The following is a 60,948-nucleotide window of genomic DNA, read 5'->3' on the forward strand; positions in this document are numbered from 1 at the left end:
TCATTCGGTGCTAAGTTAATCCCACGGAATAGTTTAATACTTCAAAATATTCATAGCATATAACTTGAGAATTCAAACATCATATTCGGTAGAATAGCTCATTAAAATATTTGATAATTCAAATATGCAAGAATTGTCCTTATTGCATAAAGAATCCATCATTCATATCATTTCATCATTCTTTCATTTCATAAGACTCTCTTTTTGATCATAGATATTGCTTTCATAAACATTTATTTGGAGTCAAAGCTTTCAAGTCAAACTTTATTAAAAATATAGTAAAACTAGGTGGGTTCAAATCACTTCAACTTGCAAATATGTATGTAAATAAATATACATAAATACTTTGAAATTCATTAATTAAAAATCATGCTTTAAACAACCCACCATGAATTTCAAGAACCTTTAAATAGATAATTAGAGGGTTTACTTGTAAATCATCAATTCATACATATGAAATTATGTTGCATCAAAATAGAGCAATAATCATTAGTTTAACCATGATTCATACTATTAAGTAAAAATAAGAATTAACATAAAAAAAATATTACTTGAAATCAAGATATTAAATTGAAAGAGTTTTTGGACTATATGGGTGGAAGAACCCATGGATAAATACACACATAACTTAGAGTAGAGCTTAAAGAAAATAAATATAATTTATCATATAATCAAAATAATTTAGGCATGAGAGTGGAAGGAATACTCTCATTGAAGCCTTACATACCTGGAAACCGAAGCTTTAGTTGGTACCGAAAGACATAATGAACAATCTTGAGTCCTAGCTTCTCTCCTTGCTGGAATGTTTTGTGTACTATCCGGAGTATATGAATCACCGGAATAGTATTTCTTCACTACTAAGAACTAAAACTATATTTGAGAATGTGTAAAGAAGTGTATAGAGAGAAGATTTGCTTGAGAAAGCTTGATGAATAAAATGAGGAAATAAGGTGGGTATTTATAGGTGGGAAAGAGAGACCTAACAATAAATAAAATAATTATAAAAAAAATCTGAAAATTTAGTGGAATATATTGATGTCATGGATGATGTTAAATGGAGGACAATTTAAGTCATTAGTGATGTCAAATGTATCTAGATTTTTCTATGGTAGGTGAAATGAGTTATTTTTGACAGAATACTCTTTTTGGGAGCTGCGTTTAAATAAGATAAATTCCTTATTAGGATTTGGTGTCTTCATAAGAATTGTAGATATGGAAGTCTAGTTTCATATCGTTCAAGAATCAACCAATTTGGATAAACCTACAGTGAGATATGATGTTTCTTCTATAAACACTCCTTTCCGTCACAGCATCCTACCTTACAAATATTAATTTATTTGACCTACTTAACTCCGAATCTTAAAATATGGTCTCATAAAAGTTGTAGGTAATGATCTTGTGGTTACTCAAAAATTTGAATCACTCAATTTGGATATTCCTATGAAAAGTTATGCCCAAAATACAGAGGCTGTATCATGTTTAGGCGAAAATTGAAACATCGTATACAACGTTTTTAGGGGATGTTACGTAAGCCCATTATTCTGAATTCTGGGAATTTGGCCTGAAAACCCTGCACAACGTTTAGTGGCGCATCGCGCCAGGGACCAAACTACTGAGGCATGTTTCTGGCGCGATAGTGGCGCGTCGCGCCCTTACAGCGCCAAGGCCATTTCCCCAGCAGTTGTAATCCAGGCCTAAAATGAATTTCCTGTCGTGCTAGTTCATCTTAGGATCGTCATATCTTTTGACTCCGAACTCCAAAATTCACGTTCTTGGTGGCGTTGGAAAGAAGACTCGATTTCCTTTAATTTTATAGGTCGTGGGACACCCAGACTGACGTCCTTCCAAAGGTAGGGTCATTAAAAGTCGACCCTTATATGAACTCGTCCTAAACTTAGCCACGACGGATCCTTTGGACTTAGCTCGGTCCTAGGGGTCCTCAATGACCCCACATCACCTCCAACGCTCTTAAATTCCTCAAGGACTCATCTTAACTCAAGCACATACTTTGACATAAATACGATGGGCCCCACACGTATACAAAGAAGGCCCGAATCTCAGGAAAATTTTGAGGAGTGTTACAAGTTCAACCTCCCCACACTCCAGTCTATGAAGCCTCTATCAAAGTCTAATAGGTGCCGATGACAAGTCCATGGCTACCAACAATCAAAATAAAGGAAATGACAACAAGACTATACAACAAGGCTCAACATCCTCCGGAAACTAAGAGGGCTCACCAACTAGCTGGGAGTGTATGTGGATCTTCAACGGAGCGCCGGTTGATGATCTCTAGTACCTGTCTCTGCATCATGAAATGAAGCAGGCCAAATGGCGTCAGTACGTGGAATGTACGAGTATGTAAAATGGCTGAATGCAACAAACATCAAGGATGAATCAAATCAACTCGGAATCTCAACTCAAGAGAAATTACAACTCAATCAAGTATCCTAAGTCTAAACAAGAATATGATTTAGACGGGACCAATCACATACAATTCAACTCAATCTGACTCAGAGTACTATCAAGACCTATTTGGGAGTTTCTCTTACCCGACAACCATCACTTATGATCCAGTGAAAGTACAACAAACCGACATTGTTGCCGCGTTCGTTCATACTTTTCCAGGGTATGAACGAATCAAACACTCGTGGATCCAATCCAACCAGGTCCTATAATGTCAGGATAAAACTCTCGGGGAAGCATCCGACTTTAACGGTTCCATCCCCCCTACGTTTGGCAATGCAGTTATTGGGTTCGAGTATGGACTATACTCTTGCCCAATTCGGTGCTCGATACTCCTCCTAAGACTCAATGCTCATAAAACTCCATCCAATCAACTCAATCAAATCATATCGACAAGTATCATTACAACCTTGTCAACTCATAAACTCTATCACAATCAAATCTCTTCCAATCATACTATCCGATCAATCTCAATCATCTCTTCAAAAGAAATTTAAATGCACATTTATAGCAACATATAGACATAACCAATCATTTCCTCCATCCATGTGATAAATCTTTGAGACTCATCACAACTTCAAGACTTTAAATCGACACTTTAAAAATAGGCAACATTTTTAAGAAAATAACATCCTTTATCATAATCTACATAGTCAAGAAGATCAATAAAACATATTTAACAACTCTTTTTCATCAACTCATACTCACATAAGGGCTCATTTTAGGAACTTCTTAGCTCAACAACATCAACACATATAGAATCAAATAAATTGGGGACAAAACTTGTTCAAACATATACCATACCAAGAAACTCTATTTTTCATGAACATCTAACCTCAAAGCAAGAGTAGGGCATATGTGAGGACTCAACCCATGTTTTGGATAGTCTTACATACCTTAGTAAAGACTTGATGTTGGGTCTTCAATGGAGAACTCAAATCTTGAAGCTCTTGGAACTCTTCTTGTTGGAAATGGAGAAGAAGAAGAAGAGAGAGGGAGAGAAGCTCCTAGGGCTTTTTTAAGAGAGAGAGTGAGGCTGCAAAATGTGTTCCCAAAAAAACAAAGGGAATACATATATATAATTTGGGTAAGTTCCCAAATTGCCCCTCCTCAAAAGTTTTGAAAATAGGCTAAAATGTTCCTAGGGCGATAGTAGCGCGTCGCGCCATTGCAGCGCCAGGCTGATTACGCCTAAAACCTGCACATCCTGTAGTGGTGCACCTTGCCAGAGACCAAACTACTGAGGCATGTTTCTGGCGCGATAGTGGCGTGTCGCGCCCTTACAGCGCCAAGGCTATATTTTCTGGGTTCTAGATATTTGGCTTGAAAAACCCTGCACATCTTGTAGTGGCGCGCCGCGCCAGAGACTAAACTACTGAGGCATATTTCTGGCGCGATAGTGGTGCGTCGCGCCTTTACAGCGCCAAGCCCCTTTTTTCCAGAATATCAACCTAAGCCTGAAATCCCTGTCGTGCTAGTTCGTCTTAGGATCGTCATATCTTTTGACTCCAAACTTCAAAATTTACGTTCTTGGTGGCGTTGGAAAGAAGACTCAATGACCTTTAATTTAATAGGTCTTGGTCCACCCAGATTGTCGTCCTTCAAAAGATAGGGTCGTTAGAGGTCGGCCCCTTAGGCGGACTCCTCCTTGAACTTAGCCATGATGAATTCTTTGGATTTAATTTGGTCCTAGGGGTCCTCTATGACCCCACATCACCTCCAACACTCCTCAATTACTCGGGGACTCATCTTAACTCAAGCACATACTTCAAATTAATCGAGTTAGACCCTACACGAATACAAGAAGGGTCCGAATCTTAGGAAACTTTTTGAGGGGTGTTACAGTAGTCCTTTATCGAGAGCTGACTTTATATATCGTAGAATACGAATAACTTTATCCTAATGACTATCACAATGAGAAATCATTGACTTACAATACTTATAGGAAGAGAGATGCTAGGTCTAGTCACTGTGAGATTCAACTTTCCAACCAGTTGTCTATACCTTTCAGGATTACTGAGTGTCTCCCTTGTCTTGGAAAGAGTTTAACATTTGGATCCATAGGATTGTCAATAGGTCTACATCCCGTCATTTCTGTCTCCTCAAGAATGTCTAAGTCATACTTGCATTAAGAAATAACAATACCTTATCTAAAATGAGCAACCTCAACACCTAGAAAATACTTTAGTCTGTCGAGGTCTTTAGTATGAAAATGTTGAAAAAGATATTGTTTTAAATTAGTGAAACCATCTTGATCATTGCCAGTGATAAGGATATCATCAACGTAAACAACTAAATAAATACACAGATTTGGTGCAGAATGTCGATAAAAGACATAGTGATCATCTCCACTACGAATTATGTCAAACTACTGAATTACTGTGCTGAACTTCCCAAACCAGGCTCGAGGAGACTATTTTAGACCATAGAGTGACCTACGCAATCGACATACAAGGGTACTAGACTCCCTTTGATCAACAAAACCAGGTGGTTGCTCCATATAGACTTCTACCTCAAGATCACCATGCAAAAAACATTATTAATGTCCAACTAGTGAAGAGGTCAATGACGGATGACAGCCATAGATAGAAAAAGACGGATAAATGCTATTTTAGCCATGGGAGCAAAAGTGTCACTATAATATAGCCCAAATATCTAAGTATACCTTTTGGAAACAAGGCGAGCTTTCAGTCAATCCAGCTGACCATCTAGACCAATTTTGACTACATAAACCCAACGACAACCAACAGTTGATTTTCCTGCAGGAAGGGAAACAAGCTCCCAAGTACCACTCGTATGTAAAGAAGACATCTCATCAATCATAGCCTGCCTCCATCCAGAATAAGACAGTGCTTTACCTGTAGTCTTAGGAATGGAAATAAAGGACAAAAATGATATAAAGGCATAATGTGGTGAGGATAGACGATGATAACGCAAGAAAGTATAATGTGGGTTAGCATTTCGAGTGGATCGTATACCTTTTTGAAGTATAATTGGTTGGCCATGAGGAGGCAAGTTCGCAGTAAAAGCAGGGCCCAACACATGAAATGAATCATTTGGGACTACAAATGGATGCGGACGACGATGATAAGTCAGAAGTGGTAGCACTATAACTGGAGATGTAGGAGAGACCATAGATTCCTCAAAAGTTGGTACAAGTAAGATTTGAGGTATGGGTAAGACCTCAGATACATCAGGATGATCAGAAGATGTATAGTAAGGTTGAGATTCAAAGAATGTGACATAGGCGGATATAAGGTATCGATGAAGTTCAGGTGAATAACAACGATACCCTTTTTGAACTTGAGAGTAACCAAGAAAGACACATTTGAGGGAACGGGGGGCTAATTTATCTTTCCCTGGGGCTAAGTTATGAACAAAGCATGTGCTCCCAAAGACACGAGAAGGGATAGAGTAAAGACATGACTGAGGAAACAGTATGGAATGTGGAACCTATTTCTGATTAGAGGATGAGGGCATTCTATTAATTAAATAACAAGACGCAAGGACTGCATCTCCCCAAAAATGCAACGGAACATGACATTCAATAAGAAGAGTGCGAGCCGACTCAATGAGATGCCTATTCTTCCTTTCTGCTACACCATTTTGTTCAGGGGTGTACGGACAAGATGTTTGGTGAATAATTCCATGGTGAGTCATAAACGCCAAAAAATGGGAGGATAAGTATTCTAAGGCATTATTAGTGCAAAAAGTACGAATAGAAACACCAAATTGATTTTGTATTTCAAGAAGAAACTTTTAAATATAGAAAATAACTCAGAACGATCTTTCATTAAGAAATCCCAAGTGCATCTTGAATAATCTTCAATGAAACCAACAAAATAATGAAATCCTAAGGGTGAACTAACTCTACTAGGACCCCAAATATCATAATGAACTAATGAAAAAATAGACTCTGAATGACCCTCAATACTACGTGAAAATGTAGCACGAGTGTGTTTCCCAAGTTGACACGACTCACAATCTAAACTAGACAAACTAGGCACCATCTTTTGCAGCTTAGATAGACTCGGATGTCCCAAACATTTTTGAATTAGGTCTGGAAGATCTGTAACGGAGCATGCTATGAAGGAATTTAAAGAGGTAAGATAGTAAAGGCCTTGTGATTCATGTCTGGTGCCAATCGTTTGTCCCGTACTGCGGTCCTGCATGAGAAAAAATCATTACAAAAGAATATGACACAATGTAAGACACCTGTCAAATGACTAACGGATGCCAGATTAAAAGGAGAGTCAGGGACATAAAGAATAGAGTCTAGAGTGACAGAAGATAAGGGTTTGTCTTTGCCAACCCATTTTGGTTTTAATTGGATCCCATTAGTTAAAGTAATAGCTGGAAGAGATTGTGAATAAACAATATCAGACAAAAGTGATTTATTACCAGAGATATGATCAACAATGCCTGAATCCATGACTCATGATCCAAGATTACTAGATTGTGAAACAAAAGCAAAAGAATTACCCACAACAGAAACATCAGTTTATGCAACCAAAGCTACTTGTGGTGACGTTTGCTTACTTGCTCGATACTGGAGGAACTCATCATATTTTGTATGAGCAGTATGAGCATTATCGGATAAGTGATTAGGCTGAGCCACATATGCTACTTGTGGAGATGTCTGCTTACTTGCACGATTTCGAAGGAACTCATTATATTCCTTTAAAGCAATAGGATCATAACTGGGTGGTAGACCATACAAAATATAACATATATCACGAGTGTGCCCAAGTTTATGACAGTAACTACACTTGGATCGAGGTTTTCCAAAAAACCCTCCTACTCGCCAATTCTCCATGGATTGATATGTTCATTTTTCTATGGATTGAGATGCAAGAACAGAGGAGTAAATGGTGGGTGATGAGGCTACTTTGTGACCGGGAGGCACGGCAAGACGAAGTAGACGAGAGAATAATTCATCAATTTTAGAAACTACAGGACTAGCTAAAATATGATCACGCACTGAATCATAGTCAGTAGGAAGTCTAGCAAGTGTAAGAACTAGAAACAACGTTTGTCTGTGCTCTTGTTGTTTTTCCACATTTGTAGTAACTGGCATCAACGTTTCAAATTCCTCCACGACTGCTTGTACTTGTCCCAAGTAAGTAGACATATCGGAATCTTGTTTCTTTAAGTTGGTCATTCGAGATATAACACTATAGAATCGAGATATGTCATTGGTCTATAAAGCACGAGCCTTTTCCAAAACTGAATAACATGTCTGGGACGAAACAAAGGCATCAACTAGGAATCAATAGATTGCCATAGGAGACTACATAATTAAGCATCAACCTTCACCCATTGTGCTTTGGCTTTTGCATCTTCCGCACTAGCCTTTGCCTTTTCATCTACCACATAAACATTATTGGTTAAGTGATCTTGGACGCCTTGAACCTTACACCACAGCTCAACCGAGGAAGCCCAAGCTAAATAGTTTGAGCTTCCCATTAATGGTTTCGAAGTAATCATAGGGCTAGAACTTCTTATATTTTTGGAGCTAAAAATATCAATCCCTAACGACATATTATGAAAACAAAAAGAAAATATATAGGAATCAGGAATCTGGAAAATCTAGAAAAGCCAAATCTGTCCAAAAACTGGAAAAGACAGATCTGACTGCTCGAAAAAAGTTTCAGTCGTCGGAAATTGAAAAAGACAGATCCGACTGCCGGAAACTGATCGGAATCAAAATATAAATATATGGTCAGCCACGGGATGCAGAGGCGACCACACTGGGAAAAAAAATCAAAAATTGGTCGGAAACTACCACACGCGCCGGAAACGGATTGGGTTTTCTTTCATGTAAGTTTCTCATCAATGCTCTGATACCACGTGAGAAATATAGGAGAAAAATAATATTGAATTGTGTAAGAACAATATTACACAAAGACCCTATTTATAGACACTATAAAATAATCTTTTTCCGAATAGGATACTATAAACTATTCCTAATTCTATTCCTATTCTAAGTAGGATTGTGTACACCTATTCCTATTCTAACAATTATCTTATCAACCTAAATCATACAAGACTAATAAAACTCAATTGAGAAAATTTTACTATGCACCAAAAGCTCTCTTTTACTTTTACTCAACTTGTAAAAGGAGGTTACATCACAAAGCAAATCTTCCAACTCAAAAGTTGACAACACCAGATGTGCACACAAATCTTCATAATAAAATAAGGCAGCATAAGATAGTTTTCTGTAGTTGAAAAGACAGCTAAAAGAAGACATTTTCAAATGAGAAATATACTATTTTGATGACCCATAGCTGATTCATGTAACAGTTAGTAGTTAAAAGATTCATCAACTTCTCTAAAGCTGCGGTGTATATATATAGTGCTGCAAGGAATGTTCTTAAAACATCAACCAAAACATAATAATATCGCAGTTGCCTTCACAGTATAGCAATTCTCTTCAAAATCAGAAGTCACAATGAAAGAACTTACTCAGTGGAAATGAGGTGGGTGTTCCCATGAGTTCAGCAGTATACTCATTTGAACGACAGCCAAAAAGACTACTGTCTCTATCCGCTTTCTTGTATCAGTTATAAAGAGTATTAATGACACGTTCTTGAATATGCAGGAAACACTGTGATTAGTAAGATAAACAAACTTGGAGAAAGGATGGACTGTCTTGAACAAGGCATCCGTGAACATGGTGAGCACTTATATTCATGATGAACTTTAAAAGATTAATCGAAAATTTACTTAGAAAATATTTTGTTTAAGTTGAAAACGAGTATTTAGCGGTTAAAATTGCATACGGTCATGAGTTTATTTGGAAAATAAAAAGTTGAAATATTGTGAATGAAAACCATCATCCCACTAGAAAAACATCTTAAACAAGTTTTTTAATAATTTCACTACTTCAAATATTGAAGTTCAATATTTATAAACATGGCGCCAAACATCAATTTGCAAATAATGACATCAGTATTTTCAAGTGAAACCATGGCCAAACACAAGTGTAAATCTAAAGAACAACTGATAAAGGGAGTCAAGATGTACAAAAATTTGTGCAACAAGCACTATTTACATGTATGAAAGAAAATAGTGATTATAAAGTCCTTAATATTTAAACTTTTTGTTGGGGAGGAAGCACCACAACTAAAGTTTGATATGACAATAAATATGAAAATAAATTAGACACGAGAATTTTACGTGGAAACCCCTCTAAAAGATAGAGGGGAAAAACCACGGGGTAGAAGGATCTCACTATTTTAATATGGAGTACACAGCTCTCAAATACAAGGAGAAAACAACAATTAACACTTCTCTCTTGTAAAAGGAACAACTACTAAAGAGGACACTCAAGACTATAATATTTATCTTGGTGTATAACTCTCTTTGTATTCTTACTCTCTCTTTCTGGGATGATTTAAATGAGGGCATAATGCCCTCTATTTATAAGAGCCAAAAAACGCGTAAAAAGAATGAAAAACACGGAAGGAAAGTGTAAGAAAAATCTGGCAATTGAAAATGAGTAAAAGGAGGCTGCTTTCGGCTGCTCCTTTTTAATTACTTTCGGCTACCCCTTTTTTGACTTCTTGCACTTTTATCGTACAGTGAGCCTTAGCCCGAAGTTAACAGCAACAGTGAAGGGAAAATTGAGCCTTGGAGCGAAAATTCTTCAAGTGGGAGGGTTGGAAAAGATATTTAAACAGAAGTTTAGTGTTAAAAATGATGAAAAGCCATTAAAGGTTTCTCATTGCTATTTATCAACTACAACTGGTCCAATAGCAGGCCTTCCCTACATCTCTACCGATAAGATTGCTTTCTACAGTGAAAGATCAATAAAGCTCTTATCTCCAACCGGAAAGTTGCTTAGAATCTACTATAAGGTACCCCCCTCTGCTCCGTTTTTTCTTTCAGCTCTTAATTTTCTAGCCACGTAAAGCATAATCTAATAGGCCAGTTCACAATTGCAGGTATCTATCCTAATAAGTAAGATAATGAAAGCAAAAGAAAGAAAATATGGAAAAGACATCACAGAAGTATATACAATTAAATACAGAGGATGATTTTGAGTTCTGGTTTATCGGATTCCTTAATTATCAAAAGAGTCTGAGATATCTGCAGCAGGCAATTTCAAGTACTTCAAGTAGCTAAGAAGATAACTTCTAGTTTTTTCATTTGGTTTCCGAATACACCCATTCATTAATGAATATACAGATCTCTTCAAACATGTAACTAGATCCATTCCTCAATGGAGGGTTTAGAGTTTTTAGGCTTTGAGCCCTAGCTGCCAATACGAATGTATAAACTTTATTGTAAAACTAATGCAGTCAGATTCATCTTTTGGGACTTAGCAGAGTCATCACTTCCTATTTGACCATTTGAGTAGCAGATCATTATGGGAACCCATATTTGAGGTAGTGTACATTCTAACATAACAAGTTCAATGGGTAATAACAAGGTACTTTGTGTTGTTAAAGAACTCATCCCTCTTATAGAGAATGATTGTAATGCATATAATTCTGTGAGGAGTTAAGGGTCTATAAACAGGGTCTTTGTGTAATATTGTTCTTACACAATTCAATATTATTTTTTCCTATATTTCTCACATGGTATCAGAGCATTGGTGAGAAACTTACAAGAAAGAAAACCCAATCCGTTTCCGACGAGCGTGGCAGTTTCAGGCAAATTTTAGAAAATTTTGTCTTTTTCCAGCGTGGTCGCCTCTGCATCCTGAGGCTGACCATATATTTATATTTTGATTCTGATCAGTTTCCGGCAGTCAGGTTTATCTTTTTCAGTTTCCGACGATTGAACCTTTTTTCGGGCAATCAGATCTGTGTTTTCCAGTTTTCGGACTGATCTGACTTTTCTAAATTTTCCAGATACCAAGGTGAATCGTCAAGGAGAGGTAAATTTCCACCTTGTGGTATTTATAAGAAGACAAACCACTTGGAGAAGAATTGTTGGCAGAAGTCCAAGAGGTCCCCTATTCAATGTAGATATTGCAAGAAATATGGGCACATTGAGAAGTATTGTAGGCAAAAGCAAACTCAAAGTGGTCAGTCTCCCCAACGAATAAATTTTGCGGAAGATCACCAAGTTAAAAAAATAGAGGAGGATGTACTCATGGCTTCGCACACACTCAAATGGAATTGAAAAGACTTTTTTTATATTTCAAGGTGTCACTTGTTGATCGATGCAATTGGTATGTCGATAGTGCATGCACAAGGCACATGGCGATTGATGAAAATCTGTTTGTTAGCTTGGATAGGTCTGATAGGACCAAAGTGAAGCTTGGAAATGGTGCACTGGTGCAAGCTCAAGGTAGAGGGTCCGTAAAATTTTCTGCGGATGAAGGTATGAAAATCATAAATGATGTTCTTTATGTGCCAAGCTTAACTCAAAACTTGTTGAGTGTTGCTCAGTTATTTCATAATAGTTACTCACTTACTTTTAAGGATAAAAAAATGTGTCATTTATGATCCTAAAGGTTGTGAAGTAGCTAAAATTAGCATGATTGGCAATTCCTTTCCAATTTCATGCTATTCTGCTGAAAGTTGCTCTTTCAATGTTGAAATGAGTGATACTTGGCTTTGGCACAAAAGATTCGGTCATTACAACCTTAGTTCATTGGTGTATATGTAATCCCAGGGTATGGTGCTTGATGTACCCAAAATTGACATGTGCTGAGATGTTTGTGAGTCATGTAAATTTTGTAAATTACATAGACGATCCTTTCCTAAAGGAAGTCTTTGGAGAGCAAAGGAAAAGCTAGAGTTGGTTCATACAGATATATGTGCACCAGTGAGGACTTCTTTTTTGAGTAGGAATAAATATTTTATTCTCTTTATAGATGACCTTACTCAAATGACATGGGTCTTTTTTCTAAGTATCAAAGTTCAGGTGTTCTCTGTTTTCAAAGAATTCAAGGTTATGGTAGAAAGGGAGATTGGCTTCCGGTTGAAGTATATCAGGTCAGATAATGGAACTGAATATGCTTCACATTAGTTCAAAAAGTATTGTAAAGACAGGTATTCAACAACAATTCACTGTAAGCTACACTCCAGAACAGAATGGGGTTTCTGAGAGGAAGAACAGAACAGTGATGGAGATGGCAAGATGCATGCTGGCAGAAAAGAAGATGCCTAAATATTTTTGGGCTAAGGCAATCAATACTGCAGTCTATTTGTTGAACAGGTTACCAACTAGAGCACTCCAAGACATGACACCATTTGAAGCATGGAGGGGTATAAAGTTGTCTGCTAGACATTTAAAAGTCTTTGGTTCAGTCTGCTATGCACATGTTCCAGATGCTAAAAGAGGCAAATTGGATAACAAGGCAGAACTCTGTATTTTGTTGGGCAATAGCATAGCTGCAAAAGGGTACAGAGTGTATAATGTTCGTACGAAGAAGGTATTTATCGGTAGAGATCTTGCGGTGGACGAGTCTAGCCACTATGATTGGGATCGAGATATTGTTGTGAAAAAACAAGTTGGAAGCACTTCAGTTGCAGATCAAAATCCATAGACGAGTGATATTTCTTCCAGTCCTATTACTGGAGCAGGACACTCTTCAAATGTTGAATTGACAACTGGTTCTCCAGTTTTGAAGACTAGGTCACTAGCTGAAGTTTATGAGCAATGCAATTTTGCTCTTGTGGAACCATTTTCCTTTGAAGAAGCAGCAAGTCATGAAGCTTGGATTTCCGCAATGGAGGAGGAGCTTGCCATGATTAATAAAAATGATACGTGGGAGCTGGTTGATAGGCCCGAACAAAAGAACATTATTGGTGTTAAATGGGTCTATAGAATGAAGTTCAATCCAGATGGATCCATCTTCAAACATAAAGCCAGGCTCGTAGTTAAAGGCTATTCCCAGCAGCTTGGAGTGGAATTTGGAGATACATATGCACCTGTTGCGAGGCATGAGACAGTAAGATTTCTAATTGCTCTTGCAGCACAGTACAAGTGGAAAATCTATCATTTAGATGTCAAATCTGCATTTCTAAATGGATTTCTTGAAGAAGATATTTATGTTGAACAACTTGAAGGTTTTATAGTTGCAGGTGAAGAAGATAAGGTGTATAGGCTTAAAACGGCTCTCTACGGTCATAAAAAAGCTCTGAGACCTTGGTATAGTAGGCTGGATACTCATTTGGTGTCTCAAGGCTTCAACCGAAGCCTAAATGAGCCTACTTTATACTTTAAAAGGCAAGCTGATGGAAAGATAATTGTGATATCCGTTTATGTTGATGATTTGATGATCACAGGTGAAGATTCTCTTGCGGTTCAAGAAGTTAAAAATGCAATGCTAAAAGTTTTTGAAATGTCTGATCTAGGGGAGATGAAGTTATTCCTGGGAATGGAAATTTCTTAATCTTTTGAAGGAATTTTCTTGTTCCAAAAGAGGTATGCCCTGAATCTCTTAAAAAGGTTCAATCTTGATAAGTGCAAACTGTTGCAACTCCACTTGTTATGAATGAAAAGTTAATGAAGGATGATGGAGAAGAACGGGCAGATTCAAAACTTTATAGGAGCCTTATTGGAAGCGTGTTATATCTGACTGCTACCAGGCCAGATGTGATGTTTGCAGCTAGTCTACAGTCCCGATATATGCAATGTCCCAGCACCAAGCATCTTGGAGCTGCTAAAAGGGTGTTGAGGTATATTAGAGGGACAACTAATTATGGCATTTGGTATAGAAGTGTGGAGAATGGATCTCTTATTGGCTATTCAAATAGTGATTGTGGTGGATGTGTGGATGATTACAAAAGCACATCTGGTTACTCCTTTTCATTTGATTCAGGCATTTTTTCTTGGAGCACCAAGAAGCAAGATATCGTAGCTCAATCTTCAGCAGAAGCTGAGTATGTGGTCGCTGCATCTGCTACAAATCAAGGAATTTGGTTGAGAAAAATCTTGTTTGAATTGGATCTTTCGCCAAAAGAACCAACAGTGATTTATGTAGACAATAAATCAGCCATTGCTATGGCTAAAAATCCAGTGCAACATGGAAGGACGAAGCATATCAACATCAGATTCCATGCTTTGCGAGATCCCGAGAAGAATGGGGAAGTTAAGTCGGTGCATTGCAGAAGTGAAGAACAATAAGCCGATATTCTAACCAAGGCTCTTTCCACCAATAAGTTTGAGTTTCAAAGATCATTGTAGGGAGTTTCAATGAAAAATCTTAAGGAGAAGTGTTAGGAAATTAAGATTTACCTAAGAAACTCCTACTTAGTAGATATTTTTATGTAGAAACCAAGTCTTTTATTTAAAACTAAGTGGTGGTTAGTTCCCCACAAATAGTGGTGGTCAGTTGGCCACAATAAGTGGTGGTTAGTTAGCCACATATGTATTGTGTGAGTTTTTTTCTGCTTGTTTTGTGGTTTGTGGTCCTCATACACACACTATATATGTGTGTGTAGCCTATGTAATTAACAATCTAGAAATAAGAAGAATACTTACAATATTCCAGCTTTCTCTTCTTCTTCCCTGAAGTTTTGTAGCAATTTACAGCTACATTTTATTCACTGCTTCAACTTTCTGTTTTCTAATCCTTCTTCCCCTTGTTGTAACAAAAGGGCTTACTGAACAGAACTCACGTCAATCAAGTTTAGGCAATGCCCAAACTTATTAGTCAGGACTGTCTTGGTCATCATATCTCCTAAATTATCACGTGTAGACACTTTCTTCACATCAATAACCCCTTTAGATATACTATTTAACTACCATATGTTTTGTCCGCTCCAAGCCTTGTAGCCATATAACCTCTTTCACTGCCTCTATAATTGCCATATACTCAGCTTGTGTGCTGGACAAAGCAACAACAGATTGCAAAGTTGCCTTCCAAGTACTGATGACACTACCAGAAGGAGAAAAAACACAACATGTTAGAGATCTTTTCTTATCCAAGTCTCCTACATAATCCAAATCCATATAACCTACTACTGATTCGCTTAGCTTGTCTTTGGAGAAAGTCAAGATCACATTTGTAGTACCCTTCAAGAATCTCAAGATCCACTTCATTGCCTGCCAATGCTCTTTACCAGGAAATTTCCATGTATCTACTCACAACACTAACAACATGTGAAATGTCAGTACGAGTGCAAACCATGGGATACATAATGCTACCATATGGAACACTAGAAACTCGAAGATTGCACAAACTCTTTTTCAAAACTGCTTTATCTAATTCTTTCAACTCTTCTAGAAAAGCCTCCTCAATTGTCTTCCATAACCCTTGTAACACCAAGGACGATCTACTTTTAATCTTCCACGGACTAAAACTAGATCCCCCATTGAATTTCTCTATTTCATACCTTGTTGAAGATGATGAAGACATTTTAACCCTTGATTATATGCAGAAACTCCAACCAAGCTTTAATACCAATTGTTGCGGAAATATCAATGGTTAACTAGCACATATTCACAAAAAAATAAAATAGAGAAGAAAAATAACATAAGGATGGTTCGGCTAGGACTAATACAGCAAGCAAAAGCAGAGAGTGTTTTCCACTACGAAAGAAAAAAAGAAGTGTACAATGCTCTCAAGACCTAAGGACTACATTGTGGATCCTCTGCCTCCTATAGAATCCCCAACTATATCCCTTATATGTATAGATAGATCTCAAGTGGTCCTAAACCTATAAGGAAAATATTCTTCCAATTCTAGGAGGACAATATATTCCTTTCCCAAATCTATTAGGGCAAAGGGTCTCCTAAACCAATACGAATTATGAGTTTCCTAAAATATAAAAGGGCAACTCGGTGCGTTAAAGCTCCCTCTATGCGCAAGGTCCAGGAAAGGGCCCGACCATAAGGGCCTATTGTACGTAGTCATACCTTGCATTTCTGGCAGACGCTGCTTTCAAGACTTAAATCCATGATTTCCTGCTCACATGGCAGTAATTTTATCAATTATCCAAAGCCCCCTTTCTAATTTCCTAAAATATACAAAGGAAAAATTCAACACATAATTAACAGCTAATAAACATTTTTATGTGTGTGGTACTCCCGGTTTGACAAAATGAACCGTTCAAATCTTAGGATACCATCAACTTAGTCAAACCTTGAAGGTTTTACACTAATAGAAAGTTAAAACCTATGCAAGATACTTTCTAGTATGTATGATTTTATGAGATTTATTACAAATTATTAGGGGATTGTTGAGTTAGTTTCGAACATTTGGATGGCTTAAATTAAGCAGAAACATCTGTTCATGAGAGAACGACTTTTTAAAAAAGTCATCTCTCAAGTTTTATAAATATAAGGCCTCTATTGAAGTAGCATAAGTTGTCTTGCAATATACTAGACTTTATTGAATCCTAAAGAAAATTGCTTGGATTCCCCAAAAGAATTGCAGATATCTCTACAAGCACACTGAATTTGACATGGCAAACTCTTCCTTCCTCACTGTTGTTTCCTATTATTCTAACAGAAAATACAAGTACTTTTTGTGCTTAAATTACCATTTAAAAATACTTGACATTTCTCTCATGATTTGTCAAAGGCAAAAGTTGGTCAAGAAGAAAACAAGTTAGTTTACTCAAAAGAATTAAATCATTTGTCATGCATGTATGGTGTGCTCCACATTAAGTCAACATAAATGGCCTACAAATCTTGCCTTTACACCTCAAGATGAGAGGACAAAAAAAGTAAGATAAGGTAACTGCCTTAAAAGAGAAGTTACTATAATCCAGAATTGTTGGCCCTCTTGTAAACGATTGAAATATTTGAATGGCTACGTTTTTTCCCTTTGCCTGATTTAGTGAGCAACAAATCAACGTTTATGGAGGACTCATTCATGTTTCAAAGGGGACAATCCAATGGTGGTTGTGGATCACCACTTAACTTTAATGTCATAAATTCTTGCCGTTAGATTGTCAACCTTAAATCGTATCAGCCTAAGAAAACTTCCTTGGGATAATTTTACTATGCATTAAAAGCTTGTAAGAATTTAGGGGTAATTAGGACTACGAAAAGTTTAGGAGTGCACTAAATAAACCATGCCAAGATTAGGGGGTAATGAGGTATTCTATCAATTATAAACTTGAAACCATAAAATTTATAGAAGCATATGATAATACCAATTGAAACTTTCAAGTTTTAGAAGAAACTATACAAGATTATGGAAAAAAAATTACCGAATGTGACTATAGAGAAACATGGCCATGAATGGAATTCACGAGTCGATTTGCATAGAAAAGGAAAGAAGGCCGTTGAGGGTTAATTAAACTACCTTACTAGTTATGACAAGATGACTTCAAAATGGAAAGCTTTCTCTTACTTTTACTCAACTAGTAAAAGTAGGTTACATCATAAAGCAGATCTGCCAACACAAAAGTTGAAAACACCACATCTGCACAAAAAACTTCATAATAAAATAAGGCAACATGAGATTTAGTTTACTGTAATTGAAACGAAAGCTAAAAGAAGACGTGTCTCAAAACCTTTGCAGCAAATTGAGGATTATACTATTTTTTTATGACGGTATTATCCAGGTCAGCTTGTGCTAATCCACTAAGTATATGTTCAAGATTAAATATATATATAAAAAAAAATAATTTTTACCTATATATGAAGCAATGATTTTCAACAAAATTTAAAATATGTATAACCAGTAACTTTTTACCTATATATGCACTTATGATTTTCTACATACAAGGTATAATTTTTTGACGAAGGGTCTTCAACTACCACTTTTCTGTCATATGTGAATCTATCACTGCTACTATCTTTGACCAACACAAGTATTGGGTAATTCTATCCACCGCAGATAGAAAGAAATCCCTAACTTTCTTTTGTTTTTACTGAAGTTTGAGCTCTGATTTTCCATGATTTACACCCACTAACATAAATTAATTAATGGATTGAAAGCAAAGGTTAAAAGAGAAAGGAGAAATCAGAGGATGAACATGCACTGCAATTTGACAAAGAAAATTCTATAAAAAAAAAAAGCAAGATCTTTTTAGCTTATTTCTGATGACCAATAGCTGACTCATGCAACAGTTATCAATTTTTATATATATATATATATATATATATATATAGTTCTGCAAGCAATGTTCTTAAACCATCAACCAAAACATAATAATATTTCAGTTACCTTAACAATACAGCAATCCTCTTCAAGATCAGAAGTCACAATGAAGGACTTAATCAGTGGAAATGTGGTGGGTGTTCCCATGAGTTCAGCAGTATGTTCATTTGAAATGCAGCCTAAAAGACTACTATCCCTATCTTCTTGCCAAGACCATATTCCATCTGCAACATCAAAGATCTTATCTAAATTAAAGCAACGTGAGTATTTTCCCCATCTCTTGCTGAAGAATCAACTCGATATTGTAGTAGTTCTAAACAGTATCAATTAATGACCCTTGAAAAGAAGAGATCATTAAGATTGAATTTTTGAATATGCAGGAAAATCTGTGATTAGTAAGATGAACAAACTGGGAGAAAGGATGGGCTGTCTTGCACAAGGCATCTGCGAGCATGGTAAGCACTCACGTTTGGAGTTAGAAATTGGAAAGGAATATTTTGCCTTCGGAAATAAACAGCTGAAGTTTTTTGATTGAAAACCAAATAATCCTCAAACAAATTTTTCAATATTTGACGAGTGTTATCTGCATAATAATGATTGGTAAACTTCAACTTGCAAATAATGAATTTAGTATTTAAAAGTGAAGTCACGGCCAAACACAATTGTAAACCTAAAGAACACATATAAGTGAGTCATGAGGTACTAAGATTCATGCAAAGAAGCACTAATTACATGTATATACAATACAAAGTATTGATTCTAATGTCACAACTCAAATTATGCAGTGAGCCTAAGCCCAAAGTTAACAGAAACTGTGAAGGGAAAATTGAGCCTTGGGGCAAAAATTCTTCAAGTAGGAGGACTGGAGAAGATATTCAGGCAGAAGTTTAGTGTTAGAGATGATGAAAAGCTATTGAAGGTTTCTCAATGCTATTTATCAACTACAGCTGGTCCAATAGCAGGCCTTCTCTTCATCTCTACTGATAAGATTGCTTTCTGCAGTGAGAGATCAATAAAGCTCTTATCTCCAACCGGAAAGTTGCTTAGAATTTGTTATAAGGTATCGATCCCAATAACTAAGATACGGAAAGCAAAAGAGTGTGAAAATATGGAGAAGCCATCACAGAAGTATATAAAGTTAGTTACAGAGGACGATTATGAGTTCTGGTTTATGGGGTTCTTTAATCATCAAAAGAATCTTCGATATCTGCAGCAGGCAATTTCAACTTTCAAGAACTTCAATCAGCTAAGAATATGACTTTTTTTGATTCCTAATACACCCATTCATCAATGTAAAATGTTGATGCAAAAAACAAATTTGCAGATCTGTTCAAACTTGTAACTAGCTCCATTGCTCAAAGGAGGTTTACATATTTTAGGCTTTGAGCCTTGGTTGTTAATATTAATGTATGGACTTATTGTAAAACTAATGCAAACAGGAGGCTAATTCATCTTTTGGCCAGTCATCCAGCCATTTTCATGACATCGGCGGTGAGTCTTGATTCATCCCCATAGCATAATCACACCACCCATAGGCTATAAAGAGTCTACCTGAAAGTTGGGTGGTGTCAAATATCTCAAACTACCTCAATAGTTCAAGCCTTAGTTCTTGGGTGAAATTTGGTCGAATAGGTAATCAAACCAAAAATCTATGATTTGAGAGTTAAATCATGAGTTATTATACCAGGAATAGCTTAAATCACGTTAAAACGACTTACCTTAATGATGGAAAGGAGTGGGAGTGATTCCATCTTCTTGGACCGAGTTTGTGGAGTGGGAATCAAGAAAAATGACTAATTTTAGAGTTTTAGATTTGAAATACCTTTGAAGCAACCACAGGTCTGGCAATGATCACAACATTGAAGACTGGAGTGCCCAAGAAGAAAGCTGTGATTGTGGTCCTTGGGCCCGTATTCGAGATTATGAAGCTGAGCTCAATACCTCAACAGCCCCATATAGTGGCGATTGAAGCAACCGTGCTCACAATCACGATTTTTGAGCTTAGGATTACTGCCTCCCAGACCGTGCCTCGTTGCAATCGTGAGGCATGTGTTGTGCTCACAACCTCCTTTGTTACCGTGCAGAAATCACTAATGCTGTGATTGCACAAAGATATTGCGATCATAGCACCAGTTCATTTTGACAGTTGTTTCCCTTTCCTTAACCACAGTCCATTCTGATCCTCGTAGAGAACAAGTAAATACGCACACCATACAACGAACTCAATTTAGTCCTAAGCATGCTTCCAACATGCCTCCAACATAGACAGATACAATTTTCAACAAGTATAATTAACACTTTGGAACATCATTGAAACAAAAAAACAACAATTAATTAAATGCATATAAAGAAATAAAAAAAGAAACAAGTTCTTTATAATATCGTCCCTAAAATAACATCCCGATGAAGCAACAACAATTAGGCTACAACCTCAATTAAATCAAATCATCAGATTGAATTCTCACTGATTCACGCATTTCTCATATAGTATCCAACATGTTCATAATATCCTATGTTTCTCGGATCCGGGTGGGGGTATCTGATATGGGTACAGATATAGAGGTTGGATTCCTCATCATATACAGTTTAGGATTCGGAGGCATGGATCTGAGATTCTGAGCATGGATGCGGTGGTTGGGATACGACCAATTACTGTATATTACGACATATAAAGTATATATTCAATTTTAATTAAAGCTATTAAACTAAAACTAATAAAATTTAATTCTTTAAAGACAACTAATATTTTCTTCACACAATATAGGAATGAAGTTGAAGGGGAGCCTTGGAGTAACTGGTAAAGTTGCTGCCATGTGACCAGGAGGTCACGGGTTCAAGCCTGGAAACAGCCTCTGGCAGAAATGCAAGGTAAGGCTGCGTACAATAGACCCTTGTGGTCGGGCCCTTCCCCGGACCCTGCGCATAGCGGGAGCTTTAGTGCACCGGGATGCCCTTTTTTTTTAATATAGGAATGAAGTTAACAAGGTGGGAGTGGCCCCCGTGAAGGACAAGATGCAGGAAGTGAGGCTGAGATGGTTCAGGCGTATGAAGAGACGTGTAGATGCCCTGGTTAGGAGGTGTGAGAGACTAGTCGTTGTGAGCCTGAGAAGGGATAGAGTTAGGCCTAAGAAGTACTGGGTTGAGTTGATTAGACGGGCAACTTCATCTCACCGAGGACATGACCCTCGATAGAAGGGTGTGATGGTCAAAGATAAGGGTAGAAGGTTAGTAGGAAGGCGTGCATATTTCTTTCCCATTCTTAGAGTATTAGTATTCTTCTCCTCGTTTTTCCTTGCCTTTAGATTTCTATTACTACTTGTTAATCTTTAGTCTCGATATCTTATTTTCTTGTTGTTTCTGTTGCCTCTTTTTCATCTTTCGTTCAGTAGAGTGTCTATTGGAAACAAGGGGTAAGGCATGCAACTATGCATACACTCTACCCTCTCCAAACCCCACTTATGGGATTACACTGGATTTGTTGTTGTTGATATCTTGTGTAATAGCAAAGCATTCTCATACTTCATATAACTATATATTTATGATATACAAACCCAAAAATAAAACCAAATACAATCAATCTATACTTCTCGATCATAGATGTCAAAGCACCCTAGGTAAGTGATCAAAATCCAGTGTGTATCTCACACCCCCACTCAGACAGGACAAGTTGAAAGGGCTTCGGTAGTACACTTTCTGTCTTGCGTAAGAAAGGGAGTTTAGAGGGCCATCCAAAGAACCTTAGATAAGGGGATTCCTCCCCTTGACTATAGTTCAGAGTCAACCTTCCACACAAGGCAATGGGCAACTCTGTCTCTGCCTCTACTCATGCACTCATTAAAGTCATGGCCTAGCCTAGTTGGTGAAGGATCCAACAAGTGGTAACCGCTCTGTATCTATCATCTCTTTGAAGAAGCTGAAACCACGATAATAGGGTACAATACCCCTAAACCCTATAATCCAAAAGAAGGAATAACACTTTTCATATCTTGATTTAGTCATAACTACCTTTCTTGAGATATTCGATAACAGTAACGCTCCTCTCATTTTGCATATAATAGAGGCTTACTTCATTTTATTTTATCTTTTATTATAACTATGGTGTCTGAACCATCTTGCGCACCTCGACTAATTCCACAGGAATACCTATTACCTCCTACCAACACAAGTGCTAGGTAACTCAATCTGACATGGCTTGGAAAAATGGAAAAAAATCAGCTAGTATTTTTGCCTCCATTGGAATTTGAACCTCGGACTTCATGGTTCTCAACCCACTTCATTGACCACAACACAACACTCTCGGGTGCTCATTGTATTTAAGCTTTGCGTAACTAAACTCATTTTCTGACAAAAATTGGCCAACTAGCTTGCTAGATAATATAATTGAAAAACAAATGAAAACACATTACAAAACTTAAAATATATTATTCCCTTCGGGCCAATTTACGTGGTGGAGTTCGACTCAACGCGAAGTTTAAGAAAAGAACTTTTGGACTTATGGTCTTGAACCAACCATTAGATTTTTGTGACTATAAAAGCACAACATTAAGAATAAATTGAAAATTTTTAAATGAATTATTTCCAAATAAAAGGTATCATTCTTTTGGAATGGACTAATAAGAACAATGACATATAATATGTAATAGAGGGAGTATTAAAGAGTATTACAAATAATTTGTTAATAACTAGATAAGTAGTTTGAAAGATACATATGAAAAATTAACAGAAAATATAATTATCTTTTTGTGCTTCATTATTAAATATTTTATTTCTTTAGATTTTTCAAAGTAATGTTGTCCAAAGATAAAAGATGGTCAAACTAGGGAAAAGATAAGTTAGTTTACCGAAAAGTTCTAAATCATGTCTGCATGTTGTGTTCCACATAGAATCAGCATGAATGCCTACATATCCTGCCCATACACCTCAGGATGAGATGGAGAAAAACAAAGCAAGATAAGATAACTGCCTTATAAGAGAAGGCAATACATACAATCCAGACAAGCACATGAATTATAGATCCTACATGTCAGATTGAGATCTTTGAATGGCTATTTTCTCTTGCCTAATTAATTAAGCAGCACTCCATGGATGACCCACTCATGTTACTAAGGGGACAGGCAAGTGGTGGCTATGGATCATCACTACTGTGCAGTAATGTCATAAATTCGATTTTTTCATTTTGTCAAGTTTAACCATACGAGACTGGTAAAACTAACTTGAAATAAATTCGAAAGCATATGACGGCTAGCATAATAGTACAATGTGATTCTCAACAATGTCCCTCTAGAGATTAAAAACTATTATTTTTAGTTGAAACAAATGCTTTATCATAAATAATTACCTACAAAATAATCAGTTAATTTTCATGGGAAATAAGTAAAGTCGATTAAGCCTAATTAAGATACTTTACTAGTTCTGACAAGATGACTTCAATATGTGAAAGTTTCTCTTACTTTGGCTCCACTTATAAAAGCAGGAAGCATCATAAAGCAAATCTGTCAACTCAAAAGTTAAAAAACACCACATGTGCACACAAATCTTGACAACAAAATGAGTCAGCATGAGATTAGTTTGCTGTAATTGACCAGACAGCTAAAAGAAGACATTTACAATACCTTTCAAGCAAGAGAAAAAGGCATCAAAAGAATTTAGAAAATAAAGAACATGCACTGCATTTTGATTTTAGAATATTTCAAATTTCAATCAACAAAAAGATTATTAAAAACACTCCCATCTTCCTGCCAACCTTTTTCTTCTTGATACAAAAGAAAATTCTAAAACAGCATATGCATGACCTTTTTTGGTTATTTCTGATGACCCATAGCTGACTCATGTAACAATCAGTTAAGAGTTTAATCAACTCCTCTGCAAACACCTATATATAATGCTACAAGGAATGTTCTTAAAACATAAACCAAACTTAAAATATTTCTCACATACCTTCACAATACAGCAATATTCCACCTCAAAATCAGAATCACAATGAAGAACTTGCTCCATGGAAATTTGGTGGGTATTCCCATGAGTTCAGCAGTATGCTCACTTGAAAGGCAGCCAAAAAGACTACTTGCCCTATCTGCTTGTGAAGACCACATCGTTTCATATGCAACTTCAACGAACTTAACTCAAATAAAACAAAGTGAGTATTTCCCTGGTCTCTTCATAAAGAATAAACTTGATCTGACCCTTGAATGTAGAGATCATAAAAATAAAAATATCCTTGAATATGCAGGAAAATATGTCATTGGTAAGATGAACAAATTGGGAGCAAGGATAGATTGTCTTGTACAAAGCATCCGTGAGCATGGTAAGCACTTAAATTCTCCATAAAAGACTTCAAAATAATTATTGAAACTATTACTAAGATAATATTTTGTTTGAGTTGAAAAATAAGTATTTGAAGTTGAAAAGGAGTATTTGGGAATTGAAATTGTGTCCGGACATGAGTTCTGTTTGGGAAAAAAAAAGTTTGTAAGCGAAAACAATTATCTCACTCGAAAATGCTACTCAGACAAGTAAATTCAATATTACACCTGTCTTTCAAATGCTAAAATGTTCAAATACTGATGGACAAACTTCACCTTCAGTATTTGCAAGTGATGTCCTGGCCAAACAGTAGTGTAAATCTAAAGAACACAGAGAAGTGAGTCATGAAGTACAAAATTCATGCAAGAAGCACATGTATACATGATAGAAAGCATTGACTTTAACGTCCACTAATTGTGCAGTGAGCCTAAGCCCAAAATTAACAGAAACTTTAAAGGGAAAATTGAGCCTTGGAGCAAAAATTCTTCAAGTAGGAGGGTTGGAGAAAATATTCAAGCAGAAGTTTAGTGTTAGAGACGATGAAAAGCTAATGAAGGTTTCTCAATGCTATTTGTATACAACAGCTGGTCCAATGGCAGGCCTCCTCTTCATCTCTACTGCTAAGGTTGCTTTCTGCAGTGAGAGATCAATAAAGCTCTTATCTCCAACTGGAAAGTTGCTTAGAATCTACTATAAGGTACCACTCTGCTCCTTTTTTCTTTCAACTCTTAATTTCTAGCCACGTAAAGCATAATCTAATAGGCCGGTACACAATGGCAGGTATCGATCCCGATAAGTAAGATAATGAAAGTGAAAGAGAGTGAAAATATGAAAAAGCCATCACAGAAGTATATACAGTTAGTTACACAGGATGATTTTGAGTTCTGGTTTATGGGATTCCTCAATTATCAAAAGACTCTGAGATATCTGCAGCAGGCAATCTCAAGCTCAAGCAAGTTATGAAGATGACTTTTTTTCCTTTTTTTCATTTTGTTTTCCAATGAGCTCGTTCATCAATGTAAAACGCTCATGTAAAAACGAATTGAGAGATCTGTTGAAACTTGTAACAAGATCCATTTTGCTCAAAGGAGGCTTTAGGTTTAAGCTTCGTGCCTTATGAGTAAATGTGAATGTACAGACTTTAATTTTTTATTTTTTTGAAACTGGTAACTTATGTATAGACTTATTTATCTTTTTTTGAGATAGTAAGAGATGCAAATGTATAGACTTATTGCAAAACTTATGCAAATAGATTGGTTTTTCTTATAGATTCATTTAGCTTTCTACTTGTCCTTAGAGTATACTTTATTATGACCCAAGTTATAGATATGACAACAAGAACCAGATACTAGTTATAGGATTGGCATTTTAGATTGTTTATATGCAAATTTAATACGGCATTCACAAGCTGTGCTGCCTTAAAGTTTTTTTTAGTATGATATATAGTTTCTTCAATTTTTAATTTTTTTTAAAACTGGTAATGTTGTATTCCTCAGCATTAAGATATATGCTGGAGACCTCCAAAAAGGTAGCAACAGGCTAAAACAAGAGATTAATTACAATAATCCTAAAAGATCTACTAACTGTTCAGCATTTTCTATACAATGTTCTTTACACCAAAAGCAGAAAGTTGCAATGCAGCTCCCTTTGATTTTCTGAATGTTGTTGAATCTATCTTCAAAGCTTCTTCCATTCCTTTCCCTCCAGATAGTCCACCAGATACAGTGTGGGATTATTCTCCACCACTTCTTTTGTGTCTTGCTTCCCCCTCTCCTAATCCAACAACTTAACAAGTCTGTTGTGTGCTCTGGCATTGACCATTTGGTCTCTGTTAAACTGAGGAACATAGTCCAAAGCTGAGATGTGACTTTACAATGGAGAAACAGATGGTTATTTGTCTCTCTAGCCTCACTGCATAACATGCATCTGGACACAATTGGCAATCCCTTTTTCTGTAGGATCTCATGAGTGAGGCAAGCTTTCCTGATTACAAACCAAGCAAAGCACTTAACTTTAGTAGCAGCCATACTTTCCCATACATGCTTCCAAGGTCCTGTTTTGTTCTCAGGCATCCTGGATACCTCTTTCCCATAAATTCTACTTACAGAGAACTTGCCATCCTTATCGTGTTTCCATTTAAAAGTGTCATCCTCTACAGTGGTGCCTTTGAAACCATCAATCATCTGCAATAGCTCCACAAACCTGCCTACTTCCCAGTCATTAAGATTCCTCCTGAAGAAGAAGTTCCATCCCTGAGAGGACCACCTATCAGCCACTGTAGCCTCAAGGTTAGTGCAAATATTGGCCAGATCAAGGAAATTATTTATCTTTTGGATAAAATAAAATAAGATATAAAATCTGCAGTTGAAAATATGAAACCATTTTGAGGGATATTTCCTGTATTTCAATGTTGTAATTCAATATGCTGAAGCCGGAACCACACTATATCAATTTAAGAATCTAAGTGATCATCATCATTTTTCTGGTCTTAGTTTCCTCACACCTTGAGATAAGAAAAAAATTACAATTCACACATTTGGAGCAACAAATTTCCTTTAAGGTTGTAGCCATTCTCACACTGGAATGCTGCCCATTCATGAATAGTGAACTGGTATCATCATCCAGAAGATGATGCACCAGCAATTTTTTTTGGGAACTAGTAACTTCATATATTTCTCACAAACAGTACATAGGTTGTACTGAAAACCATATTAACAAAATTTACTTCAAAATCCTGCGAAATCCTACCAAAATTGAATCTAGAACATCAATTATGGAGATAGTGTCATTTGAATATATTTGATTACACCAAAAACATAGTAACAAAAGGCAGTTAAGCTTAATCTTTTGCAAACTATTCTCTATGCTACCAAAACATCTAGCATCCTTTCCTTCCAAATTGTCCACCAGACACAAGCAGGGACAATTCTCCATTTATCTCTACTTTTTGCCTGCACACCAGCTTCCTCCCAGCTCTGGATTGCTTCAGTAATCTTTCCAGGCATAGTCCATGAGATGCCTCTGAGATTTAACAAAATCCTCCATAGCTGTACAGTGACTTTGCATGAAGAAATAGATGGTCAACTGTCTCACAGCATTTTCCCCACAAAAAAAAACACCTAGAACAAAGTGGTATCCTCTCCTCATCAGATTATCTTGGGTGAGAGTTGCTTCCTTGGCTAGCAACCAGATAAAGCAGGCTACTTTGTGTGGAATTTTGTTCTTTCAGATGCCTCTCCATGGCCAGTTGTTTATGCACTGTGGTGTTTGATTCATCCACCTGTAAGCACTACTTACTTTGAACTGACCCTTCGTATTACCTTTCCACCGTAAGGTATCTTGACCTACCTCCAGTCCATTAAACTGTTCGATGGTACGGAAGAAATTTGCAACATCTCCCCATCATTTAAATGCCTTCTAAAGTTGAAGCTCCATCCATGGGGTATCCAGAATTCTAAATTAGTCTTTTGTTGATGAGAAACTAATGTATAAATATCTGGGAACAGATTTTCCAATCTTCCTGCCTCATGTCATTCATCTTTCCAAAAATCAGTTTTAGCTCCGTTTACCACTTTAATCATAATGTTGGTTTTGAATTCACTCCATAGTGTTCTGATAGACCTCCATAAACTAACTCCAGTGTTCAGGAAAGCAAACGCTTCATCGCTTAAGCGATGCGAGCCAGTCATGCTTCGCAGACTAGAAGAGATGGAGGTGAAGAGAAGCGGTCGCTTCTAAGGCTGAAGCGTGACGATGCGCGAAGCACTGGAAGCGACACTTAATTTTTTTTAAGTCTTAAAGGTCGATTAAAGGGGAAAAAAAGAGCCGCGACTTTTTATTTCAAGAGACCTAGTTTAGTTTGACTACTGGTCTGCTTCTCCTCTAGGGTTTTCACGCATCTTGAGTTTTTAATTTGAATTTTTTCTTATATATATTGTCTTTATTAATTATGGTTTTTTTTCTTTTAACTCACGCTTCACTTCAATGAAGCGAGCGCTTTGCTTCACGCTTTAAGCGTGAAGCAAGGCCTTGTCGCTTTTTTCTGCTTCACGCTTCCCTAAACACTGTTAACTCCATAAGGTGTCATTATTTCTTTGGTCATCCAGTGGTCTTCCTCATCGTACTTAACATTAATAACATTCCTCCCTAGAGTCTGGTTCTCATTGCTATACTTCCATAACCACTTCATTCTAAGGGCCTTGCCTTGGAATTTCAAGTTCTTGATACCTAATCCCCCTTGTCTTTTCCCAGTTATCACTTCTTCCCATTTGACCAGATTATAACCCTTCCTTTCATTGTTTCCTTGCTAGAAAAACTTCCTCCTCACCTTGTCCAATCTCTTAATAACCCCTGCTGGAATGGGGAAAACAGACATCATATAGGTTGGGAGTGAATCAAAGACCTAGTTGATGAGAGTTAGTCTGCCTCCCCTAGAGAGATACTAAGTCTTCCATCTTGCCAATTTCTTTTCACACCTTTCAATTACAATATTCCATGTTTCAGTTGATTGTGCTTTTGCTCCTAGTGGCATCCCTAGATAGATGGTGGGTAGATTCCCCAATTCCCCACCTAGGACTGCATTCAAAATCTCCATGGTTTGCACCTCATTAATAGGATATAGGAAACTTTTCCTCAAATTAATGTGCAACCCAGAAATCCCTTCAAAAAGCACCAAATCACCCTTGGGATCCTAAGTTGATCCTCTTCAGCATCACATAGTATGAGAGTATCATCAGCATATTGCAAGTGAGTTATCTCCAGATTCTTTTCTCCAATTCTGGCCACATCAAATCCTCTGAGCCACCCATTCATGTTTGTTGTTTTGATCATGCTATTAAGACCCTTCATAGCTATTAAGAAGAGAAAGGCTGACAAAGGATCTCCTTGTCTTAAACCCCTTTGTGCACGGAAAAACCTTGCTGGTAAGCCATTGATAAGCACTGGAAATCTCACAGTTAAGATGCAATATTTGACCCATTGTATCCACTTTTGACCAAAACCCATTCTTCTCATAGAATCCAATAGGTACTAATAGTTAACATGGTCATATGCCTTCTCCATGTCTAGCTTACACAAGATTCCAAGTTCTTTTTGCTAAAGTCTGGAGTCAACAACTTCATTAGCTACTAGCACAGCATCCATGATTCGTCTACCTTTGATTAAGGCCATTTGTTGTGGATCAATCAACTTGGCTACCACAACTTTCAACCTTTCTGTCAGTACTTTGGCAAATAACTTGTATATACTGCCTATCAAGCTAATCGGTCTAAAATCCCTCAACGCTTTGGCTCCTTTTTGCTTTGGAATGAGAGTTATGAAAGTGGCATTAAAACTTCTTTCAAACATTTCGTGTTCATGGAAATTTTGAAAGGCCACATGATGTCTTGCTTTAGTATCTCCCAAAATTTTAAGAAGAAAACCATTGTGAAGCCATCTGGGGCAGGTGCTTTGTCTGTTGCACACAGTTTTAGACATCTCAAAACTTCACTCTCCTCAAAACTCCCTTGTAACATCTCTTTTTCCTCATCTGTTAGTCTAGGGCAATTAGGAAACAGATAAGCCGATCTCCAGCTTGTGGTTTCAGAATATAAATTTTTCCAAGTGTTTAACTTCTATACAACAACATGCCTAGTATAATCCCACTAAGTGGGGTTTGGGGAGGGTAGAGTGTACGTAGACCTTACCACTACTTCGAGGAGGCAAAGAGGTTGTTTCTGAAAGACCATCGGCTCAAGTGCATCAAACCCACGTAAATAAAGAAGAAAACAGTGAAAAACATAGTCGAGAATAAGGAAAGCAGTGTAAAGTCTACAAGAAAGAAGCAATAATAATGGCGAAATATGAGATAATCTAAACACAATACACAACATATGGCAAGAACTACAAGGGTATGACTAGTACTATGATAGACACCAACGAGCCTTAACTTACGCACTCCAAGACAATACTCCACTCCTACTAGCCTTCTACCCTAATACACGACCTACACTCCTTATCTAGAGTCATGTCCTCAATAATATGAAGCTACACCATGTCCTGTCTAATCACCTCTCTCCAATACTTCTTTGGTCTACCTCTACCTCTCCGGGTATCCTATAGAACCAGCCTCTCACATCTCTTCACTGGCGCATCAACACACCTCCTTTGCACATGCCCAAACCATCTGAGTCTCGCTTCCCTCATCTTGTCCGCCCCAGAGGCCACTCCTAACTTTTTCCGGATAACCTCATTCCTGATTTTTTCGCTCTTAGTGTGCCCAGACATCCATCTCAACATCCTCCTCTCCGCAACATGTATTTTCTAAACATGAGATTTCTTGATAGGCCAGCACTCCACTCCATACAGCAAAGCCGATCTAACCACCACTCTGTAAAACTTACCTTTAAGTTTAGGTGGCACCTTCTTGTCACACAGAACTCCAGAGGCAAGTCTCCATTTCATCCATGCCACCCCAATGAGATATATGACATCATCGTCAATATTCCCGCTACCCTGGAGTACGGACCCAAGATATTTAAAACTTCTATGCATAGTGTACAAGTTACAACTGTGAAAAAAATATGGATTTAGTAACCTAAAAAACAAGGCAAGTTACCTTTACAATAGGTTAATATACATTGTCAATGTAAAGGCAACTTACCTACTACAACATGCTAAGAGCCCGTTTGGATGAGCTTAAAAAAAGTAACTTTTATGTATGAAGTGCTTTTAGAAGTTTAAAGTGCTGAAAGTTATTTTTATAAATAAGCAGTTGAGTGTTTGGATAAAAGTGCTTAAATGAGGAAAATTATGCGAATTTTTGGATTAAAAGAATAAAAATGGTAGTTTGGGAATTTAGTTAAAATATAAGGGATATAAAAGTAATTTCCATGGTCAAAGAAAATGACTTTAAGCACTTAACAAAAAAAAAGTTAGGAATCCTAACTTTTCATTTTTGACTGACTTTAAGAACTTTCTGTCTTAAAGTTAGCATTAGGCAAACACGTCCAAAAGCTGAAAAGGGGCTTTAAGTTAGTTTTGACCAACTTAAAGTCAATCCAAACGGGCTCTAAATTACACTAAAAAAAAAAAAAAAAAAGAAGCTATACCATCACTAGATAAAAATTAAATCCATTTTACAATCAGAACACTGATTCCTATCTTGCAGTCTGATCAACTTCTTTGTCCAATTAGTTAAAATATGGCTCTTGTAAAATCCAAACTATATGCAGTTACAGCTAACACAATCCAACAGTGGATAAGCACCGTGTCACACACACAACCTGAACTAGCAAATATAAATGCAGGCAGTTGTTAACAGTAAGACATGGAAGGATAAGAGAAGGAATTGTTTATCAGACTTGGTTATGACATCCAGCTTATACAGATGTCTTACTCCAACGATTGAAACTATTCCAACAGAATAATTGGACAGGTCGTACGAGAAATGTAATCAATCAAACCATCATTATTGGTATAAGTTCACATTCAAGCTAGTAACAACAGACTCATTTCATTCACAATCTGAAAACACCTACAGCAAAATAATCTACAACAAAAACTTGATGCTTAACAAAAGGCAAATTAGTGGGAACAAGGGACTGACATCAGGAGCTTCCGAAGTCATATTTTAGGTCTGAGGCAGAGATGTGATAATTTCACTGTATGATACCCATCAGGCCTTCAAAGGCATTGCTAAATCAAGTACTGCTCAAAGTAATACATCTGGCTCTGCTAAGCTTCCAGTGAAGTTTATTTTGCAGGATTCAGGAAACTGAATTCCAGCCTCCTCACACCCTGCTTTAGTGATAAGGGGACAAGACCGTACGTCTAGGTATTCAAGATAATCACATGACTTCATAAGCTTCTTAATTCCTTCAACAGTGATCTTTGGACAGTTACTGACCTTCAAAATCTTCATCCCCAACATAAGGTTTTCACTTCCTAATTGTTGAAATGCAGCATCAGTTACCTCCTCACAGCAACCAATGTCAAGAACCTCAAGCTCTCTGCATTTGGAAATGATGCAGTCCAATGAAGAGTCTGTAATATTCAAGCACCAATCCATCCTCAGTTTCCTCAAACTATTACTACAAGAAGCTGCCAGTGACTTCATGGACTCATCTGATATGTTACGGCAACCCCCAATAACAAGTGTCTCAAGATTTTTGCAGCAGTTGGCTAAGGATAAGATGGAATCATCACCAACTTTGTAGCAATCCAACAACTTCAATGTCCTAAGTGTCAATGAACAAGCTTTGGACACGCTAGATATTCCAATATCACCAATATTGCTGCATTTGTTAATGTCCAGATGTTTTATCCTTTGACAACCTTCAACCAAAATGGAGAGACCTGAGTTGGTAATGTTGATACATCCTTGCAAACCCAGCTCTTCTACATTATGGCAATTCTTGGAGAGAGCTTTCATTAATGAATCTGAGACAAATCTACAGCCAGTAAGATGCAAGGTTCTCAAGTCACGACACCCCTCAGCAACAGCTGAGAGCCCCTTGTCAGTGATCTTTCTGCAGTAGGATACATCTAAGGACTGTAAAGAAGAGAGACTCGATCCAATTGCTGCCAATCCATTGTCTGTTATGCCTGTAAATTTGGACCATAAAACCTAGCAAGTTAAGTCAATGAAGCATCTGAGCCTTAAGATTCGCAAAAAAGTGACATTTTCTTTGAAAATTGGAATATACATGATATAACTATACTATCCTCCCTTTTGCTACCACTTCAAAACCACATAGCAAAAAAGACATAACCTTTACACAGAAATACAAAATCTTACAAATTTGCAATTAATTGTCCTCAAAAAAACCCAACCATAAATTCCCCTAAAATCCTCCATAAACCCCATTACTCCCTTTTTATCATAAAAATCCATTATTTAAAAGATAGAAAAGAGAAAGGGCCAGTCTTCGCCATATTGGATCAAAACCTTTAGCATTTCAAACAAAAGATTTTAGTCAAAACCTCAAAATTTCCTTTATGTCCAAATTGTGAACAATACGCCCACTACCCCATACCCACCAGTACCACCCCCACAGAGGGGCGGAGCTAGTAAGGGCCCAGGGGAAAGTTACATTAGTTATACATGATTAAAATTATGTTTTATGTATAAATAATATATGTTGAACCCCTTACGACTTTTTCATATTTTGAAAACTCTTAACCAAAATCCTGGCTCCGCCACTATACACAAAAACGAATTCAAGATTTTAAATCAGTAATAGATGTTAAGTATCACTACTCATTGGTGCATTTGGCCACTCCTCCAATATAAGAAAATTTTGAAAAAATAAACTTAAAAAACGGACCTTTACAGTTCTGAAGATTGAGAATTCGTAAACAAGAGAAAGCTGTAGCAATAACTGAAAGATCAGAATCAGTAACACCAGGATAGAAAGATCTAGAAACCGATTGAGATAGATCAAGCTCATGTAAGCGAGTGAATCGGGCCGCGATTCTTCTGAGCATGTGAGGCCCGGCCCGAGCACAAAGTTTCTTTCTTTCAGTACTTTGAATACGAAGCCACCGCTTACATACCAGCCCGAAAACTTCCTTGTCTTTGTCGTCTCCGAGCCTCGACAGTACGGCCCGAAGCTCGTCGTCGCCGAGACTGTCGTTGATACATTGGACTGAAACGACGTCGTTTTGCAAATGAGAGTCATCGCCGGCCATCGGAGAAGTTTATGGTTCTGATCTAATGGAAGAAAGAGGATTTATCTTTTCATTTTTGTGTTTGTTTTTGTTTTATTTACGGAAAAGGGGTTAAAAATAACACAACTTATAAGAAATGATTTGAAAATGTGAATGAAAGGATATTTTTAGATCAAATAGATGAGTAAAAAAATATTTTTAGATTAAAAGGTAAATGGGTGATATTTTTAAACCTTTTTCATTTTATTTATAGGGGTTTGGAACTATATATTAGTACTAAAATTACTTATTCCCTCCGTTTTATTTAATTTGGCATCATTTTTTTAGTCTGTTTCAAAAAAAGTTGTATTTTACTATAATTTATAATAATTTAACTTTAAAATTCTACTTTTATCTTAATAAAATAATTAACAATTACACAAATATTTAAAGATTGTTTCAAATCATAAATTTCAAAAATCTTTTTTTTATATAAATTTATACATTAGTAAATATTTGTTCATTTAGTGTAACATTGAATAAGAAGATTGAACATAAAGAATTATGAGTTGGCTAAAGGCTCTGAGTTTTTGTATAATACTTTTTTGTTTTAAAATATTTGTCATATTTTTTTAAAGTTAAATAATATGATTTTTGATAATATTTTAATATATATTTTTTATTATATTAATATGAGAAAAATTGTAATTTATAGTTCTTACAGTATATTTTTTTAATATCTAATTATTAAATTAAAATATTAAATTAATATAATCTAACTTAATTTTAAAGGTTAATTAGATTAATTCTCAAGAAACGAAATATTATAATTATTTTGGATTTGACTGATTAGTTGGAATGTGGTGGTTACCAACTTATGAGGCATAACAACAAACCATGGCATAAACATTATGATCGTTTGGTGAGGTATTAAAGAAAATAACATATGAATTAATTTTGGTATTATTTAGTTTTTATGTAATAGCTTTTTAACCTATTTATAACTCATATATTATATTCAACATTATTTTTATACATAATAAATCATAACATTAATAATATAGGATAATATACATTCTATTCTGCACTATTTTTATTCAAATTCACTCTACTGATTTAATGCAACAAATCAAACAATCAATAGAAATAATAATAATAATAATATAAATAAATAATATCAATATCAATATTACTAATACACTATATTTCAATACTATTAAAATACATCCTACCAAATAACTCCTAAAATGTTTAGAACATTTGCATTTGATTAAATGATTGAAATTCCAACTAACATATGGTATATTCGCATTAAAATCCCCCTTTATTATTTGTCCATTGGTATATTATCCTAAAATAAGGGAACATTAATAATTCTCAATTACATTGTTGGCACTAGTTGGCACAAGGTTCCCATACTAAATGTTTAGGTCAATTCAATGAGTGCATATGTGTCACTTACATATTTCTTGGGCAAAACCCATCGGTATAACCTTAAAGTTGATATCAACTTTCACTTAGATACATCAACTAGACTTTGCTCATTTTAAACACCTCAAGTAAGACTCCGATGTGTCATTTTGACACTTTTTTGACAATCACCAAAATATACTAAGTGTGTGTGATATACTCGCTTGACGTGGCAAAAATGATAAATTAAATAAAGACACGTGATATATATATATATAATGACTTTTGAATAATGACTTTATAATGACTTTTGAATTAAAAAAATGACCAATAATTTGATGACACGTGACATTTTTGAACAAAGTCTAGTTGAGGGGTCTAAGTGAAAATCGGTGCCAACTTTAGGGGGCCACCGATGAATTTCGCCTATTTCTTGCCACTCTATTATTACAACCCAGTGAAATCACACAACGAGGGGTCTGGAGAGGGTAGAGTGTACGCAGACCTTACTCCTACCAAGGTAGGACGACTGTTTTCTGGAGACTCTCGGCTCAATAAAAGCATAAAAAGATACCAGATAAGGCTAAGAAATATTAGGTCACTTGATGGGAAAGGGCTTGTTCCACAGAGAACGTATGAAGAATCTAAGGAAATGTTGTTCCGTCTACTTCATCAGAGTGCTATGTTGCCTAAGGAAATTGGTTTGGAAATCTCAGTTAGCTCTGGTTTGGAAATCTCAGTTAGCTCTCAAGGAACAAATAAAATATCTTGCACTTTGGGTGATAAAATAACTCTCTTCACTTTGTTTATCAATCAAAGTGCAAGATATTTTATTTGTTCTTGAGAGCTAACTGAGATTTCCAAACCAATTTCCTTAGGCAACATAGCACTCTGATGAAGTAGACGGAACAACATTTCCTTAGATTCTTCATACCTTCTCTGTGGAACAAGCACTTTCCCATCAAGTGACCTAATATTTCTAGAAACGCCACTGACCAAAATAATATAAGTTACCAGATCTCGCTCAATCTCACTTCTTTCCATCAAATCAACCAACTTAAATGCAAATTCAAACTCTCTCTTCCTTAAGAATTGTTTTCTAAGTGAAGTATGAAGAACAGTATTTGGCATGAAACCCTCTTCTATCATTCTCCAGAAAACTCCAAGGGCCTCGTCTATTCTCTTTTTTCTACCCAAACACCCAATGACGGAGTCATATATAGCAACACTAGGTTTCAATCCACTCTCTTCCATTTGGTCCAGAACTTCTAGTGCTGATTGTATGTCACCCTGTTTACAGTATTCATTTACCATAATCAAGAATGTTGCTTGATTTGGAACTTGACCTTGATCTTGCATAACTTCAACAAGAAACTTGGCATCCTCATGTAGTCCCTTTTGGTAAAGGCACTTGATCATGGAATTATAAGCTGACAGTGAAGGCTGAAGAGAAAGGGTTGCCATCTTATCCATGCAAAGCTGAGCAGAATCAAGTTCTCCTCCTAGACACAAAGCAATCATGTATATATTGAAAGCAACACTAGCCAGAGGTAAGTTTCTTGCCACAATTTCTCCCAAGAGACAATCAATATCAAACATGATATCTGAAGTAACTTTATGACTGGTAGGTCTAGGGATGTAAGAGAGGTCAATACCACAACCGTTCTTGGCAATAGCCAAGCAAAAATGTGCGTGCTAAACTAATCTCTGACCCTTTTGGATGATTGTTGATCAAGGTAAAAAACAGAACATGGTCAGGAACCAATCCAGTGTACAACATCTTCCTGTATAAGTCATCTACTTTTGCTGACTGATTCTCTTTATAAAGTGCAGAGATTAAAGCAGTATAAGAGTGACATTTCGTGTTTGTAAACCCATTTATCAGTGTGTTGTAAGTATACTTATCAGGTTCACAACCCAACTTGAGCATTCTGAGAAATACCAACATAGCCGTTTTCATTTTCTGGGTCTTGGAATAGCCATTGATGAGAGCTGTGTACATGACTTTATCCAAAACAAAACCATAAGACTCCATATCCATGCTCAACAATTGCGCTTCCTCAACTCTACCTCTCTTACAAAACGAAAGAACCAATGTTTTAAACAAATGAACTGTGGGCGGTACCCCTCTGTCACACATTTCATCAAACACACAGAGAGCTTCATCCAAGTACCCACGGAAGCACAAACCATCAACTAACTTATTGTAACAACTGAAAGCGCGTAATACATCAGCATTAATAGCTTTCACAAAAACATCACATCCATCCAAGATTCTACCTTGGCCACAAAATCCCTTAATAAGCTCATTACACGTGCTACTGCAAGGCATCGAATTCATATCCACAAGTTTATCGACAAGCAACTTAGCTTCCTCCAGTTTACCCAACTTACAATAACAAATCACCATGGAATTTAATAGAAAATGGTTCGGTTCAATACCTCTGTTCAAAATGCAATCTACATAAACAACCTCGGTCTTGTGGGTTTCTCCAGATGTCACGAGTTGCCGAATTAGAAAACCATAGTTAGCTGCGTCAGGCTCAACTCCACGAGAAATGGAAAATTCAACAGCAGAGATAGCTTCAGAGACTGATGGGCATTGCTTGATGATTCTCCGAATCACTTTCCGAGCTGAATCGAACAACCCACGAACTATTAAATTCTCTGCAAGTGAAAAACACGGTGTCTTGTGATTTATTAGGGATGTTGCTTCCGAAGGTAAAGGGCAAGTTGTTAAAGGTCTCTTTGTTCTTGAGAGATGGAAGTAACATCCCAAATAAATCACAAAACACCGTGTTAAAGGTCTCTTTGTTCTTGAGAGATGGAAGCACAGCCGAGTGTGCAGTCCAAGTCTATGCTTGGTCATTCTAGAATGGAGAATGGCGTTGTCAGGAGGAAAGAGGCGACGGTGATTATGGTTTTGACCATGAGACGGTAGAGGGAGTGACAGCGTCTTCAATTAGGTCTTCTTTATTGTCTGCGCATAGCAAACTGCACGCCTTTTTTTTTTAGGTCAAATCCTCTTGCCACTCTATTATTATGACAAATTAATATAATTAAATGTTATTATCAACCAATAAAATGGTTGTCCACTTTATAATGATGGATGGTCCATTTACTTTTTAAGTGGGTAAATTGTTAATTAATATTTTTCTTCACTTGTAAATATGACTATAAATATAGCCTTAAACTTCAATATAAAAACACACAAAAAAGAGAATTACTATTACTCTCTCTATATTACTACTCTCTCTATATTAATACTTATATATATATATATATGTGTATTCTCTTGCTCTTCTTCCTTTATAAAATTGTCAAGTTAGTTAATTTATAACACGTTATCAGCACGAAACTCTAATTTTTCAGAAAATTAACTTCTATATCAGGTATATCTACTAAAGAAATTTAATTTTTAAGTTATCTTTGTTACTTTTAAATTAATTTTCATCATGTCAAACTTGTCAAAATTGGAATTTGTGGCACTTGATATTTCTGGTAAAAATTATTTGTCATGGGTACTTGATGCTGAAATTCACCTTACCGCTAAGGGTCTTGGTGATGCTATAATTGAAGGAAATATAGCATCAAGTCAGGATAAAGCACAGGCTATGATTTTCCTTCGTCATCATCTAGATGACAGCCTAAAAATGGAATACTTGACAGTGAAAGATCCACTTGAATTGTGGAAAGACTTAAAAAGGAGGTATGACCACCTCAGGGCAACGGTATTGCCAAGGGCTCGTTATGAGTGGATGCATTTATAGTTTCATGATTTTAAAACCGTAATTGAGTATAATTCTGCTGTATTTAGAATAACTTCCCAATTAAAATTATGCGGGGAAACTATAAATGATGAGGACATGTTAGAAAAGACATTAACTACTTTTCATGCCTCTAATGTAATATTACAGCAGCAATATCGTGAAAAGGATTTTAAAAAATACTCTGAATTGATATCATGTCTTCTGGTGGCTGAATAACATAATGCCCTTTTAATGAAAAATCATGAAGTCCGTCCCACTGAAACTGCTCCGTTATCGGAGATAAATATGGTAAAGACACATGGTCAGTCTGAAAGAAGATAAAATAAAAATTATGGCCACAATAATGTGCGTGAACGTGGCAATGACAGAAGACGATTAAATAATCGTCGAGGTGGTGGTCAACATAAAAGGGAGAACAATATCAGTTCTCAAAATGGCCCTTCAAGAAGTAGCTGTCATCGTTATGGCATGAAAGGCCACTGGAAAAATGAATGTCGGACGCCTGAGCATTTTGTAAGACTTTATCAAAATTCTTTCAAAAGAAAGGCAAATAGAGGTGGTGCCTCTTCTTCTAATGCTCGGATAGAGTCACACTTAGCGTTCGAAAATAATGTTGAGGCAAGACCTTTGAATAATGATAATATTGAAGCAAATCTGGCTTTAAGAGATGATGATTTTAATGACCTCAATGATATTACTCATTTGGAGGTTGAAGATTTTTTTAAGGATCTTAATTGATGCTTAATTTCATGTTTTTCAATATGTTGTCAGTTTTATGTACTTTGAATTATCGTGTTTTTACGTTTATGTATTTGGAAGAAAAAAAATAGGGCCACATTTTTATGATAATTGTATATTGTTTATTACATTATGCTATTTTACAATGTTGTAATTAATTACTATTAGTGTGCTATTATTTAATCTTAATATTATATTGTTACTAAAAATAATATTCGCCTTATTTAATGTCATTATACTAATTGTTTATTCTTGTTGATGTTTTAGACATTAATAATTTATAATGATTGTATTATTTTTGTCAATAAACAAATTATCTATACATGATGAATAATATTATATTAATGTTCTATAATATTTTATATTTGTTTTTAATACTTACGTATAATATTTATTTAAGGTTAATAAGTATATAATTCGATAAACTAAATTATTGTAACATTCATCATAATTGAATCATATAATTTTTTTAAATTCTAAATAACCATAATTTAACTTTTAAAAAAAGGACTTATGTTTTTCTAGCAAAATTGTTACTTATTTTATTTCTTACAATGCATTTTTATTTTATGAAGATAAATAAATTTATCAGTCTTCAATTGGATTCAAGATGAATAATGGAGATATGTGTCTTTTGGATAGTGCCACAACTCATACTATATTAAAAGAAAAGAAATATTTCTGTCATTTGATTATGAAAAAGGCTTATGTCAATACAATATCTGGTAGTACAAAATTAATTGAAGGCTCTGGAAAAGCAACCTTATTAATACCTGGAGGAACGATATTAGTAATTGATAATGCATTATATTGTAATAAGTCTCAAAGAAACTTGTTTAAGTTTCAAGGTTATTCGTCAAAATGACTATCATATTGAAACTACAAATGAAGGAAATGTTGAATACCTTTATATTACTACAATAAATATGGAGAAGAAAATTGTGCACGAAAAATTACCTGCATTTTCTTCTGGGTTGTACCATACAAATATTGGTACTGTTGAATCGCATGCCATTGTAAACAAAAGGTTTACTGATTCTAATGATTTTATCATTTGGCATGACCGATTAAGCCATTCCGGTTATAATATGATGCGTAGAATTATTGAGAATTCACATGGACACACTTTGAAGAATCAAAAAAAAATTCAATTTTAGGAATTCTCTTGTGTTGCTTGTTCCCAAGGAAAACTGATTATCAAACCATCAGCAACTAAGGTTGGGATTGAATCTCCTGCGTTTCTGGAACGTATACAGGGTGATATATGTGGACCAATTCACCCTTCATGTGGACCATTTAAATATTATATGGTCTTGATAGATGCATCTACAAGATAGTCACATGTGTGCTTATTATCAACTCGCAACATGGCTTTTGCGAGATTGTTAGCTAAAATTATAAGGTTAAAAGCACAATTTCGAGATTATGCAATAAAGACAATTCGTCTTGATAATGTTGGTGAATTCATATCTCAATCATTTAATGATTATTGTATGTCGGTTGGAATAAAAGTTGAGCATCCGGTCGCTCATGTACATACTCAAAATGGTCTAGCAGAATCATTGATTAAACGCCTCCAATTGATAGCTAGATCATTGCTAATGAGGACAAAACTTCCTATTTCAGTATGGGGGCATGCTATTTTGCATCCAGCAGCACTTGTGCGCATAAGGCCAACAAATTATCATGAATTTTCTCCATTACAGTTGGCGTTTGGACGGGAGCCAAATATATCCCATCTTAAAATATTTGGGTGTGCGATATATGTCCCAATTGCTCCACCGCACCGCACAAAGATGGGTCCCCAAAGAAGGTTAGGAATATATGTTGGGTATGAATCTCCTTCTATTATAAAATATCTGGAACCTATGACTGAAGATTTATTTACGGCAAGATTCACCGATTGTCATTTTGATGAATCAGAATACCCAACATTAGAGGGAGAACATAAGCAGTTGAAAAATGAGATAGATTGGAATTCATTGTCACTATCTCATTTAGATCCTCGAACAAATCAATGTGAGCAAGAAGTTCAAAAGATGATTTATTTGCAGAATATTGCAAATCAACTGTCAGATGCATTTACTAACCTTCCACGGGTTACTAAATCGCATATCCCAGCTGCTAATGCTCAAGTTCGAGTTGATGTCCCAGTAGGACAACTTGTTCAGGCAAATGAGTCTAGGCCACGCTTAAAACGTGGAAGACCATTTGATTCCAAAGATAAAAATCCTCGAAAAAGGAAAGAAATAAATGATCAAGATGATCATAATTTGGAGGCGAGTGTTCAAGAAGAGCCCAGAGATACAACAAATGGTGATACCACCAACGAGATCCAAGTACCTGAAAATAATGAGAATGAAGAAATCTCAATAAGTTATGTATCGATAGGAAAACGGTGGAACCGAAATGATATTGTGGTCGATAATATTTTTGCTTATAATGTTGCCATTGAAATAATGCAACAAGATAAGGATATTGAACCAAAATCTGTCGATGAATGCAGACAGAGAAATGATTGGCCAAGATGGAAGGATGCAATTCAAGCAGAGTTAACTTCACTTGAAAAACGTGAAGTTTTTGGATCAATAGTTCGAACACCTGAAGGTGTCAAGCCAGTAGGGCACAAATGGGTTTTTGTGCGTAAACGAAATGAAAAGGGTGAAGTCGTAAGATATAAAACACGACTTGTAGCCTAAGGTTTTTCGCAAAGACCTGACATTGACTATATGGAAACATATTCTCCTGTGGTGGATGCAATTACTTTCAGGTATCTAATGAATTTGGCAGTTCATTAAAAGCTTGAAATACACTTACTGGACGTGGTCACTGCCTATTTATATGGCTCATTGGACCACGATATTTTTATGAAAATTTCCGAAGGGTTCAAAGAGCCTGAAGCATACAAGTATTCTCGAGAAAATTGCTCAATAAAACTTCAAAAATCCTTGTACGGGTTGAAACAATCAGGGCGAATGTGGTACAATCGTCTTAGCGAATATTTTCTAAAAAAGAATATAAAAATGATCTAATTTGCCCTTGTGTCTTTATGAGAAGGTTTGGATCTGAATTTGTCATAATAACAGTATATGTTGATGATTTGAATATTATTGAAACTCCGGAAGAACTTTCAAAGGCAGTAAAATATCTGAAAAAGGAGTTTTAAATGAAAGACCTAGGAAAGACAAAATTTTGTCTTAGTCTACAAATTGAACATTTTACAAATAGAATATTTGTCCATTAGTCAACATATACTGAAAATATTTTAAAGAGATTTTATATGGATAAAGCACACCCATTGAGTACCCCAATGGTTGTGAGATCTCTTGATATTAATACAGATCCATTTCGACCTTATAAAAATGATGAAGAACTTATTGGTGCTAAATACCATACCTTAGTGCAATTGGTGCATTAATGTATCTTGCTAACAATTCTAGACCAGATATAGCTTTCTCAGTAAACTTGTTAGCAAGATTTAGTTCTTCCTCAACACGAAGACACTGAAATGGAATTAAGCATATATTCAGATACCTTCGAGGTACCATTGATATGAGATTGTTTTACTCAAATAATTCCACATCACAATTGATCGGTTATGCAGATGCAGGATATTTATCTGATCCCCATAAAGGTCGGTCACAAACAGGCTATTTATTTATATGCGGTGGTACAACTATATCATGGCGTTCAACAAAACAAACTATGATTACCACTTCCTCAAATCATGCAGAGATAATAGCCATTTATGAAGCAAGTAGAGAATGTGTTTGGTTAAGATCAATAACTCAACACATTCAAAAAATATGTGGCCTTTGTTTGACAAAAGACGCTCCAACAATATTGTATGAAGACAATGCTGCATGTATAGCTCAACTGAAGGGAGGATACATCAAAGGAGACAGAATAAAACATATTTCACCAAAATTCTTTTTCACTCATGATCTTCAAAAGAAGGGTGAAATAGATGTCCAACAAATTCGTTCAAGTTACAATTTGGCAGATATGTTCACCAAAGCATTGACATCTTCAACCTTTGAGAAAATGAGATACAAAATTGGAATACGTCGTCTTCGAGATATTAAGTGATATTTTCATCAGGAGGAGCAAAATACGCGCTGTACTCTTTTTCCCTTAGTCAAGGTTTTGTCCCACTGGGTTTTCCTGATAAGGTTTTTAATGAGGCAGCACTCAAGGCGTATTATCAGATGTGTGTACTCTTTTTCCTTCATTAGGCTTTTTCCCACTAGGTTTTTCCTAATAAGGTTTTAACGAGGCACAACATCTATGGATGTTCAAAATAACAATGTATATTATTTTATTTTTTGTAAACTTTTAACGAGACACATTTCTCGTGGACATCCAAGGGGAGTATTATCAACCAAGTAAAATGATTGTCCACTTTACAATGGTGGATAGTCCATTTACTTTTTAAGTGGGTAAATTGCCCACTAATATTTTCCTCCACTTGTAAATATGGCTATAAATATAGCCTTAAACTTCAATGTAAAAACACACAAAACACATAAAAGAAGAGAATTACTATTACTCTCTCTATATTAATACTTATATATATATATATATATATATATATTCTCTTGCTCTTCTTCCTTTATAAAATTATCAAGTTAGTTAATTTATAACAAATGTATTATATTAATTTTCGATGAAGCTATCCGCAATGATGCTGATATTTAAGTTAAAAATATGAGGTAGTCAGTAAATATCATTATCATCGCTGATAGCTTCACTGAAAATATTTTTTTTGAGTTGATCTATTGAAAGCAACCTCTTTATCTTACACAAGGTAAGGCTCAGATCTGCATATATTCTACCCTTTTCAGACCTCACTTATAGAAATCATAAATTTCAAATCTTAGATTCCGAGAGCAACAATGAAAATGAAAGAATTATGAGCCAAGAGAAAGGATGAAATGCAAATTTGACCAACTTAGTTTGAGAAGCAAAGACATGACCACCAATTCATCATGAAGAACATAAAGAATAAGTATCTGCATTCTGTAAAATTCATTACCCCTGAGAATGTTAAGGGACCATTGGAGACAAAAAGTAGAAAACAAAACTGTATCTTAACAAATTAACAACACTCATTTTTCTCAAAAGCATCTTAACAAACATAGCTGGAAAAAGACCTTAATCTATCCCTTGCTGGTCAGATTCATCTAAACACAGACTTAAGTTTCTGATAATATCAAATCCATATTTACAATATGCACTATATTTAGGTCATTCAGAAGCATAACTACAACTAGAAATGCCAAAAAAGAACAGAAGGAAGGACAGTAGCTATCTTATTCTCTTTGCAGACTTTCATGTCTGCAAAGTATTCAGAGTAACTTTCATTTGCAGAAATGGTTCATCTTAGCAAAATGCAAAATTTAAAGTAAAGAAGCTAGGAGGATCTCCCTAGGAACAACAAACTCAAGCTCTTAAGGATATCAAAACACCATGTAGATTAGCTAAAACTGGCCAGCAGAAGTTCCTCAATCTAACAATATCTGCTGGAATAACCGAAATCTTGATTCAAGTAGCAAGAAACACCAGATGCGAATAGACAACGATCAAGCAATATCAGCAGGACTTTACAAGAAGATCCTTGAAAGATCACTGGAGCCCTTATACTTGAAAAGGACCATAAATAAGTAGAAAGAACAGCCCCTTCCTATTGTCAGGAACAACTTGAAGGCCGACATGAGAATCATAGCTTTGGTGGAGAAAACCTGAAGGAACAGGACAGGAGAACACAATCTCATTGCATAATTCACAGCACCATCTCTTTACCAGATATAGCCGAGTGTGTAGGATATCTTCCCATCTTTCAAAGAAAGAACTTTACTTCAGGAAGTACCTTTAAATACCATTCTTCTCTGAAATACTTCATAAGCTTGTCACTGGATCATGAGGGACAAAGAGGTATAGAAGTAATAAGTTGAGCATCAATCATTCAACAATCTTTTTTAGAAAAACTGAGAAATCTCTGAGTGCCAGTAGCACACAGTTCGGAAGTCGTGGACAAGGGGCCGGGCCCCTTACCCTTCTCCACTTAAATACAGAATCTGTAACGTGTGCCTAATCTACCCATCACGTGTTGCACTCTTACCACTAGACCAAAGCCATGGGAGCAGTCTTTCAATAAGATCTCAGTGTCATTCAAATTGTGTAGAGTTCGATGCAGCACAATAGGATCACAGCCTCAGGCCCTTTGACCTTATAGCAAGTTGCATCCTTCCAACACAATGTTACACGAATAAACAGTTATAACTGATAGGGTTCCAGTACATGGTTAGCATAATACTATGTCAAATAGGATTCTTAGCTATTCCCGCATCTTCTACCTTAGTCTCTTAAGTCTAGACCCATTACAAAGGAGTAATGGGTGTTGTGAATTCTATAATCTATACATACTAATTAAACTTTTAGATCTGCCTTCAGTCATAAATTCATACCTGCTTGCAAGATCTCTAGATTGAAGCAATGAGGTTACAGGACCCAGGCGACAAGTACGTAGATTCAGGGTTGCATCATCCCAAGATTTGGAGTTGGGTTTCCTTTCATGACCTCTTTAGGCCCACCAAAAGTTCCTATATATGCTTCAAATCAAATCATAAGCCAGAAATACATCTCCAACAATGGCAGAAGCTGCTCTTGGCAGCACACCACCTTAAATCTAAATTTATCAAGTATTACACTGAACCAAACGCCACAAAGCAAGATCCTTTTGCATTAAGTAGGTCGAGGATCATCCTTCAATGTGCAGCTTCTAATATATGGTCACCACATATGAAACACAAGTTGTTAAACAAAGGAGACACGTGAAACACATAGCAGGAAACAGTTCGTACTTGAGGAAGGAAAACCCACTTCTCCTTCTGGACCATACAATTAGGTGCACCGACAAAATGGATGGAGATCATTGAAGAAACAGTTGTCCGCTATCGAGCTTCTCCCTTATCTCACCATAGTGGCATTCTGCTAACAATTTACCAGTTTCAATGGCAATAGCTTAGTAGACAATGCCTTGGCATACCCACGAGATGAATCCAAAAGTGGCACAGCAGGAACCCAAATATCAAGGACCTTGTATAACAAGACCATCCCTGCTTCCAAAGAAAAAATTGAAACTATGCTTTCCTGAATTTAATATATGAAGATCTGTAGACTTCCAAGCAACATTCATCATATTCTACAATCCCTTCAAATTATTCTCTCTCTCTAAATTAACACACCACAGCCTAACACATCGGTTCCACCTTTATACATGTCAGAATCTAGACATTAGTTTGGTCTTCTGCAGTTATCAAAGAACACTCTTAAAGATTACTGCAAGATCTTTTATCCGTGAAACAAAGCATTCCAGATGACCACCCACTTGATGATGATGATGAACAAGATTTGCAGAAGCAGCCACGGAATGGTAATGAAAATCAGGTAAAACCACTCTAGCATGAATGAGAGAGAAGAAGTCTACAAGAAGCACTCCTTGTAAAGTTTCAAAACATGCTCAAAGCCTCAAAGTAAGTAGTTATAGACACATTTCATTCACTACGGTTGGAGAGTAAACTAATTTAAAAAAAGTGCTCCTTTTCTATAGTTATTTAAGATTTTAGATGAGACGAAACATCTTGTAAATTAATATGTGCCTCTCCTTTAACAGTTCAAAGTTTTAGACGAGATGGTTCACACATTTCAACAATTACAAATGAATTGAAGGAAATGGACTTCAAGCACTAAAGATATTATCGGAAAGGTTAATAGCCAATCAAGTATGACATGATTGTAATCAAGGGATTGTCACTAATTAGAACAAATACAAGAATACTCGAACAAGGAAAGAGAAACAGTAACCATGTTGTCAACCAATCTACTTATAGTGATAGAACAAAATCCATTATGTATGGTAATGTTCAAAAGTATTTCATAATGATATTTGCTATTTTGTTGCCCATTTATCATCTCGATTCTATTCATACTAGCAGATTCTTAGAAATTAGAATATCAGTAAATTCAGCTATGTCCCCGCCAAAAGAATGTGAAATGAACAGAAAGGTATCGCTTAAAGAGAATCATACTCATACTTAAAGACTGAAGGACATTCAGAAATGGTTGCACTAACGAATTATAGGGAATGAATTACAAAATTTGAACCCCATCTAACTCTGGACTACCAAATTCAATACCTAATATCTTTAAGTCTTGAGAAGTAACACAGGAAAAATTAGCTACCTCATAGAATTCCAAATGAATATCTGTTGTATCAACAATTACTCTGCAGGGCATATCATTCTTGTCAATCAAAACTGAACAATTCTCATAAAGACCTTCCTTGGGTGCAAGATTCAACAAACAAGACTTTGGAGCTGACAGCCTATTTCTCTCACTAGTAAACCTTTCTTGGTCTTCCATCATTAAAACAAGACGATGGTTGCGACCTAACAGCTCTGACACATATTTCATGTCTCCCTTGTCAAGGGCATACCTAACACGAGTAGATGATGCTTGCCCTCTCTCCTTTCCGTCATTAGAGTTTAAGGCTCCAGAAATTTGATTTGTGTCCATGACAGAATTGATTATATAAGCCTCTAATCCATACTCTTCACAGAGCTTCACAAGGTCCGATGCATCACCAGCAGCTCTATATCCAAAACGATAGTTCTCGCCTGAGATCATCAAGATATCATCATCTTTTAATCTTTTGTTCGTTTATATTGGAATCTCTATGTCAAGTTAGGATGTTACAACATACCAGCAACAACTCCTCGTACTCCCAGCTCTTTGGACAGCTTCTCCACAAATTGACAAGGCGTAAGATATCGAACTTTTGAAAAATCTATCTGGAGTTCCCTTGGCATTACATTACCGCAATAAGGAGCCCAAGACGAAAGAATCCTTTTGCGATCACATTCAGCAACAATGGGAGCCCTGTGTCGAAAATATACACATGATCACAAAGATTATTTCTCATTTCATGATGTGGCATTTAATAAAGACAACTAACCAAAAAAGGAGCTTCTCAGTATGCTTGAGTAAGGTTAGGAGGATACATTCAACAGATTTTAAACACCTTCCAGCTTCAAACACCAAATTTTCTAAACCGTGACTAATCCTATATACAACTTGAGTAGAATAAAGTTTGAAAATATTTTATTTTCAAGGAGAAAATCAAGATTGTGTAACATGTTGATAAGGACATCCTTTGAATTTTTAGATGAAGGACAAGATTCTGCAAAAAAGCTACAATGAATCATCACAAACTTTTACTTGTCTCTAAAAACAGTGAAGAAAAGACGAGAGAACATTAACTTAAGTTTTCCTGTTGGAAAATATACTGATGCGGAGATTGATTGATTGATAGATTTTTTTATTTTATCCTTTTCATTAAAACTTAAATGAACTAAAAATGTAGGGATACATTTTCTTCCTTCTTTGCACATATTCTGATCGATCATCCTATTAACAGAAACTCCTAAACTCAAGAATGCTACCTAACAAAATCTAGTGCTTTGGAGAAAGAGCGTCAACAGGGTCCATAGAGTTCTGCTAAATCAGAGGAGCTAGGGTGGAATATTTCTGCAGATTAAGACTCACACACTTAGAGAATGCAAGATAAAACTCCCTGAATGTGATAATCCTCTTTCCTTTTGTATTTTCAGAATTTAAAGTTGATCCTGGGTACTATTATAGGATTGGGTGTAGCAGTGAGAGTCGAGTCGAAGTTCGTCCTTCTCTTCTTTTCTGGTATTTCGAGGAGATAATATTTCTCTATTTAACATTCTATGGCAGTAGAGTAAAAGATAAGAGACAACAGAAGTTATACCTCGGTTCCCATCCAAGTACTTCCGCCATTCCAACAAATGAAAGAAGAAACGGAATTCCTCTCTTTGCTGCTTGAATTGCAAGCTCGCGGTGACCAATATGGAGTGCATCAAACTTCCCCAGAGCTACTATCCCACCTATTGAAGTGAAAGTAATAATTGAGAATTTACACATAAATCATATCCACAAATCCTCTATTTTCTTCTCATTTACAACACAATTATAATAAGTGGAATTGAAACTCTCTTTTATTTCTTTGATGATAAGCAATTATCAGAACTGAAACTTATTAATTGAAGAAAGTAATTGTAGGTCCTAAGTAAATTTAGAATAAACTTGCAGATTGACCATTCAACTATTCACAGTTAGACTACCCCTGATCTTCTTATACAAAAGTAGAGTTATTTTTATGAAGTAATTGTTATATTGACTGGCATCAAGATGTGCTGAACCAGTACAAAGGAAAAAAGGGAAAGCTCCTAGATACAAAAACCTATCGATAGAGAATTAAGCCATTTCTCTAAATGAGAAAAAGGTTTGGCTGTTAAGCCAAAGGCAGGGAGCTAATGAAATCTACAAGAGGAATAACATCATTTACTTTGGCTAAATTGCTCCAGCTGAAAAGAAAGATCAAACATAAAGTAACAAACTCCACCCATTTAATCCAACCAAAACAGCCCCTAATCCATAAGTCTCAACAAAGCAACAAACAAGTTTATAATGCTACTTCCTCCGTTCTAATCCGTTAAATCTCTAAACAAGCTTGTTAATAAGGAAAAAGGAACCTCAATCTTACCTTCAGTGTAAAGCAACCACATCAATACACTCCTTCGCTGATTTTGAGCTCAAAGTGAAGACAATGCAACGTGCAACGCCTTTCTCTTCACGAGCTTTGGAATTTAGAACTCGGATTTGGGTCAAAAATGACTTCTTAGCCTAGAAGTTCTCTCTCTCTCTCGATATGATGTTCTGGTATGAAATAGAAGAAATAAGGCTGAAATTACCCCTTACATGGTAAGAAATATGGGCCTGACTCGACTTGGAATCGGGTTGGGCCGAATTTTCTGTCCATGTTGACCCTTCTGCCTTATAATGTCCATAACTTTTTATTCCAATGTCATATATAAGCCCATGACCTATGTTGGAAAGGTATTTCAATTATCTACAACTCTTAATTGAGGAGTTTTCCCAAATTTCCAAATTCTGATCGGTTTATGGCCTCCCGAAGTCAGATCACCCGAAAAAGTAACAAAATAAAAAATATTTTTTTTTCTTAAAAAAAATTTGGGTGTTACATTTGATGTACCAGCAACTTTGGAAATTACTTAGTTGTTTTAAATGTATTTTTAGAGTGCATTCCAGTGATTTCAGGAGTTGTGTCGGGATAAATAAAAATCTTAGTAGTTACAACCATTTTGAAAAATTAATTTGTGTGTGTTTCAAGAAACTTTAGAGTCTATTTCGGGAGTGGATAGAACCAGAATATTTGGTAAGGAGACCAAGGAGGATGCCCAACGTATCGAGTTAGATAGAGTTGAGGGATGAGGACCTAGGATTGGCTTTTAACCAAAGGAGAATATGGTTTCGTCAAGCAAGCATGCCAAGCTACATAGGCTCTACACCATAATAATAAAATAAGAGTAAGTTAAGACCAACATGCATTGTTCTTCAGAGCAGAGATAGGAGTTGAAATCCCATCAAAACTTTATTTCTTACACAAAAATAAAGTAAAAAGTATATCGAAAGAACATGTCTGAAGTATTAGCAAAACAAATTGATGAAAGAATGGAAAATATTTCTCTTTGTGATGACTCATGTATTGGAGCATATTTCAACAGTTTTCACAGGGTTTTTTAAGTTGTGATACTAAGGGTTATTCTTTGACCTTGCAGTATAACTGAAGACTGACGTACACAGATTGCAACACATATAAATATGTACACTAACAGAAATGGATAAATCTTGTTACCTATTTCCACATTTGCATGAACTAGCACACTCTGAAAGTTGTAGGGATTTTGGGTACTGTAGGTGTTTTAAGGTTAAGGAGGTAAGGCGTGTTGATAGTAGGATGAGCAGGGGACGAGCGACCGGATCCGATGAGATTCCGGTGGAATTTTGGAAGAGCACTGACAAAGCGGGGATTGAGTGGTTAACAAGGCTGTTTAATGCTATTTTTTAAGACGGCTAAAATGCCTAACGAATGGAGGTGGAGCACAATGGTCCCATTGTACAAGAACAAAGGTGATATCCAAAATTGTAACAATTACAAGGGTATCAAATTGCTAAAGCACACTATGAAAGTTTGGGAGAGAGTGGTGGAGATAAAGGTGAGGAGAGGGGTGTCTATTCCCAAGAATCAATTTGGATTCATGCCGGGGAGATTGACTACTGCAGCAATTCACCTTATGCGGAGACTGGTGGAGAAATATAGAGAAAGAAAGAGGAACCTGCATATGGTGTTCATTGATCTGGAGAAGGCTTATGACAAAGTTCCGAGAGAGGTCCTTTGGAGGTGTTTGGAGGCGAAAGGTGTCCCAATGGTGTATATTAGGGCGATAAGGGACATGTATCATGGAGCCAAGACTCGGGTTAGAACGATGGGGAGAAGGGGGGATTCGAATCCCTTCCCAGTAGAGATGGGTCTACATCAAGGATCGGTGCTAAGCCCGTTCTTATTTGTCGTGATGATAGATGAGCTGACACGACATATTCAGGATGAGGTTCCATGGTGTATGCTATTTGCGAACGACAAAGTACTATTTTGGAATTGAAATATTAAATTAATATAATCTAACTTAATTTTAAAGGTTAATTAGATTAATTCTCAAGAAACGAAATATTATAACTATTTTGGAATTGACTGATTAGTTGGAATGTGGTGGTTACCAACTTATGAGGCATAACAACAAACCATGGCATAAACTATGATCGTTTGGTGAGGTATTAGAGAAAATAACATATGAATTAATTTTGGTATTATTTAGTTTTTATGTAATAGCTTTTTAACCTATTTATAACTCATATATTATATTCAACATTATTTTTATACATAATAAATCATAACATTAATAATATAGGATAATATACATTCTATTCTGCACTATTTTTATTCAAATTCACTCTACTGATTTAATGCAACAAATCAAACAATCAATAGAAATAATAATAATAATAATAATAATATAAATAAATAATATCAATCTCAATATTATTAATACACTATATTTCAATACTATTAAAATACATCCTACCAAATAACTCCTAAAATGTTTAGAACATTTGCATTTGATTAAATGATTGAAATTCCAACTAACATATGGTATATTCGCATTAAAATCCCCCTTTATTATTTGTCCTTTGGTATATTATCCTAAAATAAGGGAACATTAATAATTCTCAATTACATTGTTGGCGCTAGTTGGCACAAGGTTCCCATACTAAATGTTTAGGTCAATTCAATGAGTGCATATGTGTCACTTACATATTTCTTGGGCAAAACCCATCGGTATCCCCCTAAAGTTGACATCAACTTTCACTTAGATACCTCAACTAGACTTTGCTCATTTTAAACACCTCAAGTAAGACTCCGATGTGTCATTTTGACACTTTTTTGACAATCACCAAAATATATTAAGTGTGTATAATATACTCGCTTGACGTGTCAAAAATGATAAATTAAATAAAGACACGTGATATATATATATATATAATGACTTTTGAATAATGACTTTTGCATTAAAAAAATGACCAATAATTTGATGACACGTGACATTTTTGAACAAAGTCTAGTTGAGGTGTCTAAGTGAAAATCGGTGCCAACTTTAGGGGGCCATCGATGAATTTCGCCTATTTCTTGCCACTCTATTATTACAACAACAACCCAGTGAAATCACACAACGTGGGGTCTGGTGAGGGTAGAGTGTACGCAGACCTTACTCCTACCAAGATAGGACGACTGTTTTCTGGAGACTCTCGGCTCAATAAAAGCATAAAAAGATACCAGATAAGGCTAATATTAAGATATAAGGCTAAGAAATATTAGGTCACTTGATGGGAAAGTGCTTGTTCCACAGAGAAGGTATGAAGAATCTAAGGAAATGTTGTTCCGTCTACTTCATCAGAGTGCTATGTTGCCTAAGGAAATTGGTTTGAAAATCTTAGTTAGCTCTCAGGAACAAATAAAATATCTTGCACTTTGGGTGATAAAATAACTCTCTTCACTTTGTTTATCAACCAAAGTGCAAGATATTTTATTTGTTCTTGAGAGCTAACTGAGATTTTCAAACCAATTTCCTTAGGCAACATAGCACTCTGATGAAGTAGACGGAACAACATTTCCTTAGATTCTTCATACCTTCTCTGTGGAACAAGCACTTTCCCATCAAGTGACCTAATATTTCTAGAAACGCCACTGACCAAAATAATATAAGTTACCAGATCTCGCTCAATCTCACTTCTTTCCATCAAATCAACCAACTTAAATGCAAATTCAAACTCTCTCTTCCTTAAGAATTGTTTTCTAAGTGAAGTATGAAGAACAGTATTTGGCATGAAACCCTCTTCTATCATTCTCCAGAAAACTCCAAGGGCCTCATCTATTCTCTTTTTTCTACCCAAACACCCAATGACGGAGTCATATATAGCAACACTAGGTTTCAATCCACTCTCTTCCATTTGGTCCAGAACTTCTAGTGCTGATTGTATGTCACCCTGTTTACAGTATTCATTTACCATAATCAAGAATGTTGCTTGATTTGGAACTTGACCTTGATCTTGCATAACTTCAACAAGAAACTTGGCATCCTCAGGTAGTCCCTTTTGGTAAAGGCACTTGATCATGGAATTATAAGCTGACAGTGAAGGCTGAAGAGAAAGGGTTGCCATCTTATCCATGCAAAGCTGAGCAGAATCAAGTTCTCCTCCTAGACACAAAGCAATCATGTATATATTGAAAGCAACACTAGCCAGAGGTAAGTTTCTTGCCACAATTTCTCCCAAGAGACAATCAATATCAAGCATGATATCTGAAGTAACTTTATGACTGGTAGGTCTAGGGATGTAAGAGAGGTCAATACCACAACCGTTCTTGGCAATAGCCCGCAAAAATGTGCGTGCTAAACTAATCTCTGACCCTTTTGGATGATTGTTGATCAAGGTAAAAAACAGAACATGGTCAGGAACCAATCCAGTGTACAACATCTTCCTGTATAAGTCATCTACTTTTGCTGACTGATTCTCTTTATAAAGTGCAGAGATTAAAGCAGTATAAGAGTGACATTTCGTGTTTGTAAACCCATTTATCAGTGTGTTGTAAGTATACTTATCAGGTTCACAACCCAACTTGAGCATTCTGTGAAATACCAACATAGCCGTTTTCATTTTCTGGGTCTTGGAATAGACATTGATGAGAGCTGTGTACATGACTTTATCCAAAACAAAACCATAAGACTCCATATCCATGCTCAACAATTGCGCTTCCTCAACTCTACCTCTCTTACAAAACGAAAGAACCAATGTTTTAAACAAATGAACTGTGGGCGGTACCCCTCTATCACACATTTCATCAAACACACAGAGAGCTTCATCCAAGTACCCACGGAAGCACAAACCATCAACTAACTTATTGTAACAACTGAAAGCGCGTAATACATCAGCATTAATAGCTTTCACAAAAACATCACATCCATCCAAGATTCTACCTTGGCCACAAAATCCCTTAATAAGCTCATTACACGTGCTACTGCAAGGCATCGAATTCATATCCACAAGTTTATCGACAAGCAACTTAGCTTCCTCCAGTTTACCCAACTTACAATAACAAATCACCATGGAATTTAATAGAAAATGGTTCGGTTCAATACCTCTGTTCAAAATGCAATCTACATAAACAACCTCGGTCTTGTGGGTTTCTCCAGATGTCACGAGTTGCCGAATTAGAAAACCATAGTTAGCTGCGTCAGGCTCAACTCCACGAGAAATGGAAAATTCAACAGCAGAGATAGCTTCAGAGACTGATGGGCATTGCTTGATGATTCTCCGAATCACTTTCCGAGCTGAATCGAACAACCCACGAACTATTAAATTCTCTGCAAGTGAAAAACACGGTGTCTTGTGATTTATTAGGGATGTTGCTTCCGAAGGTAAAGGGCAAGTTGTTAAAGGTCTCTTTGTTCTTGAGAGATGGAAGTAACATCCCAAATAAATCACAAAACACCGTGTTAAAGGTCTCTTTGTTCTTGAGAGATGGAAGCACAGCCGAGTGTGCAGTCCAAGTCTATGCTTGGTCATTCTAGAATGGAGAATGGCGTTGTCAGGAGGAAAGAGGCGACGGTGATTATGGTTTTGACCATGAGACGGTAGAGGGAGTGACAGCGTCTTCAATTAGGTCTTCTTTATTGTCTGCGCATAGCAAACTGCACGCCTTTTTTTTTTAGGTCAAATCCTCTTGCCACTCTATTATTATGACAAATTAATATAATTAAATGTTATTATCAACCAATAAAATGGTTGTCCACTTTATAATGATGGATGGTCCATTTACTTTTTAAGTGGGTAAATTGTTAATTAATATTTTTCTTCACTTGTAAATATGGCTATAAATATATCCTTAAACTTTAATATAAAAACACACAAAAAAGAGAATTACTATTACTCTCTCTATATTACTACTCTCTCTATATTACTACTCTCTCTATATTAATACTTATATATATATATATATATATATGTGTGTGTATTCTCTTGCTCTTCTTCCTTTATAAAATTGTCAAGTTAGTTAATTTATAACACGTTATCAGCACGAAACTCTAATTTTTCAGAAAATTAACTTCTATATCAGGTATATCTACTGAAGAAATTTAATTTTTAAGTTATCTTTGTTATTTTCAAAATTAATTTTCATCATGTCAAACTTGTCAAAATTGGAATTTGTGGCACTTGATATTTCTGATAAAAATTATTTGTCATGGGTACTTGATGCTAAAATTCACCTTACCGCTAAGGGTCTTGGTGATGTTATAATTGAAGGAAATACAGCATCAAGTCAGGATAAAGCACAGGCTATGATTTTCCTTCGTCATCATCTAGATGACAGCCTAAAAATAGAATACTTGACAGTTAAAGATCCACTTGAATTGTGGAAAGACTTAAAAAGGAGGTATGACCACCTCAGGGCAACGGTATTGCAAAGGGCTCGTTATGAGTGGATGCATTTACAGTTTCAAGATTTTAAAACCATAATTGAGTATATATCCCATCTTAAAATATCATGAATTTTCTCCATTACAGTTGGCGTTTGGACGGGAGCCAAATATATCCCATCTTAAAATATTTGGGTGTGCGATATATGTCCCAATTGCTCCACCGCACCGCACAAAAATGGGTCCCCAAAGAAGGTTAGGAATATATGTTGGGTATGAATCTCCTTCTATTATAAAATATCTGGAACCTATGACTGGAGATTTATTTACGGCAAGATTCACCGATTGTCATTTTGATGAATCAGTATACCCAAAATTAGAGGGAGAACATAAGCAGTTGAAAAATGAGATAGATTGGAATTCATTGTCACTATCTCATTTAGATCCTCGGACAAATCAATGTGAGCAAGAAGTTCAAAAGATGATTTATTTGCAGAATATTGCAAATCAACTGTCAGATGCATTTACTAACCTTCCACGGGTTACTAAATCGCATATCCCAGCTGCTAATGCTCAAGTTCGAGTTGATGTCCCGGTAGGACAACTTGTTCAAGCAAATGAGTCTAGGCCACGCTTAAAACGTGGAAGACCATTTGGTTCCAAAGATAAAAATTCTCGAAAAAAGAAAGAAATAAATGATCAAGATGATCATAATTTGAAGGCGAGTGTTCAAGAAGAGCCCAGAGACACAACAAATGGTGATACCACCAACGAGATCCAAGTACCTAAAAATAATGAGAATGAAGAAATCTCAATAAGTTATGTATCGACAGGAAAACGGTGGAACCGAAATGATATTGTGGTCGATAATATTTTTGCTTATAATGTTGCCACTGAAATAATGCAACAAGATAAGGATATTGAACCAAAATCTGTCGATGAATGCAGACAGAGAAATGATTGGCCAAGATGGAAGGATGCAATTCAAGCAGAGTTAACTTCACTTAAAAAACGTGAAGTTTTTGGATCAATAGTTCGAACACCTGAAGGTGTCAAGCCAGTAGGGCACAAATGGGTTTTTGTGCGTAAACGAAATGAAAAGGGTGAAGTCGTAAGATATAAAACACGACTTGTAGCCTAAGGTTTTTCGCAAAGACCTGACATTGACTATATGGAAACATATTCTCCTGTGGTGGATGCAATTACTTTCAGGTATCTAATGAATTTGGCAGTTCATTAAAAGCTTGAAATACACTTACTGGACGTGGTCACTGCCTATTTATATGGCTCATTGGACCACGATATTTTTATGAAAATTTCCGAAGGGTTCAAAGAGCCTGAAGTATACAAGTATTCTCGAGAAAATTGCTCAATAAAACTTCAAAAATCCTTGTACGGGTTGAAACAATCAGGGCGAATGTGGTACAATCGTCTTAGCGAATATTTTCTAAAAAAGAATATAAAAATGATCTAATTTGCCCTTGTGTCTTTATGAGAAGGTCTGGATCTGAATTTGTCATAATAGCAGTATATGTTGATGATTTGAATATTATTGGAACTCCGGAAGAGTAATGGGTGTTGTGAATTCTATAATCTATACATACTAATTAAACTTTTAGATCAGCCTTCAGTCATAAATTCATACCTGCTTGCAAGATATCTAGATTGAAGCAATGAGGTTACAGGACCCAGGCGACAAGTACGTAGATTCAGGGTTGCATAATCCCAAGATTTGGATTTGGTTTTCCTTTCATGACCTCTTTAGGCCCACCAAAAGTTCCTATATATGCTTCAAATCAAATCATAAGCCAGAAATTGTAATGACCTTGAGGGTGATTTTCGAAAATTTGTACAAAACACGCGTGAACAGTAACACGCGTGAACAGTAACTTTTTGGGCAGAAAATGCCCCTTTCTTCCCATTTCAATATCTTTCATCATTTGTTTGAGTTCTTGAACTCCTTGAGGTGATTTGAGAAGACATTTTCAAGGCAAAGTGTTAGGTAAGTGATTTTTGACCTAAAACCTTCCTTTTTCATTAAATTTTTTAAGATTTTAACTCTTAAATTTTAGTTTCAAATCTCAAAAGTCTTTGTTTCTTCCCTAATCCGAATTTAAGGAAAATTGTGATTTCCAACTCGTTTTGAGATCTATTTTTATGGGTTTTTCAACCATGAGTTCCTTATTACCAATAGAATGGGATTGTTCAATAAATTTCCAGATTTGACCCTTTTCGAAAATAGTTAATTTTTGGACCATTTTACCCCTGGTTCCGAAACCTATCAATATGGGTGTCATTGGACTCCTTGTGACGTGTATGTTTCATTGTTGATAGTGGGTTCTCATTCCGGGCGCTGAATTCAAGAGTTGCTTGTCCGGTGGAGGTATTCGAGTGCGGTTTAGGCAATTGAGGTAGGTTTGACTATCTTTCTATGAGATTGAGATGGGGTAATTAGTCATTCATATGTTATAGACTTTGGGATGGGGTTGTAGTATGAGTTGAGAATGTTATATATATTGTGATGCTCGTGTGGGGGCTTATTTATTAATGTGTTGCCGTGTGGGGGTTTATTCGTATTACATAGCCCGTGTGGGGGGCTTATTTGTTATCTTATTTGCTTTGAGAGCATGTGATTTGTGATTTGCCTAAGAGAGAGGTTTTAGTATATTATTTGACTTGTGATGCCGCCTGAGAGATTGAGTTGGGTTTTTTTAGCATACTTGAGTATTGAAATATTATTGAGAAAGGGGTGAATATTTAAATGAAAGTGTGTTCTTCCCATTACTATTTATTGAGGGTGAATATAATGTGTAGGTTAAGTTTTGAGAACTTTGAACCTTATACCACATGTGAGTTGATTATTACTTCCATGTATATGTGTTTTGATGCATTCATCCTCATTCATCATATCATGAAACATGAGAAGTTGAGAAATATGGAAATTCTTTTTGAGAAAGAAAATGAAACACCTTTAAACCTTTGTATCTTGAATCCCTGATCGAGGCAGTTTTCCGGCAGGGTAGTGGATGCATTGTGATCCCTTGACCACGAGGAGGTGGCAATGATAATGAGATATTGTGATTGAGGTATATGGTCTGCGAGACCCCCATGGGTCCTGCTTGGTAGCACAACTCAGCAGGTGTATATGACAGTCTGTGCGACAGTCTTGATTCCATCGTACCACCACATCATTGCATCATCATATTGCATTGTATTGCATTGATATTTGTGTTGCTTGAATTATCTGGTTAATTGTGATTATGAGGTGTTATTATGGGTTTACTTTACTCGCGTCAATATATATATAAACTGGCGGCACCGATGCCGAAGTGGGACTTTTCTGTATGCAGGTGGAAGCGTTCCTTAGTTTATTTCATAGGTTTGATTAATTCCTTATACTCAGTCAGCTAAAACCTACTGAGTACATGTGAATTGTACTCACCCCTACTTTTGTGTCCCTTTTTGATGCAGATACTAGTCAGGGTACCCCACGTGGCAGTTAATATTCTAGCGGATTATGTATTCTCAGATTAGTGGTGAGGTTCCAGAATTCGGATCGTCACTAGTCTATCTTTATTTTTCAGTCTTTTGTATCATTCAGAGACTTATGTTGTATCTTCAGATTCGAACCTTGTATTAG

At 36.1% G+C, this 60,948-nt stretch overlaps 6 protein-coding genes, 1 long non-coding RNA gene and 1 pseudogene across 9 annotated transcripts; 3 read left to right on the top strand and 5 right to left on the bottom strand.

Annotated features, from left to right (window-relative positions):
- The first annotated feature begins 9,074 nt into the window (after window positions 1–9,074).
- Window positions 9,075–19,931, top strand: LOC129871674 (GEM-like protein 7). The gene is made up of 5 exons (XM_055946633.1): window positions 9,075–9,142; window positions 10,051–10,325; window positions 18,564–18,744; window positions 18,865–18,939; window positions 19,270–19,931. The coding sequence occupies exons 1-5, from the start codon at window positions 9,109–9,111 to the stop codon at window positions 19,740–19,742; spliced, it is 1,038 nt and encodes a 345-aa protein (XP_055802608.1). The 5' UTR covers window positions 9,075–9,108; the 3' UTR covers window positions 19,743–19,931.
- Window positions 19,932–23,915: 3,984 nt separating this feature from the next.
- LOC129871675 (putative GEM-like protein 8) lies at window positions 23,916–26,061 on the top strand. Its single transcript, XM_055946634.1, has 4 exons — window positions 23,916–24,620; window positions 24,714–24,788; window positions 25,210–25,484; window positions 25,568–26,061. Exons 1-4 carry the CDS (start codon window positions 24,464–24,466, stop codon window positions 25,748–25,750), a joined length of 690 nt encoding a protein of 229 aa, XP_055802609.1. The 5' UTR covers window positions 23,916–24,463; the 3' UTR covers window positions 25,751–26,061.
- Window positions 26,062–26,227: 166 nt separating this feature from the next.
- On the bottom strand, window positions 26,228–34,543 carry LOC129871673 (F-box/LRR-repeat protein 4). 3 transcript variants are annotated; one of them, XR_008762290.1, is made up of 3 exons: window positions 34,093–34,543; window positions 32,373–33,370; window positions 26,228–27,062 (listed from the first exon to the last, which is right to left on the bottom strand). XR_008762290.1 is itself a non-coding variant. In XM_055946632.1 (2 exons), exons 1-2 carry the CDS (start codon window positions 34,454–34,456, stop codon window positions 32,478–32,480), a joined length of 1,257 nt encoding a protein of 418 aa, XP_055802607.1. In that variant the 5' UTR covers window positions 34,457–34,543; the 3' UTR covers window positions 32,215–32,477. The 3 variants fall into 3 exon arrangements, 1 of the variants encoding a protein (XP_055802607.1); XR_008762291.1 differs by lacking the exon at window positions 26,228–27,062 and adding an exon at window positions 27,069–31,279; XM_055946632.1 differs by lacking the exon at window positions 26,228–27,062 and having other exon boundaries at window positions 32,215–33,370.
- On the bottom strand, window positions 26,344–29,791 carry LOC129869915 (uncharacterized). The gene is made up of 3 exons (XM_055944482.1): window positions 29,468–29,791; window positions 27,658–27,834; window positions 26,344–27,114 (listed from the first exon to the last, which is right to left on the bottom strand). The coding sequence occupies exons 1-3, from the start codon at window positions 29,789–29,791 to the stop codon at window positions 26,344–26,346; spliced, it is 1,272 nt and encodes a 423-aa protein (XP_055800457.1).
- Window positions 34,544–35,618: 1,075 nt separating the features above from the next.
- LOC129871325 (pentatricopeptide repeat-containing protein At5g62370-like) lies at window positions 35,619–38,880 on the bottom strand (annotated as a pseudogene).
- Window positions 38,881–47,783: 8,903 nt separating this feature from the next.
- Window positions 47,784–48,305, top strand: LOC129904942 (uncharacterized). Its single transcript, XR_008770532.1, has 2 exons — window positions 47,784–47,867; window positions 48,008–48,305. It is a non-coding gene; the product is annotated as an uncharacterized LOC129904942 (long non-coding RNA).
- Window positions 48,306–48,402: 97 nt separating this feature from the next.
- Window positions 48,403–53,216, bottom strand: LOC129904940 (FAD synthetase 1, chloroplastic-like). Its single transcript, XM_055980351.1, has 4 exons — window positions 50,963–53,216; window positions 50,168–50,303; window positions 49,097–49,272; window positions 48,403–49,010 (listed from the first exon to the last, which is right to left on the bottom strand). The coding sequence occupies exons 1-4, from the start codon at window positions 50,982–50,984 to the stop codon at window positions 48,484–48,486; spliced, it is 861 nt and encodes a 286-aa protein (XP_055836326.1). The 5' UTR covers window positions 50,985–53,216; the 3' UTR covers window positions 48,403–48,483.
- A 162-nt stretch (window positions 53,217–53,378) lies between these two features.
- LOC129904939 (pentatricopeptide repeat-containing protein At5g62370-like) lies at window positions 53,379–56,550 on the bottom strand. The gene has a single exon (XM_055980350.1). It carries the CDS (start codon window positions 56,455–56,457, stop codon window positions 54,331–54,333), a length of 2,127 nt encoding a protein of 708 aa, XP_055836325.1. The 5' UTR covers window positions 56,458–56,550; the 3' UTR covers window positions 53,379–54,330.
- Window positions 56,551–60,948: the final 4,398 nt, after the last annotated feature.

The sequence above is a fragment of the Solanum dulcamara genome, chromosome 10 (genome assembly GCF_947179165.1).
Source record: "Solanum dulcamara chromosome 10, daSolDulc1.2, whole genome shotgun sequence".
In the NCBI taxonomy this organism is placed as follows: domain Eukaryota; kingdom Viridiplantae; phylum Streptophyta; class Magnoliopsida; order Solanales; family Solanaceae; genus Solanum; species Solanum dulcamara.

Bases quoted from the DNA above. Each gene is read 5' to 3' on its own strand.
- LOC129904939 (XM_055980350.1), bottom strand. From the start codon at position 56,457: ATGACCAAGCATAGACTTGGACTGCACACTCGGCTGTGCTTCCATCTC.
- LOC129871675 (XM_055946634.1), top strand. From the start codon at position 24,464: ATGAAGAACTTGCTCCATGGAAATTTGGTGGGTATTCCCATGAGTTCA. The intron at 24,621-24,713 runs GTGAGTATTTCC...TTGAATATGCAG, and splicing joins CTTAACTCAAATAAAACAAA to GAAAATATGTCATTGGTAAG. The intron at 24,789-25,209 runs GTAAGCACTTAA...CTAATTGTGCAG, and splicing joins ACAAAGCATCCGTGAGCATG to TGAGCCTAAGCCCAAAATTA.
- LOC129904940 (XM_055980351.1), bottom strand. From the start codon at position 50,984: ATGTGGTTGCTTTACACTGAAG. The intron at 50,304-50,962 runs GTAAGATTGAGG...TCACTTCAATAG, and splicing joins GTGGTTGCTTTACACTGAAG to GTGGGATAGTAGCTCTGGGG. The intron at 49,273-50,167 runs GTATAACTTCTG...TTTTCGACACAG, and splicing joins GTACTTGGATGGGAACCGAG to GGCTCCCATTGTTGCTGAAT.
- LOC129871673 (XM_055946632.1), bottom strand. From the start codon at position 34,456: ATGGCCGGCGATGACTCTCATTTGCAAAACGACGTCGTTTCAGTCCAA. The intron at 33,371-34,092 runs GTCCGTTTTTTA...CCAAATTTACAG, and splicing joins CAATCTTCAGAACTGTAAAG to GCATAACAGACAATGGATTG.
- LOC129869915 (XM_055944482.1), bottom strand. From the start codon at position 29,791: ATGGGTTTTGGTCAAAAGTGGATACAATGGGTCAAATATTGCATCTTA. The intron at 27,835-29,467 runs GTGATTTGGTGC...GTCACTGTACAG, and splicing joins ATCAACTTAGGATCCCAAGG to CTATGGAGGATTTTGTTAAA. The intron at 27,115-27,657 runs GTAGCATAGAGA...TTTATCCAAAAG, and splicing joins AAAGGATGCTAGATGTTTTG to ATAAATAATTTCCTTGATCT.
- LOC129871674 (XM_055946633.1), top strand. From the start codon at position 9,109: ATGGACTGTCTTGAACAAGGCATCCGTGAACATG. The intron at 9,143-10,050 runs GTGAGCACTTAT...TTTATCGTACAG, and splicing joins ACAAGGCATCCGTGAACATG to TGAGCCTTAGCCCGAAGTTA. The intron at 18,940-19,269 runs GTAAGCACTCAC...CAAATTATGCAG, and splicing joins ACAAGGCATCTGCGAGCATG to TGAGCCTAAGCCCAAAGTTA.